The 55,839-nt window shown below is 43.4% G+C and overlaps 1 protein-coding gene across 3 annotated transcripts; it reads right to left on the bottom strand.

The window, feature by feature from the left end:
* Window positions 1-15,732: 15,732 nt before the first annotated feature.
* RIOX2 (ribosomal oxygenase 2) lies at window positions 15,733-51,909 on the bottom strand. Of its 3 annotated transcripts, none has more exons than XM_056559314.1 (10): window positions 51,796-51,909; window positions 46,339-46,758; window positions 45,997-46,116; window positions 39,992-40,120; window positions 39,809-39,912; window positions 33,578-33,680; window positions 28,856-29,042; window positions 28,035-28,120; window positions 24,768-24,860; window positions 15,733-17,113 (listed from the first exon to the last, which is right to left on the bottom strand). In XM_056559314.1, the coding sequence occupies exons 2-10, from the start codon at window positions 46,753-46,755 to the stop codon at window positions 16,943-16,945; spliced, it is 1,410 nt and encodes a 469-aa protein (XP_056415289.1). In that variant the 5' UTR covers window positions 46,756-46,758; window positions 51,796-51,909; the 3' UTR covers window positions 15,733-16,942. The 3 variants fall into 3 exon arrangements, with proteins under 3 accessions (XP_056415289.1, XP_056415291.1, XP_056415290.1); XM_056559316.1 differs by having other exon boundaries at window positions 28,038-28,120; XM_056559315.1 differs by having other exon boundaries at window positions 51,800-51,858.
* Between the last annotated feature and the right edge of the window lie 3,930 nt (window positions 51,910-55,839).

The following is a 55,839-nucleotide window of genomic DNA, read 5'->3' as shown; positions in this document are numbered from 1 at the left end:
ACTTAGTTTAGACCAATATTTAGCGCTTGGTACCTTTAAGCCCTGTCCCTTTGTAAAACTGTCTATCAGGATAGAGCTGCACCTTAACCCCTTAAGGACTCAAAACAATCTTCGTTTTTGCACTTTAGTTTTTTCCTCCTCGTTTTCTAAAAATCATAACGCGTTCAATTTTGCATCTACAGACCCATATAAGGGCTTATTTTTTGCACCACCAATTGTACTTTGTAATGACATCACTTATTTTATAACATAATCTGCGGTGAAACAAAAAGAAAATTATTTGTGGGGTGAAATGAAAAAAAAATTAAACGTTGCTACTTTTTAGGGCTTCCGTTTCTGAACAGTGCACTTTTTGGTAAAAATGACACCTTATCTTTATTCTGTAGATCCATACGGTTACAGGGATGCCCAATTAATGTAGGTTTTATTTATTTTACTACTTTAAAAAAATTACATGCACCAAAATTAGTATGTTTAAAATTATCATCTTCTGACCTCTATAACTTTTTTATTTTTCCATGTATGGGGCTGGGGCTATATAAGGGCTTATTTTTTGCAGCGTGGTCTGTAGTTTTTATCGGTACCATTGTTGTTTTGATGGGACTTTTTGATCGCTTTTTATTAATATTTATATGGTATATGAAGTGACCAAAAATTCACAATTTTGGACATTGGCATTTTTTTACGTGTACGCCATCGACCGTGTGGTTTAGCTAAGCTTATATTTTAATAGTTTGGACATTTACACATGCGGCGGTACCACATATGATTATTTGTATTACATTATTTTATTAGGGGGGCTTATTCACATTTCTTCAGTAATTTTTTGTTTTACCACTTCTTACATTTTTGTTTTAAGCCCCCTTAGGAGGCTATACCATGCAATCTTTTGATTTAATACACTGTTCAATGCTATGCCATAGCATAGCATTGATCAGTGTTACCGGCCTTCTGCTGCTCTAGCCTGCTGCGCAGGCATGGAGCAGTTGATCGCCGATCAGACGAGGAGGAGGCAGGTGAGGACCCTCCCGTCATCCAGTAAGCTGATTGGGACATCGTGAGCTGCTGGGATAGTTTTACTTTCAGTTTAGAAGCCGCGATCAACTTTGATCACGGCGTCTAAAGGGTTAATGCCGGGCATCGGCCCGATCAGTGGTGCCCGGCATTAGCCGTGGGTCCTGGCTGCCCGTAGCAAAGGGGACCCACGGGATTTAACACGTTCTCCACACTTTCTAAATCCTGTTAGCGGGATCAGGGTGTACAGGTACGCCCTGAGTCCTTAAGGACTCGGGAACAGGGGCGTACCCGTATGCCCTGCATCCTTAAGGGGTACTCCACTGGAAAAAAAAATTTTTATCAGCTGGTGCCAGAAAGTTAAACAGATTTGTAAATTACTTCTATTTAAAAATCTCAATCCTTCCAGTACTTATCAGCTGATGTTGTGGTGGACCACCGAGTGAAATGGCGGGACCACGGGTGTAGCGGTGTGAGTGGTGGTTAACCCCTAGTGTTCGTGACGCCAGTGTGGTTTTAGGGTCCGGAACACCACAGGCCCCGATTCTCCGCTATCCCAATTGCTAGAAGTGAACCAGTGAACCACAACCAGTTATGGTCAAACTGAGGCTTTATTGAGTAGAAGACAGGTATAATTATCTTCACAGCTAAGGCCAGAATTCCCAGAGAGGTGGTCAGGACCCAGAGGACCTCGCAGCTTGCTGGACCAATATACCTGTAGTTAACTTGACTAGAAATTAGAATTGACTTGACTATGTGCAGGACTTTACTTGTAATGTACAGCAGACATAGACTTGAGACTTACTGGAATGACTGTAGATTTTGTAGTCTTCCAGATGCTGATCACTTGCACTGAGATCTCTGGTGGTTGCTGTGCTCAGTAGCAGATGGAATCTGAGAAAAACTGTAATCGCCACCGCTTTATATAGTTAGGGGCTGGACTAAAGCCCATTGGTGAAGCTGCGGGTCATAGGTTAAGCTGATGCTCTCTGGGAGAACCTGTGACAACAAATCATGTGACTGCATAACATGTGACAGATTTACACAGGTCCTTGAGACCTCCCACAGGTCCTTTATACTACCTATACATAGGGATCCTGTCTAGGCATTAACCCCTGCGCCCTGCGCCGGCTCCCGTGATATGAAGCGGAATCGCGCCGCGATCCTGCACCATATCGCGGCGGTCCCGGCGCTCATCAACGGCCGGTACCCGTGGCTAATACCACACATCGCGATCGCGGCGATGTGCGGTATTAACCCTTTAGAAGCGGCGGTCAAAGCTGACCGCCGCTTCTAAAGTGAAACTGAAAGTGACCCGGCTGCTCAGTCGGGCTGTTCGGGACTGCCGCAGCTGATCGGACACCGGGAGGGCCCTTACCTGCCTCCTCGGTGTCCGATCAACGAATGACTGCTCCGTGCCTGAGATCCAGGCAGGAGCAGTCAAGCGCCGATAATGCTGATCACAGGCGTGTTAATACACGCCAGTGATCAGCACAGGAGATCAGTGTGTGCAGTGTTATAGGTCCCTATGGGAACTATAACACTGCAAAAAAAAATGTAAAAAAAAAGTGTAAATAAAGGTCATTTAACCCCTTCCCTAATAAAAGTTTGAATCACCCCCCTTTTCCCATAAAAAAAATGAGTGTAAAAAAATAAATAAATAAACATATGTGGTATCGCCGCGTGCGTGAATGTCCGAACTATAAAAATATATCATTAATTAAACCGCACGGTCAATGGCGTACGCGCAAAAAAATTCCAAAGTCCAAAAAAGCGTATTTTGGTCACTTTTTATACCATTAAAAAAATGAATAAAAAGTGATCAAAAAGTCCGATCAAAACAAAAATCATACCAATAAAAACTTCAGATGACGGCGCAAAAAATGAGTCCTCATACCGCCCTGTACGTGGAAAAATAAAAAAGTTATAGGGGTCAGAAGATGACATTTTTAAACGTATAAATTTTCCTGCATGTAGTTATGATTTTTTCCAGAAGTGCGACAAAATCAAACCTAAATAAGTAGGGTATCATTTTAACCGTATGGAACTACAGAATAATGATAAGGTGTAATTTTTACCGAAATATGCACTGCGTAGAAACGGAAGCCCCCAAAAGTTACAAAATGGCTTTTTTTTTCCGATTTTGTCGCACAATGATTTTTTTTCCATTTCGCCGTGCATTTTTGGGTAAAATGACATGTCACTGCAAAATAGAATTGGCGACGCAAAAAATAAGCCATAATATGGATTTTTAGGTGGAAAATTGAAAGGGTTATGATTTTTAAAAGGTAAGGAGGAAAAAACGAAAGTGCAAAAACGGAAAAACCCTGAGTCCTTAAGGGGTTAAAGTGACATACACACCTTTATAAAAACCAACAGGGGGAGACCTTGCAGGGGAGCCCCCAGGTCACTGAGGGACTCAACCTGACAGAGCTTAAGGGTAGTACAGGACCATGTCCTGTACTGGGATATCACACTGTATACTACAGAGGAAGTTGTGTAGTTCTTTCCAGTCTGACCACAGTGCTCTCTGCTGACACCTCTGTCCAAGTCCCAATGGTGACCAGATGAAACTTTATACATTTATAGCCTATCAGAGGGGTCAAATCCTTATAAAGTGTGGGAATTCTTAAGGGCTGCTCCTGCAGGACTCCTGCTACTGGGAACAGTGTTTCTGCTGTGGAAAAAAGTGCAGGAACTCCATTCCCAGCTGCAGGACTTGAGCAATGGCCTATCCACTAGGAGGAGGAAGATCCCCTGTCCCTCTCATTCAGTAAGCAATGGTGCTTGGGGACTTTCCATATAGGTGTCAAAAACTTGATTCTCCTGGGGGTGGGATTTTCATCTACTTCTGGCATATCCTGTACAATATAGATAAATGGTAATATAAATAAATGAGTCCATAAAAAAATAAAAGCAAAACATCACTCTTGAGCATGGAAATATAAATCACATTAAAATAATGATAAAACACTGACTCTGGGGGCGTGGCTTGCCGCCAAGGAACATGTCTGCTTGATCCATTAGCTCCCACTATGCTCCAGGTCTCTTCTGAGGTCTGGCGGGACCCCCTCCAGCTGCCACAGTTGCAGGACTCTGCCCCGGATGCCCGCTCACATGGCCGCGGGACCTTGTGGCCGCCATCTTCTGAGTCCTCTGGTGCCTGCACTGCTGACCCGGCGAAGTGCAGGAGACAGAGATCTCCTCCACCTGCTGCGGGGTTTCGATGAGTGGATTCCCTGCCTTGACAGCTCCTGAGCCCAGCTCACCACCATCCCCCCCTTCACTCATCCCTGACCCCTCTGGCTTTTCATCCCCCTGAGGGTGGGCGGCCATCTTGGGCAGCACTGGTGAAGGGATCCCATCCATCCCCTGGGATCTCTCCCTCTCCTGGCCACCCTACCCCCTCCTGACTGAAATTGAGTCCCCCCCCTGGGACCTCTGTGGACTGGCCGGCTGTGCTGTCTCAGCCTTCAACACCCCTGCTGTGTGTCTCACCTGGGACCCAAACTTCTCTCCCCTGTATTCCTCCCCCTGAGAATTATGTCCTCAGTGAAGTCTGCGGCTGGAGCCCCCCAGGCTGTGCCTCTGCAGGGCCCCTCTACAGATACCCGGGCTCTGGGGACCTCCCGCTCAGTCCCTGATGCCTCTCCGTGGGACACGTCTGGACTTTGACCTGGACTGTTCTGGGGCCCCTGCTGCCTCCCCTGTTCCCCCAAGCCTGCGTCAACGACTGTCTCAAATTCCTACCAAGGAGGATTTTAAGGCCCTTACTTCAGAGGTCAAGGACACCTGCCGGGCTGAGATCTCTACATTACGTCAGGATTTACATCATATTTCAGATAGAGTGGAGGGGCTGGAGGAGGCCCATGACTCTACAAGGTCTTATATTGCTCAACTTAATAACACTATTGCTGCCCAGTCTGAGTTTCTTGGCGACCTGCATAACCAAATAGAGGATTTGGACAACAGGGGCAGGTCGTAACAACATTAGGGTCCGTGGACTTCCTGAGGCCACTCAGGCGGAGGACCTGCATGTTAGGTTGGGAAGATATATTTAACATGATCCAGGGTGAATCCCCGTCTCATAGGACAAAGCTGGACCGAGCTGGACATGGCTTTCCAACCCCGCCCCACCCATGGTCCCCCACGGGACTTTATTTGCTGTGTCGCTGACTTCCAGCGCAAGAAATGGATTATGGAGAAATCACGCTCTCTCAAGCATTTTGATGGTGTCCCTATCCAACTGTTCCAAGACCTCTCCTGGATAACCCTGCGCAAGAGATGGATGCTGCAGCCTCTTTTGTCCTTACTTCGCTCTGCCCAAATTCCATGCAGATGGTCCTTCCCGTTCGCCCTCCAGACGCGCCATGATGGATGCTAAACTGTGTTAAGCTCCTTTGCTGACCTGCTGGCTTTCTGTGATGCCCTGGATCTACCAGTCCCCCAAATTACGGACTGGGGCCTGACTCCTCCACCTCCTCCCTTGCCGTCAGTGTAGCAGCCTGTTAGGGATGGTAGGAAGCCATCTTCCCCGGGTCACCGAGGTATCCCATCTGATGCCCCATGAGGGTTCCCTCCGGGACTCTGGCTATTAGCCTATTGCCTTCTTCCGGGACTCAAAGTACTTTTTCCTTCCTCATCTCATCTGTTTGATGTGTTTTACGTAAGCTTATTTGGAATGTTATTTTGATACTGTCTTAAAGGGGTAGTCCGGTGGAAAACATATATTTTTTTAATCAACTGGTGCCAGAAAGTTAAAGATTTGTAAATTACTTTTATTAATAAAATCCTTCCAGTACTTATTAGCGGCTATATATATTACAGAGAAAGTTCTTTTGTTTTTGGATTTCTTTTTTTTTCTGTCCACAGTGCTCTCTGCTGACACCTCTGTCTGTATCAGGAACTGTCCGGAGCAGGAGAGGTTTGCTATGGGGATTTTCTCCTGTTCTGAACAGTTCCAGATACAGACAGAAGTGTCAGCAGAGAACACTGTGGACAGAAAAAAAAAGAAATCCAAAAACAAAAGAACTTTCTCTGCGGTTCAGGCTCCCTCTGCTTTGAAGGATTCTTCTGGCACTCTTCATTATAACCCTGAAGCTATCTCTCGTTTGTTCTTGGACTATTATTCTAAGCTCTACTCCCTTCTGTCTCAGCTTCCCTGGGACCCTAGAGAATGCGCTGCAGCGCTTGACTCTTTTCTTTCCCAGTGTAGTTTGCCGTATCTCTCGGCAGCTGACCGTGAGACACTAAATGCTCCCATAACTCTGAAAGAGCTCTTGGAGGTTCTCAAGACTCCAGTGGGGCGTTCCCCGGGTCTGGACGGATTCACCTACCTGTACTATAAAACTTATTCTACTATTCTCCTTCTTCAACTTGTCCCTCTTTTTAAAGGGGTTCTCTGATGCTTACACATCTTATCCCCTATCCAAATGATAGGGGATAACATGCCTGATCACGGGAGTCCCGCCGCTGGGGACCCCCGGGATCTTGCACGCTGCACCCCGTTTGTAAGCAGTCCCCGGAGCGTGTTCGCTCCGGGTCTGATTACCGACGACCACAGGGCCGGCGGCGTGTGATGTCATGCCTCCGCCTCCATGTGACATCACGCTCCGCCCCTCAATGCAAGGATAGCTGTCACGCCCCCTCCCGTAGGCTTGCATTGAGGGGCGGAGCATGATGTCACACGGGGGCGGAGGCGTGACATCACACGCCGCCGGCCCTGTGGTCGACCGTAATCAGACCCGGAGCGAACATGCTCCGGGGGCTAATTACAAACGGGATGCCGCATGCAAGATCCCGGGGCTCCCCAGCGGCAGGACTCCCGCGATCAGGCATCTTATCCCCTATCCTTTGGTCGACCACGTTTTTGCCTGCGGTCGGGAAACCGCATACGGCCGAAAACGAAGCCGACCGGAGGCTGCGGTTCACTCCGGTCGGCTCATAGACTTGCATTAAATACGGTTCCCGAATACGGCTGAGTGCGGGCGCCGCGATTAAGCCCCGCCCCCCTCCTCCAAACCGTATACGGGAACCGTATTTAGGAAAACGTGGTGTGAACCCAGCCTTAGCACCGGAGAACCCCTTTAACACTTTCTTGAAGGGGGAGGATATCCCGCAGTCTTTTCTCCATTCTTTAATTATGTTGATTCCTAAGCCTGGTAAAGGACCCTTAGGATTGCTCCAGCTATCAATCTATTGCCCTTCTCAACACTGACCTGAAATTGTTCTCTAAGGTCCTGGTTAATCACCTTTGCTGCTTTCTTTCCACCCTTATTCACAAGGACCAGGTTGGTTTTATACCTTGTCGACAGGGAGTAGATAATACAAGACAGGTACTGGATCTTATAGTTCTAGATAATCGGAGGTCCGACCAGGCTTTGATTCTTAGTTTAGATGCGAAAAAAGCCTTTGATAGCCTGGGATGGCCGTTTTTGTTTGCTACCCTTCAGAAGTTTGGTATCTCGGGCAATTTCCTCACTGCACTGCAGGGTCTCTACTCCTTTCTTACTGCCTCTATTAAGTTACCTCACACTTCCTCTCAGACTTTTTCTTTATTCAATGGCACTAGGCAGGGATGCCCGCTCTCCCCCCTGATCTTGGCTTTATGTATTGAACCACTAGTGGCGATGATCCGGGGGGACTCGGACATTTCTCGCATTACTCTTCCTGGAGAGTTTAAGATTTGCCTCTTTGCTGATGATGTCTTGCTAACCCTCACTAATCCTCTGCTCTCTCTACCTGCATTGTATAAACTCCTCCATTCTTATGGTCGTCTGTCAGGCTATATGGTTAACCTCTCTAAATCTGAAGACCTGCCTTTAAATCTCCCTCCTTCCTTGATCTCTCTCTTACGGGCTGACTATTCCTTCCAGTGTTCTTCTTCTGCTATCAAGTATTTGGGTGTGTCCCTCTCCCCTCTTCTTTGTACTATTCTAATTTCCCTGCTCTTTCGTGAGCTCTGAGCTATAATGGAAAAATGTCAGTCCCAATATATTTCCTTTTTCGGACGTATTGCGGCAGTGAAAATGACCATTCTCCCTAAATTTCTATACTTTGAGACACTACCGGTTCGTGTGCCATTAGCTGCGTTGCGCTCCTTTCAGTGGGCTATTTTTTGGTTTATTTGGGACGGCAACGCCACGTCTCCCTATGTTGGTCATGATGGCCAGTAGATATATGGGAGGATTGGGAGTGCCCGATGTCACTAAATATTATTGGGCTACCCATTTATGCCATCTAGCTGCGTGGTCTACTTACCATGCCTACAGTAAATGGATGGAGGTAGAGAAGTTGTGGCTTGCTCAGATCCTTCCTCTTTTCTGTGGGCTTTTCCTTCCCCTTAATGTTCTCTCCTGGGTCCTATGTCATTTTCCCATCTGGAGCTACTGTTCCAGACGATTTCAGCTCTATTTTTCTCCTCTTCAATCCTTTCTTTATCCCCCTAACTCGTGGGCTCTCTTCTGGAATGGTTAGGGAATGGTGTTCCAGGGGTCTGCTTTGCTGGGCTGATGTAGTTGATCCCCTCACTCGTTCTCTCCTTTCTTTTGACCAGTTAGCTGCTCATTGGAGCCTGCCTTCTTCTGAGGAAGCCTGCTATGTTCAGCATCGCCATTATCTGTCTTCTAGACAAGGTTCGCTGACTGTATCCCTACCCACAGGCTTTGAATGGCTGTGTAAGGGCAGTCCTCAGGAGAAGGGACAAGCATTTATTCTTTCTTACTCTCACCGCTATATGAGTCGCTGGGAAGAGGCCACTATAGTTAATACCACTATCTCGATTCCACAATGGCGTATAAACCGGGAATCTCAGGCCTCGATGTGCACGGCTTATAAAGAGACACAATATAAGATGCTTATGGGATGGTATCATACCCCGGTTCTTTTGAATAAATTGAACTCTGACATTACTCCGCAATGCTGGCGTTGTGGAGTGGATCTGGGTACTATATACCACATTTTCTGGTCATGCCCGTTCAGTTAACTTTTGGGTGCGGGTCCAGAAGCTAGTTCACTCGGTCTTGGGTGTTTTGGTGCCACTTGACCCCCATGGTCTTCCAACTACATTTGTCGACCAGGGTTTTATCGAAAAAGCCGTTCAAGCTCTTCCTGCATGTAGTTATTGCGGCTAAGACGCTCATAGCCAAACATTGGAAACAGACCTTGCCTCCGTCGGAAGACGATCTTATTGCACGCATTTGTGAGATCCGCTGCCTCGAATCCCTCACTGCCTCCTTGAACAATACTGTTCCATTGTTCCTGTCCCTATGGGACCCGTGGGACCAATTTACTAAAAGACAGCCTCCGTGAGCTTGTCTTTTTGTCCTCTTTGTCTCTATGTGCTTTTTCTCCTCCTCTCTTTCCTTTTTTAAATCAACTGGTGCCAGAAAGTTAAACAGATTTGAAAATTACTTCTATTAAAAAATCTTAATCCTTCCAGTACTTAGCTGCAGAGGAAGTTGTATAGTTCAAGCAAATCCCCATAGCAAACCTCTCCTGCTCTGGACAGTTCCTGACATGGACAGAGGTGTCAGCAGAGAGCACTGTGGTCAGACAGAAAAGAACAATACAACTTCCTCTGTAGTATACAGCAGCTGATAAGTACTGGAAGGATTAAGATTTTTAAATAGAAGTAATTTACAAATCTGTTTAACTTTTTTGGCATCAGTTGATTTGAAAAAAATTGTTTTCCACCGGAGTCTCCAGCTTTGTGAGCGTCAACTATTTTCAGTTTCAGATGGTGCTGATTGTTGGGGCAAGGTCAGATGAGTCTGGGCATTTAAAACCTTTGAGATTGACATCACCTGGTCTTCCCAGATGATGATTGAGAACAATCCATGACACTGACAGGTCTCAGCTTTGCAAAGGGGGCAGTGCATGCTATAAATTCTGCAGGGTGCCCAAACTTTTGCAGACGCCATTTTTTTGTTTTCTGTTATTTTGAAAGTGTAAATGATGGAAATATAATCTAACTTTTGTTGACATATTATAAGAATGTCTTATCTGTAATTTGATGCCTTTTGGAGATGTTTCCATCTTTCCTTGGCTTCTTTATGCACATTAATACAAATTTTTACCTGGGGTGCCCAAACTTTTGATCCCCACTGTATATATTGTATCTCCCAGGCATCATAAAGTAGGGACAGATGTTATTTCACGTAAAAACATACTAAAGCCAGTAGCAAATTATGACAAGACTTTATTAGTAAACAATATGTCTTGGAGGCGATAGTTTTTTAAAGATCATTTCTAACACCGGAATACCCCTTTACGAGCAGAACTTGAGAATGACACAGCAATATTAGACATTTCCATATTTAGAAAATCAAGGTATCCTAAAACTGCCGTGTATGGTCCGCAGCAATATACCTCCCAACAGGCAACCTTTATGATGGTCATAATATATGACAAAATATAAGATTGAGACTATTAGCCCTTACAAGCTCCAAAGAATAAAGCCGTTATGTCGGCTAGAAGCTAACATCATGTAAACTTGAAAGAACTTTATATATAAAAAAAATTGACTAGTGCAAACATATGTATAGAAAATGTAAGGCACGATGACAGTCGACTCCCATAAATTACAATGTAAAGAGCAGCATTTAAGCCCAGCCACCTCAACTCATCCTCAAAACAGGGGATAGATAGGTATGCCATAAATGTCTGAGGTGGGGATACTCCTTTAAAGGGGTTTAGGTAAAACAGACTTAAACGGGTATTCCAGGAAAAAACTTTTTTTTATATATCAACTGGTGCCAGAAAGTTAAAGGGGTTCTCCACTGCCTTAACCTACTTTTGGCAGTTAGTTAGTTCTGTGGCTATATGTTATTATGGCTTTTTTTTCATGTTGCTAACGGTTCTGTATGTGGTGTTTTACTTACCTTTTTTCCAGACCCGGAAGCTGGTTTCTTCATTTGCTTCCTGCCTTGCCTCGACCACCTTTTTTCTTTTCTTCCGCCGCCATCTTGCCATCGGGATGTCACCATGGAAGGTGGTGTGTTGGAGGACGGCCTGCCCCTCGCTCCTTACGTGCCCGCCTCCCGCGCGACGGAATCCTCTGTTGTCATCAGTGCACACCCTCCTTACTTTCAGCTTCTTCTAAGCTGAATGCGGATTGGGCTGCTTTCGGCGAATCGGATGCCGTGATGGGTGCATGCGCAGTTGGTCCATCTCATCTGCGCATGTGCCATAGTGATGTCAGCATCGGGCCTGACGCGCTGGGGGTTTGTTAACCCTAACCTGGTCAGAGGTGAGTCCCGGAGCGCTGGACAGCTCCTGAAGGTTTGCTATGGCAGTGTTTCCCAAGCAGGGTGCCTCCAGCTGTTGCAAAACTACAACTCCCAGCAAGCCCAGACAGCCTTCGAAAGCAGCCCAATCCGCATTCAGCTTAGAAGAAGCTGAAAGTAAGGAGGGTGTGCGCTGATGACGACAGAGGATTCTGTCGCGCGGGAGGCGGGCACGTAAGGAGCGAGGGGCAGGCCGGCCTCTAACACACCACCTTCCACGGTGACTTCCCGATGGCAAGATGGCGGCGGAAGAAAAGAAAAAAGGTGGTCGAGGCAAGGCAGGAAGCAAATGAAGAAACCAGCTTCCGGGTCTGGAAAAAAGGTAAGTAAAACACCGCATACAGAACCGTTAGCAACATGAAAAAAAGCCATAATAACATATAGCCACAGAACTAACTAACTGCCAAAAGTAGGTTAAGGCAGTGGAGAACCCCTTTAAACAGATTTGTAAATTACTTCTATTAAAAATCTTAATCCTTCCAGTACTTATTAGCCCCTTCATGACCCAGCCCATTTTCACCTTCATGACCTGGGCATTTTTTGAAAATCTGACCACTGTCACTTTAAACATTAATAACTTTGGAATGCTTTTACTTATCATTCTGATTCCGAGATTGTTTTTTCGTGACATATTCTACTTTATTTTATCGGTAAAATTTCACTGATATTTGTATCCTTTCTTGGTAAAAAATCTAAAAATTTCATGAAAATTTTGAAAATTTAGCATTTTTCTAACTTTGAAAGTCTCTGCTTGAAAGGAAAATGGATATTCCAAATAAATTACATATTGATTCACATATACAATATGTCTACTTTGTGTTTGCATTAAAAAATTGACAAGTTTTTACTTTTGGAAGACATCAGAGGGCTTCAAAGTTCCGCAGCAATTTTCCAATTTTTCTCAAGATTTTCAAAATCTTAATTTTTCAGGGCCCAGTTCAGGTTGGAAGTAGATTTTAAGGATCTTCATATTAGAAATACCCCATAAATGACCCCATTATAAAAACTGCACCCCCCAAAGTATTCAAAATGACATTCAGTAAGTGTTTTAACCCTTTAGGTGTTTCACAGGAATAGCAGCACAGTGAAGGAGAAAATTCTAAATCTTCATTTTTTACACTCGCATTTTCTTGTAGACCCAATTTTTTTATTTTTACAAGGGGTAAAAGGAGAGAAATCACCCTAAAATTTGTAACCCAATTTCTCTCGAGTAAGGAAATACCTCATATGTGTATGTAAAATGTTCGGTGGGCGCAGTAGAGGGCTCAGAAGGGAAGGAGCGACAATGGGATTTTGGAGAGTGAGTTTTTCTGAAAGGGTTTTTGGGGGGCATGTCCCATTTAGGAAGCCCCTATGGTGCCAGAACAGTGGACCCCCCCACATGTGACCCCATTTTGGAAACTATACCCCTCATGGAATGTAATAAGGGGTGCAGTGAGCATTTACACCCCACTGGCGTTTGACAGATATTTGAAACGGTGGACTGTGCAAATCAAAAATTTTATTTTTCATTTTCACAGACCACTGTTCCAAAAATCTGTCATACACCAGTGGGGTGTAAATGCTCACTGCACCCCTTATTACATTCCGTGAGGGGTGTAGTTTCCAAAATGGGGTCACATATGGATATTTATTGTTTTGCGTTTGTCAGAACTGCTGTAACAATCAGCCACCCCTGTGCAAATCGCCTCAAATGTACATGGTGCACTCTCCCTTCTGGGCCTTGTTGTGCGCCCCCAGAGCACTTTGCGCCCACATATGGGGTATCTCCGTACTCAGGAGAAATTGCGTTACAAATTTAGAGGGTCTTTTTTCCCTTTTACCTCTTGTGAAAATGAAAAGTATAGGGCAACACCAGCATGTCAGTGTAAAAAATTTCTTTTTTTACACTAACATGCTGGTGTAGACCCCAACTTCACCTTTTCATAAGGGGTTAAAGAAGAAAAAGCCCCCCAAAATTTGTAAGGCAATTTCTCCCGAGTACGGCGATACCCCATATGTGTCCCAAAACTGTTGCCCTGAAATACGACAGGGCTCCAAAGTGAGAGAGCGCCATGCGCATTTGAGGCCTGAATTAGGGATTTGCATAGGGGTGGACATAGGGGTATTCTACGCCAGTGATTCTCAAACAGGGTGCCTCCAGCTGTTACAAAACTCCCAGCATGCCTGGACAGTCAATGGCTGTCCGGCAATACTGGGAGTTATTATTTTGCAACAGCTGGAGGCTCCGTTTTGGAAACAGTAGCGTACCAGACGTTTTTCATTTTTTGGGGGGAGGGGGGCTGTGTAGGGGTATGTGTATATGTAGTGTTTTTTACTTTTTATTTTAGGTTAGTGTCAGTGTAGTGTAGTGTTTTTAGGGTACAGTCACATGGGCAGAGGTTCACAGCAAGTTTGCCGCTGGAAGTTTGAGCTGCAGCGCAAAATTTGCGCCATCTCAAACTTGCAGCACTCACTGTAAACCTCCGCCCATGTGAGTGTACCCTGTACATTCACATTGGGGGGAGGGGGCAAACATCCAGCTGTTGCAAACTCCGAGCATGCCCTTTGGCTGTCCGTGCATGCTGGGAGTTGTAGTTTTGCAACAGCTGGAGGAACACTGGTTTGGAAACACTAAGTTAAGTAATAAACTTTCAAGTGTTTTGCAACCAAACTTAGTGTTTCCAAACCAGTGTGCCTCCAGCTGTTGCAAAACTACAACTCCCAGCATGCATGGTCTGTCAGTCCATGCTGGGAGTTATAGTTTTGCAACAATTGCAACAGCTGGAGGCACTGAGGTAGGAAACGGACAATGTTTCCCAACTAGTGTGCCTCCAGTTGTTGCAAAACTACAACTCCCAGCATGCCCAGACTGCCAAGGCATGCTGGAAGTTGTAGTTCGGCAATATCTGAAGGATCAGATGTTGCTGAACTACAACTTCCAGCATGCCTGGGCAGTCTGGGCATGCTGGGAGTTGTAGTTTTGCAACATCTGGAGGTCCACAGTTTGGAGACCACTGTATAATGGTCTCCAATCTGTGCTCTTCCAGATGTTAGAGAACTACAACTCCCAGCATGCCTGGACAGACTGAGCATGCTGAGATTTGTAGTTTTGCAACATCTGGAAGAGCACAGATTGGAGACCATTATACAGTGGTCTCCAAACTGTGGACCTCCAGATGTTGCAAAACTACAACTCCCAGCATGCCCAGAAAGCCAAAGGCTGTCTGGGCATGCTGGGAGTTGCAGTTTTGAAACTCTCAGAGGCAGCAGTGAGATCGCTTTACGGCGATCTCACTGCTGCCAATGAAGATGCTGCACTGCTGCCGGAAACTCACCTCCGGGACGCAGCGCAGCCAGGACCGCATGGAGGACGCCGGGACCGCATGGAGGACGCCGGGACCGCTCGGGACACCGCTCCGACGGGTAAGTGACGCCGGGGGACGGGTCAGGGACACTTAGCAGAGCGGTGTGTGTCCCGATCCCCGTGATCGGGACTCACACACCGCGCTGCTAAGTATTTTCATAGCGAAACGCTGCTATCAGCTAGTCAGATTTGACCAGCTGATAGCAGCGATCGCTGGGGGGGGTGGGGGACGAAACCCCCCGTGGTCGCACGGTAAGATGGCTGGCTATCAGTGATAGCCACCATCTTTCCGGGCGCTGCGGGATGCCGCGAGTAGCGGCAGTAATGTCCATGACGTACCTGTATGTCATGGGTCGGGAACACCTTGCCACCCATGACGTACAGGTATGTCATAGGTCGGGAAGGGGTTAGCTGCTGAATACTACAGAGGAAATTATTTTCTTTTTGGAACACAGTGCTCTCTGCTGACATGTCTGTCCATTTTAGGAACTGTCCAGAGCAGCATATGTTTTCTATGGGGATTTTCTCTTACTCTGGACAGTTCTTAAAATGGACAGAGATGTCAGAAGAGAGCACAGTGCTCATGATTCAGCAGAGAGCTCTGTGTTCCAAAAAGAAAAGTGTTTCATCTGTAGTATTCAGCAACTAATAAGTACTGGAAGGATTAATATTTTTTTAATAGAAGTAATTTACAAATCTGTTTAACTTTCTGGTACCAGTTGATTTAGAAACAAAAAGTTTTCCACCGGAGTACCCCTTTAAACAGATTTGTAAATTACTTCTATTTAAAAATCTTATTCCTTCCAGTAGTTATCCAGTTCCTGAAGTTGAGTTGTTCTTTTCTGTCTGACAACAGTGCTCTCTGCTGACACCTCTGCTTGTCTCAGGAACTGTCCGAAGCATTAGAGGTTTGAAATGGGGATTTGCTTCTTCTCTGGACAGTTCCTGAGACAAGCAGAGGTGTCAGCAAAGAGCAATGTTGTCAGACTGAAAAGAACTACTCAACTTCAGCAGCTGATAACTACTGTAAGGATTAATATTTTTTTAATAGAAGTCATTTACAAATCTGTTTAACTTTCTGGAGCCAGTTGATATATATATATATATATACGTTTTTTCCTGGAATACCCTTTTAATGCTTTATGCAGAGCGCACCACAGAAAAAATACCAGCCATGGTCTGCACCAGGTAGAACACAATAAGTGTAGCCCAGTGTATTCCAAACACCCCATCTCTAGGTGTTGCAAAACTACAACTCCCAGAATGCTGGGAGTTGTAGTTTTGCAACACCTAGAGACACACTGTATAGAAAACACTGTTGTAGACCATCAACATTTGTTTTGTAGAGGTCCAACATCCAGCTCCCCTGCAAAAAATTACAATAGCAAAATTTGGGTCTGTGTTTTGCCTTTTGCTACAGGTCCCTGCTTTAACTCAGTATTCCTGTTTTTATATAGATGTTAACAGGATTTTGTTTATGACAGGATCTATAGGAGTCAATGATGCCTAGCCATAGTATATGTTTAAGATCTTGGAGGGGGGTTGCATTAAAGTGTACTTGTACCTATAGGCAAGTCAAAAGTTTTGATCAGTCGGCGTCAAAGTGTTCAGACCCCAACCAATAGCTAGAATGAGCGGCGAGAAGAGGCAGCTAAGAATTTCTCCCTCCGCACAACCAAAACTTTTACATAGACTTACAGCAGGAGAACGTGCTTAGCAAACAAGTTTACCGGCTCCTTCTAGCGATCGGTGATCCTAAACATTTGAAGCTGTTGACATATTTCTACGGCATATCAAACGTGGCAGTGCCCATTTGAAGGCATAATGTTATAATATGGAATCCACACAAAGGTAATCTATAACAAACTGTAATAATCAACAATAACCAAATCCACTCTCGATATATAAATGAGCAGTAGAATCAAGCCAATAGTAAAAAAACTAAGTTCCGTTCTAAGGCAGTGAAACCCTGTGTCGACAAAAGGACATCCAGTTCCTATTGACGTCAGCGTTATCTCCAGAAATGTCATATTAACCCTGCTGACCTGGTTACCTAGAGCACAGCTCAAGCCCACCATTGCTCAGGTCATTACGACCAGAAGAGGCCATTCGGGTGGAAAGGCACGATATTGTCTGCAAAACTTATATTCCATCCAGTTTTTGGTATATATGTATAAAAATGACATGGCCGTTGAGGTTGGGCTGTAGCAACTGTAAACAGGTTTTACTTGGAGCGATCACTTATGTCCTCTTGGTGATATACTAGATACCACGCAGAGAGGAAGAGGCTGGGTACTTAAGCCTTAGATGAGACAGTCTCCAATAAACCCTCTGCCCACAGAGAAATAGCCAGGTTCTCCTTGTCACGGTCGTCCTCTAGAGGTAGATCCTTAACACATATTGGGTTATTCTCCCAAAGTTTTTTTAGTGCATCCATGTAAGAAAGTGGGAAACGTAAACCAGTAACCTGCAATAGAGAAGACAGGATTACAAAATGAAGGGTCCTGGGCACCCCCCACCAGAGCTTCTCTGTTCTGTCCAACATTCGAGCATTATGAGTCAGTCATAGCTATCAAGAATGTCTTACCTATACATACATATAAACAAATAAATAAAGATATATCTATATATATATATATATATATCTTCACCTACCTGTGTGAGTATTATACATAAATTATATATACAGTACAAGCTTGATAAAGATGGTGTGATGCCATCGAAACGTCGTCTTCTCATGGGTCAATAAAGCACCTTATAATTGCACCTTAACCTGGGAGTGCCTCTGGATCTTATTTGCTTTGTGTGTATATATATATGTGTGTGTATTTGTGTGTATATATAGTAAATTTGAGTAGCCGTATTGGTCCAGTGATGCAGGTGCAAATCAAAAAAAAGTTGCAGTATAAGCTTGTCTCTACAAAATTCTGTTAGTCCAATAAAAAAGGTATTACAAGATACTGCAACATTTTTTGATATATATATATATATATATATATATACACACACACACACATATATATACATATATAATCTAGTGGGGCAAAAAAGTATTTAGTCAGCCACCAATTGTGCAAGTTCTCCCACTTAAAAAGATGAGAGGCCTGTAATTTACATCATAGGTATACCTCAACTATGAGAGACAGAATGAGAAAAAAAATCCATAAAATCACATTGTCTGATTTTTAAAGGATTTATTTTCAAATTATGGTGGAAAATAAGTATTTGGTCAATAACAAAAGTTCATCTGCAATACTTTGTTGTATACCCTTTGTTGGCAATGACAGAGGTCAAACATCCTATTGGATGACAAGACGGCGTGCGCAGTGGTGTGATGACAATAAAGGAGAGTGGCAGCAATGCAGCGGAGCATGAAGAGGATGGTCCAGAGTGTCAGAGACAGGTGAGTGACACTAACCGGAGCACACGGGGCACGTTACACGGCTATCCGGTGGCAGCTGAAGCAGTCTGTGCTGCCGCATGGCCATTTATGCGATGGCCCCGACATACAAAAGAATCGTATTTTGATGCTGCCTTCAACATACAATAGCCTCTGAGAGGTCATCATATGTTGAAATGATCGTACAGTATGTCGGGGCCATCGTAGGTCAGGGAATCACTGTACTTATTTTCCACCATAATTTGCAAATAAATTCTTTAAAAATCAGACTGAGATATACCTATGATGGAAATTACAGGCCTCTCATCTTTTTAAGTGGGAGAACCTGCACAATTGGTGGCTGACTAAATACTTTTTTGCCCCAGTGTGTGTGTATGTGATATATATATATATATATATATATATATATATGTTATTTATGTGGAAGGTTCCAATATGATTTTTGGTAATGGTAACCTGACTATACCATGCATGGGCACCATGAGTAGACTCATTCATTTCTTCTTGTCTCCACATTTCACCTCTAGCCTGTGTCCTCTCTTCCTGCAGTTTGTTTTGATAACAGGAGCTAAATACTGTGATCTAAAAGTTTTTGGGGTCAGAATTTATTTTGGGCTTTCAGCTCTAAAAGGTGTACTCCACTGGAAAATAAATCTTTTCAGTCTGACCACAGTGCTCTCTGCTGACACCTCTGTCTATGTCAGAAACTGTCCAGAGTAGAAGCAAATCCCCATAGTAAACCTCTCCTGCTCTGGGCAGTTCCTGTCATGGACAGAGGTGTCAGCACAGAGCACTGTGGTCAGACTGAAAAGAAATTCAAAAAGAAAAGAAGTTCCAGTGGAGCATACAGCAGCTGATAAGTACTGAAAAGATTACAATTTTCAAATAGAAGTAATTTACAAATCTGTTTAACTTTCTGGCAACAGTTGATTTAAAAAAAAAAAATGTTTTCCACAGGAGTACCCCTTTAAAAGGGTACTCCAAAGGCGCAAGTTTTCAAAATCAACTGGTGCCAGAAAGTTCTACAGATCTGTAAATGACTTCTATTTTAAAATCTTAATCCTTTCAGTACTTATCAGCTGCTGTATAGTGCCGAGGAAGTTGTGTAGTTCTTTCCAGTCTGACCACAGTGCTCTCTGCTTCCACATCTGTCCATGTCTGGAACTGTCCAGAGAAGGAGCAAATCCCCATAGAAAACCTCTCCTGCTCTGGACAGTTCCTGACATGGACAGAGGTGTCAGCATATAGCACTGTGGAGACTGGAAAGAACTACACAACTTCCTCTGGAGCATACAGCAGCTGATAAGTAATAGAAGGGTTAAAGGGTTTATTCAGGAATGGGAAAAAAAAGAGTTAATTTTTTTTCAAAAACCACTCCCTGTCTGTCTCCAGGTTGGATGGGGTTCTGCAGCTCAGTTCCACTGAAGTGAATGGAGCCAAGTTGTAAAACCACACCCAACCTGGGGACAGACGTGGAGCTGTTTTTGAAAGAAATTAGCTCTGTTTTTATATTCCTGGATAACCCCTTTAAAGTTTTATAATAGAAGTAATTTATGAATCCGTATAACTTTCTGGCACCAGTTGATTGAAACATTTTTCCTCAGGAGTACCCCTTTAACCCCTTAAGGACCAGGCCCATTTTGGCCTTAAGGATCAGACCAATTTTATTTTTGCATTTTAGTTTTTTCCTTCTTCGCCTTCTAAAAATCATAACTCTTTTATATTTTCATCTACAGAAAATATGGGGCTTGTCTTCTGTGCGACCAGTTGTCCTTTGCAATGATATCACTCATTTTACCATAAAATATACGACACAACCAAAAAAATACTATTTATGTGGCGAAATTAAAACGAAAACTGGAATTTTGCTAATTTTGGAAGGTTAGTATGCTTAAAATCCCTCTATTTTGACGACCTATAACTTTTCAATTTTTGTCATATAAGCGGCGGTATGAGGGCTAATTTTTTGCGCCATGATCTGTACTTTTTATTGATACCACATTTGCGTATATAGAACTTTTAATACATTTTTTATCAATTTTTTTTGGGAATATGATGTGACAAAAAAAAAATGTATCCCATATGGGATAGTTAACATTATATTGTAATAATTCGGACATTTATGCACGCGGTGATACCAAATATTTGTTTATAAAAAAATTTGTTAAGCTTTTTGGGGTAAAAGGGGAAAAATTGATGTTTTACCTTTTTATTGGGGAAGGGGATTTTTAATTTTTTTTTTACTTTTTTAAAAATGTGTTTACTTTTTTTTTTACACTTTAAAGGGGTTGTGCGCTGCCCTGCCTTTCGGAGCTCCGCTCGCAGCATACGGAAGTTCATTACTCAGAATGCTGTGTGCGGGCTTCCGTGTTTGCGGCCGCCGGGCATGACATCACGCCCGGCCCCTCGTGACACGGAAGTCCGCACACAGCGTTCTGAGTAATGAACTTTCGGACGCTGCGAGCGGAGCTCCGAAAGGCAGTGCACAACCCCTTTAATAGTCCCCATAGGGAACTTTTTATAGCAATCGCTTGATTGCTAATACTGTTCAGTGCTATCTACAGGGCATAGCACTGATCAGTGTTATCAGTGATCTTCTGCTCTGGTCTGCTCGATCCCAGATCGGAGCAGAAGACCGCGGGAGACGGACGGAGGAGGGGACCTCCGGCCGCCATTACAGATGATCGGATCCCCACGGAAGCGCTGTGGGCGATCCGATCATCCAAATTAAGTGCCATGATATGTATTGATCACAGCATCTGAGGGGCTAATGGCAGACATCGGCACGACTGCTGATGTCTGCCATTACCGAAAGTACCGCCGTACCATGACGTACATTTACGTCCGATGTCATTAAGGGGTTAATCCTATCGAGGCAATGCAATCAATGTTTATGTACAGGCAGGACTAATGAAGCCCATTGAATTTAATAAGATGACAGTGTTCACTGTACCTAGTAACAAGGTTACATCTTAATAAATAATATTTATTAACAAAAATCCACTTCTTCACCAATGTCGGACTGACTCCTAAAAACGATCCTATCTGAATGTGTATGATTCTTAACCCTAATTCAAACTTCGATAAGAGGTCAGATCATAGTCCTGGACAAACTAAAACAAAAACAAAAAATGTCAGATAACAAGCGAGAGGCATTCATGGATTATCTAATGTGGTTTATGGACTATAAAAAAAAAAAAAAAAAAAAAAGAAAAAATAAGCACAAAAAAAAAAACACAAAAAAAATAAAAAAATAAAAAAGGGACAAGAAATCTATTACAGAAACTACTGGTGAAACAACAGCGCCACCAGCTGGACAACCCCCTAAAATATCACATCCTGCAGCTACACTGATCACGCAAAAACAGTTTTTCTTAAAAGACAGAAGAGGAAGCCGAACCCATAAAACACCAATATGTCCCCCACGGGAGAGATATTTTCTTACTTTTACTTGCACTTAGGGAATTTGGCAAACATATATTAGCTGACGACCATAAAACAATATGAACAGGGGGGAAGAATGTTTTATTCTCTGCTGATGGCTTTTAAAGTTGCCGTCTCATGTCAAAATCAAGTACAAACACGGCGGATCCCACAAGATCCTCAATCCATCAATGAACACTTGCAGGGGAGCTCTGCTTATTTAATGTTAAAACGTGGCCAACCAAAGACATTCAGACAGATTTCGTTTTCAGATCCCACCAAAATTATCCATATAGCAGTGTTGTGTATGTGTACAAGATTGTTCTATACATGTACAAGGTTTACAGAAATTGTATTCTCTATAGCAGTCTTTTCCAACCAAGGTGTCTCCAGCTGTTGCAAAACTACAACTCCCAGCATGCCCGGACAGCCGAAGGCTGTCCGGGCATGCTGGGAGTTGTAGTTTTGCAACAGCTGGAGACACACTGTTTGAAAAACACTGTTCTATAGAGCTCACCAATTAATTAACACACAAATCTTCTACCATCAGCTGTGATGATATTTAGAGGTGGAAGCGTTTAGGCTAGGATTGCCAGGAAAACTGCCACAGATTTTTCCTGAGTTTTGGCAGTTTTTCTGGCGTTTTCCCTGGTGTGTGGAAATAGCCAGTTTTGTCCCCTGTGGCAGTTTTCTGACTGTCTTCAGGGACCACTCTGTGGGTCGGATGCTGAGCACCCGGTCCACAGAGTGTAAGGAGATGAGGAGGGATGTATAGCATCACTACTCGCCTCCCCCGGCCGTATAGTATACAGGGGGGCATAGTGTACCCATATATACTATACAGGAGCCGGGAATCCTGTCACCAGACTGACAGGACTCCCTGCTCCTACAGCCCTATAGATAGCTGTATATAGTGTATGCAGAAGACGAGGTCCACTTACCTCCCTCGCTCGCTGTCCCCGCTGCGTCCGTGTAGCTCCTCCCCTAGTGATGATTTCATTAGGGGGCGGGGCTACAGACGGGAGCCAGGCTTGTAAGTGTGAGGCTCTGTTCACATTGTCAGTTTTGTACAATGTGAACAGACCCTTCTTCCAGTGTCCTCCCGGACGGGGAGACTCCAGTTGTTGCTAAACTACACCTCCCAGCATGCCCAGACAGCCAAAGGCTATCTGGGAATACTGGGAGTTGTAGTTGTGCCCCAATTTGAGGCTGCCTGTTTGGGAAGACATCGCATTATAGTCAAACTGAAAAACGCCAAGTGGATCTAGCATTTTGCAGTTTACTATTGACTTGCAGCTAACATCTGGACGTGGCGTTGTTTTCACAGACAAAGCGCTGTGCGGCAAAATGGGTGTTTTTTACGGAGTTTTTGCGTGAAAATCCTCAGTGGAATTCTAGCCTTAGGGAGCACTTCAACCTTGCAACAAAGTAGAGATCATGTAAAGTTACAGAGCGGGGTCACTGATTGCTGCGCACATAGTGCATGAAAATCACCAACGCTCTGCTGACTCCGTAACTGCAGAGACCAAACCTCATCTAGTCTTAACCCCTTAAAGGAGTACTCCGGCGAAAATTTACTTACCCCCTTTCCACAGGATAAGTGGCTGACCGCGGCCCCCCCAATCACAGGGTCAGGACCCCGGCGCCCTCAGTGAGGAGCGTGTGGTGTCTACTGGTAGACAGCAAACACTCCTTTCATTGCTATGGGAGCACCGATGATGCCCGAGAGCTGCACTGGGTCATTTCGGTGCTCCCATAGGAATGAATGAGCTTACTGAGCGCCATGTCCTGCTCTGGTAATCGTGGGAGGGGGCCCCAGCAGTCAGACCCCCGCGATCAGCTACTTATCCCCTATACTGTGGATAGGTGATAAAGGAGATCCTTGGGGAAAAATAACTTAACACCTTAAATATCATAATTCTTTTATATTTTGAACAACATTGTTTTTTGCGCGGACAATTGTCCTTTGTAATGACATCACTCAGTTTACTATAAAATGTACGGGTAAGTTGAAAAGTAAACCACAATTTTGCAAATTTTGGAAGGTTTCATTTTCACGCTGTACACTTTACGGTAAACATGACATGTTCTTTATACTGTGCGTCAATACGATTAAAACGATACCCATGGTTCCATGGTTTTCTTTATTGTAGTCATTTAAAAAAAATCTCAAACTTAAAAAAAAAATTATTCTAATACTTTCTAATACGGGGCTATATAAGGGCTAATTTTTTGCGCCGTGATCTGTATTTTTTATGGGTACCACTTTTCCATATATGTAACTTTCTAATCGCTATTTATTAAATATTTTGGAATGTGATGTGACAAAAAAGCAGCAATTATGGCATTTTTATATGTTAACACCATTCACTGTACAGGATTATTAACATTACATTATGATAGTTTGGACATTTATGCACATGGCAATACCAAAAAAATTTATTACTTTTTATTAAAAAAATGTTAAGCTTTTTGGGATTAAATGGAGAAACGGGGTAATTTTAATTTTTATTGGGGCAGGTGCTTATTTCTTTTACATTTTTAAAACTTTTTTTTTTACATTTTTTATTTATTTATTTTTTATGTCCCCATAGGGGACTATTCATAGCAATCCTTAGATTGTAGATACTGAACAGCGCTATGCAAAGGCATAGCACGGATTAGTATTATCAGCAATTTTCTTCTCTGGTCTGCCTGATGTCAGACCAGAGGAGTAGACCCTGGAATGACAGCCGGAGCAAGTAGGGGGACTTACTGCCACCATGTTGGATGATCGGATCCCTGCGTCCATGCTGCAAACGATCCGATCATCTATTTAAACGACCATATTGATGCAGATTCCTTTATCTGAGGGGTTACTGTTGGACATAAGCGCGGTCGGTGATGTCAGTCATTAACCGGTGGGTCCCTGGCTGCTGATAGCAGCTGGGACCTGTGGTGCATGATGCAAGCACCGCTCCGGTGTCCGCGTCATGTACAGAACGTAAATGTACATCATGGTGCGCTAAGTACCAGGATGTACATTTACGTCCTGTGTCGTTAAGGGGTTAAGGACACAGGACATTTTGGCCTTTTATAGCTTTTTTTTTTATTCTTCTGTATAAAGGGGCTGTATGATGGCACATTTCTTGCACCGTGATCTGTAGTTTTTATCACTACCACTTATATACGATTTTTTCATCACTTTTTATGGGATGGGATTTTAGTAAAAATCAGCAATTGTGGACTTTGGAGTGTAAGGACAAGTTGTCCTGTCAGCTATGGATTTTATTGTACCTTTATAAGTCAGAGTACTTACAGGGGGGCTTTCTTCAGTGTCTGACACCATGTGTGTCTTCCTTTCATTCTTTAAGGCGTGGAAGACATAGATCATTAACTCTTCTGAGGAGTCCTGTAAGAGTAAGAAACCATACTTTACACAGATCATTGTCTTAAATACAAGACGGAGGGGCATTTATTTTGGAATGAAAAGTTTGGCTCTGTATAAACTTTGTAAGGTAAAGGAGCGGAATTTCATTTCCCCACTGCTGTCCTGCTCTTTTATCAGAATCTGTACAGCTCAAAAAGGAGTCATTTTAAAGGGGTTATCCAGGAAAAAACTTTTTTTTATATATATATCAACTGGCTCCAGAAAGTTAAACAGGTTTGTAAATTCCTTCTATTAAAAAATCTTAATCCTTTCAGTACTTATGAGCTTCTGAAGTTAAGGTTGTTCTTTTCTGTCTAAGTGCTCTCTGATGACACCTGTCTCAGGAAACACCCAGTTTAGAATAGGTTTGCTTCTAAACTTGGCGTTTCCCGAAACAGGTGTCATCAGAGAGGACTTAGACAGAAAAGAACAACCTTAACTTCAGAAGCTCATAAGTACTGAAAGGATTAAGATTTTTTAATAGAAGTAATTTACAAATCTGTATAACTTTCTGGAGCCAGTTGATATATATAAAAAAGTATTTTTTCCTGGATAACCGCTTTAATGAAACATTACACAATACTGAGAAGAACTGACTCAATTGGGTATTTTTTTCCCAGAATGAAGACACCCACCAATGAGCAGTACCTATAAGGCAGTGCTTCCCAACCATGATGCCTCAAGCTGTTGGGAATCACTGCTATAATGTATGGAATAGACTGTGGTATAAATGACAGGTTTACATTATTTTGTGGGTTACTACAATCATGGAGATCCTAATTTTAAAGGAAACCTGTCACAATGACAATACAGTCCAACCTGCAGGCAGACTCTTCTCATTCTGGGATAGGTAGTCATGTGGGCGGTGCTATCTGCAATGCATTACTTTTGGCAGCTATCTGCAATGCATTACTTCTATACTGTAGTGCAGTGGTCTCCAACCTGCGGACCTCCAGATGTTGAAGAACTACAACTCCCAGCATGCCCGGACAGCCAACGGCTGTCCGGGCATGCTGGGAGTTGTAGTTTTGCAACATCTGAAGGTCCGCAGGTTGGAGACCACTGCTGTAGTGTATTATGCCTATTAATGTGAAGCTGAAAGGCATTCTACTAAGACAGTGTTTCCCATCCAGGATGCCTCCAGCTGTTGCAAAACTACAACTCCCAGCATGCCCTAACAGCTGTTTGCTGGGATATGTAGTTTTGCAACAGCTGGAGGTATCCTGGATGGGTAACACTGTCCTAGAAGTATACACATCAAACCCATTAGGGCCTCTGGCTGACAGGGACCCACAAATATGATGCAAGAGCAATAACTTAATATGAGTGGGAACCTTCTTCCTCCATCTAACCGCACACATTCCTGACTGTTACTGACAGTGGCAACTAAGGGGTTAAATGGCCAAGATGGGATAGGCAGCAGAATGTCAGCCATAATATATAGCCGACACCTGAACTATCCCAGCGACGTACATTTACAGCAGTTTGTGCTAGGTGTATAGCTGCAGTGCCATAAGTGCAAGCCAGATGGCGCCAAAAGGATTAGGGCAAGAAATCCCTATACATAAAAATATTTAAAAGTTTTTTTTTTCTATCTTTGGATAGCGGGGTAAGATGTCTTTGGCCGGAATACCCCTTTAATAATATACAGCCTGATACATTATACTGAATATAAAAAACTTTTGTCTGTAATCTGATGCAATTACCACTTGAAAAAGCAGAAGAAACGGCACTGTATCCTAGAAACATGACATTAACCCCTTAAGGACGCAGGGTTTTTCCATTTTCATTTTTTCCTCATCACCTTACGTCAAAATCCTAACGTTTTCAATTTTGCACCTAAAATTCCATCTTATGGCTTATTTCTTGCGCCAACAATTCTACTTTGCAGTGACATTAGTCATTTTACAAAAATATCCACGGTGAAGAGGAAAAAAAAATCATTGTGCGACAAAATTTAAGAAAAAATGCCATTTTGTAACTTTTGGGGGCTTCCTTTTCTACGCAGTGCATATTTCGGTAAAAATGACATCTTATCTTTATTCTGTAGGTCCATACAATTAAAATGATTCCCTACTTATATAGGTTTGATTTTGTCATCCTTCTGAAAACAATCATAACTACATGCAGGAAAATTAATACGTTTAAAATTGTCATCTCCTTACCCCTATAACTTTTTTATTTTTCCACGTACCGGGCGGTATGAGGGCTCATTTTTTGCGCTGTGATCTGAGGTTTTTATCGGTACCATTTTTATATCGATTGGACTTTTTGATCGCTTGTTATTAATTTTTTCATGATATAAAAAGTGACAAAAAATACGCTATTTTGGAATTTTGAATTTTTTTGCGCGTACGCCATTGACCGTCCGGTTTAAATAACCATATATTTTTTATAGTTCGGACATTTCCGCACGCGGTGATACCACATCTGTTTATTTTTATTAACAGTTTTTTTTTTTTTATGGGAAAAGGGGGATTCTTACTTTTATTAAGGAAGGGGTTAAATGATCCTTATTAACTTTTGTTTCACACTTTTTTAAATTTTTTATTTCACTGCACATACCGATCTCATACACAGATCCAGAGCAGCATAGGTTTGCTATGGGAATTTGCTCCTACTCTGGACAGTTCCTAAAATGGACAGAAGTGTCAGCAGAAAGCACTGTGATCAAGCAGAAAGGAAATTTAAAGAGAAAAGAACTTCCTCTGGAGCACACAGCAGCTGATAAGTACTGGAAGGATTAAGATTGTTTAATAGAAGTAATTTACAAATCTGTTTAACTTTCTAGCACCAGTTGATTTAAAAGAAAATGTTTTCCAGTGGAGTACCCCTTTAATCCTATGGTTAAAGTCATACAAGTTAAGTGCAGTTTGGTGCAACAAGTAAAAGACAAAAAAACACTTAGCGTTTCCACCCCTCTGGACCTCATGACAAAGACCTGGTAGGGCTGAAACGCATCAGAAAGGGTTATTTTCACCTGTTGCCCTGAACTGCACTTAACCTGTATGATTTTAACCATAGGAATAAAACTCAAGTTTTAAAGGATACAGTGCCGTTTTTTTTAAAGTTATGAATTACGGTCATGAATTGTCGATACGTGCACAATGGGACGTGAGCAACCCGATACTCTCTATCTTTTTGCAGAGCCATTACCACGGTTTCTGGAACGTGATCTATAGTGATGGCTGCATAATCTCTGTACTTCAGTTTGGTCAAGCTGTTAAGGTTTGGTGGACCATCTGTAAAGACATAATACAACAAAATAAGCATGTGGTTTTTAAGACAAAACATAGTCAACAATAGACTGAAAAGGTGACATCACACTTCTCAAAACACTCGCCATAGAAATAATATTCTGTGTATGTATTTTACTGACTGGTAGTTGCTGAAACGTGTATATACAGGTAAAAGAGAGTAGCGTAGCTCTCTATAGCTTAGTACGTGCCCAAGGTTACTGGTGTTGCCTAAAACCCCAGTTAGGCCAAGGAACAATTCAAATAATAGTGTATAATAGAATTATACAGGAAACCAGTCCTCAAAGGCTCTAAACAAACACCGGGTGCAGCAGGGAGATAGCAGGGGTCCCACTGCTGGGGGGTCCTTTGGATAGGGGATAAGATGTCTAGGGCAGAGTACCCCTTTAACGGAGATATCAGTCTCAGCACTGAATGGGCACACCTCATTGAGAATGCTTAGTTATCAATTTATTCAAAGTTTTCATGAGGAATATGAGAGTCACAATGGAAAAGTTTAAGAAATGTCCCTGAGTTTTTATTTTATAGGAACATGGTATGCTAAAAACTTCATATACTTTGGTGTTTGTTGTCATAAAGGATAGATACAGGCTTCAGAATAGTTCATCTATCCATGTAGATACCCAACCTAAACCTATAATAAAAAGAAGGTGGGAACCATCACTCTTAGTTACATTTTACAATAAAATAATAGAAAATAAAATGTTTTTCTCCGCGGACCTGATTTCCCATTAGTTCCTTTTTTCTCTTGATTCATTGAATCCACGTCCAGATAAGGTGGCAATCTGTTTCCCATGAAGTCGCGCAGCATTTCACCTGACCGCAGTTGGCACCTGCCCTCTATCCTCTTGGCTATAGCGGACAGAAGATGACTGAGGGTATCCCCTACTCTACTTGGGTCCAAGCACTGGAACGGTCAAATAAATCAAACATTAATCTGTTAAAAAGATTCATTGATGGAACAGACACAAGTATGTTTAAAAAAACAAAAAAACAAACAAATAAATAAATTAATATATAAATAAATAAAAGCCTGTCATAACAATGAACATGCAAAGCAGCAGTATATGTTCTTATCAGTTTAAAGGGGTACTCCGGCGCTAAGACATCTTATCCCCTATCCAAAGGATAGGGGATAAGATGCCTGATCGCGGGGGTCCCACCACTGGAGACCCCCGTGATCTTCCACGCCGCACCCCGTTAGAATCAGTCCCTGGAGCGTGTTCGCTCCGGGTCTAATTACTGGCGATCACGGGGACGGAACATAGTGACATCACGGCTCTGCTCCATGTGACGTCACGCTCCGCCCCCTCAATGCAAGCCTATGGGAGGGGGCCTGACAGCTGTCATGCCCCTCCAATAGACTTGCATTGAGGGGGCGGAGCGTGACGTCACACGCTAAAGGTGGGTACTGCATGGTAGATCCCGCCGGTCCCCAGCGGCGGGACCCCCGCGATCTGACATCTTATCCCCTATCCTTTGGATAGGGGATAAGATGTCTAGGGGCGGAGTACCCCTTTAATATCTTATACGTCCCCTATCTGGGGGACCATATATTAAATAGATTTTGAAGCTTGCTTCCGTCGCCCTACACAATGACCCAATATGGCAGTATCTTCGGGTACAGTGCACCACAGAAAAAAAAAATAAGTAAATAAGTAAATAAATAAAAATAGCAAAAAAGAACTGTGCAGTAGAAAAAGCATGTTCTTCATACAATTTTACTTATGTTACTGAAATAGCTGCTTTTTTTTTTTAGTAGGCTCCGCCCCAATAATGGATTAGAATGGCTAAGGGTGAGGGTCCTTTTACATGTGCCAACAAGTGCTGATCCCGCTGTTTGCCACTCAGCTACAGGACCTTTACAAGCCAGCCGCACCAATGAACTCTGGGTTGTTCATGCATCCCCACCATGCTTTTATATGCTGCCATTTACCCAGCCTGTGTTCTCTGTAAAGGAAACACACAGAACACAGGCTGTGTAAATGGCAGCTAATCTGCTGTATGCCACAGCAATATACTAAAACTGTGGAATTGTTGTATATACCAAAGATAAATATACATGTAAAAGCTTAAAGGACAACTGTAGTGGTCAGAAATCCCTGCCCAAATGTTCCCCAAACAAAAGTTATACAATTCAGTCAATTAGTTCTATTTACCTATATGCAGCCGTTTCTGAGATATTACAGTTGCCAGCATAGCCCAGTAGTCCTGCGTCCGTCCCCTATTCATTACATTGCAGCCGCCATCTTGGGGACGGAGATCTCTTCCTCCCAGCAGTGTTTGTGCTCCCCCCAGCCTCTGTCAGGTCCTCCCTGCTTATACATATGCATGAGCGGGTGCTTTCTGAGGCAGCCATTGGCTCATCCTCAGAAACGCCCCTATCTGTAAGATTGAAGCAGGGGGAGAATGAGGACGTCCACAGCTCCTCCCCCCTCCCCTGCTCTGTCTACATAGGACCTCACTTATCACCGGGAGGTTTCAAGTTTTCATGGGGGAAACACAGAGCAAACCACAGAGCAGGGAGGGGGGAGGACGTGTGTGTGAAGGAGACATATTATACTGCACGGGCTGGTGGTGTATAGACTACAGGGAATAAATATCATACTGGAGATGATTCTGTGTGTGAGATGGGGGGGGGGGGGGACTACTGAATGACACATGCTGGGAGTTGTAGTCCCTGTTATGTGTGTGTGTATGCCAGTGTTTCCCAACCAGGGAATGCTGGGAGTAGTAGTTTTGCAACATCTGGAGGCACCCTGGTTGGGAAACACTGGTGTATGAACTACAACTCCCAGGAGATTACAGAGATACAATAGAGGTGCTGGTGAACTACAACCCCCAGGAGACTACAGAGATACAATAGAGGTGTTGGTGAACTACAACTCCCAGGAGAGTACTGAGATACAATACAGGTGTTGGTGAACTACAACCCCCAGCCAGGAGACTACAGAGATACAATAGAGGTGTTGGTGAACTACAACTCCCAGAAGACTACAGAGATACAATATAGGTGTTGGTGAACTACAACCCCCAGGAGACTACAGAGATACAATATAGGTGTTGGTGAACTACAACCCCCAGGAGACTACAGAGATACAATATAGGTGTTGGTGAACTACAACCCCCAGGAGACTACAGAGATACAATATAGGTGTTGGTGAACTACAACACCCAGGAGACTACAGAGATACAATATAGGTGTTGGTGAACTACAACACCCAGGAGACTACAGAGATACAATATAGGTGTTGGTGAACTACAACCCCCAGGAGACTACAGAGATACAATATAGGTGTTGGTGAACTACAACACCCAGGAGACTACAGAGATACAATAGAGGTGTTGGTGACATACAACCCCCAGGAGACTACAGAGATACAATAGAGGTGTTGGTGAACTACAACTCCCAGGAGACTACAGAGATACAATAGAGGTGTTGGTGAACTACAACTCCCAGAAGACTACAGAGATACAATATAGGTGTTGATGAACTACAACCCCCAGGAGACTACAGAGATACAATATAGGTGTTGGTGAACTACAACCCCCAGGAGACTACAGAGATACAATATAGGTGTTGGTGAACTACAACACCCAGGAGACTACAGAGATACAATATAGGTGTTGGTGAACTACAACCCCCAGGAGACTACAGAGATACAATATAGGTGTTGGTGAACTACAACCCCCAGGAGACTACAGAGATACAATAGAGGTGTTGGTGAACTACAACTCCCAGGAGACTACAGAGATACAATAGAGGTGTTGGTGAACTACAACTCCCAGAAGACTACAGAGATACAATATAGGTGTTGATGAACTACAACCCCCAGGAGACTACAGAGATACAATATAGGTGTTGGTGAACTACAACCCCCAGGAGACTACAGAGATACAATATAGGTGTTGGTGAACTACAACTCCCAGGAGACTACAGAGATACAATATAGGTGTTGGTGAACTACAACACCCAGGAGACTACAGAGATACAATATAGGTGTTGGTGAACTACAACCCCCAGGAGACTACAGAGATACAATAGAGGTGTTGGTGAACTACAACACCCAGGAGACTACAGAGATACAATATAGGTGTTGGTGAACTACAACCCCCAGGAGACTACAGAGATACAATATAGGTGTTGGTGAACTACAACACCCAGGAGACTACAGAGATACAATAGAGGTGTTGGTGACATACAACCCCCAGGAGACTACAGAGATACAATAGAGGTGTTGGTGAACTACAACTCCCAGGAGACTACAGAGATACAATAGAGGTGTTGGTGAACTACAACTCCCAGGAGACTACAGAGATACAATATAGGTGTTGGTGAACTACAACACCCAGGAGACTACAGAGATACAATATAGGTGTTGGTGAACTACAACTCCCAGGAGACTCCTGATACAATAGAGGTGTTGGTGAACTACAACTCCCAGGAGTCTCCTGATACAGTAGAGGTGTTGGTGAACTACAACTCCTTTATACACTCAAACAGCAGAAAGCTGACACGGCATGCTTGGATGTATAGTCTTACAACAGCTGGAGTCACCTCTGCAACTCCAAGCATGCACATACAGCAGAAAGCTGACAGGGCATGCTGGGATTTGTAGTCTTGCAACAGCTGGAGGCACCACTGGAATTCCCAGCATGCCCGAACAGCATATAAAATAACTGGGCATGCTTGGAGTTGTAGTTGTGAAAAAGATGGAGGGACCCCTATCAGGACAGTTTTATAGACAAACAATTATGTTTTTTTACCATTTTTACTTTCACTCTCCACTCTCCAGTGTCCACACTACAGTGAGCACGGAGGCAGCTGCTTCATCACTGGACAGGAGCCAGCATGGGGAGGGGGAGATGAGCAGAAGGGGAGGGTGTATGCATAGGGAAGGGAGATGTGGGCATTACAATATAATAATTTGCTCGGGGGGATAGAATAGGGGGAGGGCAGCAGCTTACAGGAAGTAAGCACAAGGCATGATGGGAGATGTAGTTTTATTTTCACTTCTCCTCCGTAATTTGTGTGCTGATAACGGGAGAAAGACTGGGCCAATTTTGATGGGGGAGACATCGTTGGAAAGGTCTTTCAAAGACCTATTAAATGAGGTAAAAAAAAAGTTTTTTTGCCCAGCACTGCAGATGTCCTTTAACAACACAGTACAACAAATCATATTATTAAACCACGAAAGAACACATAAACCAGCAAGGGTAAATTAAAGTTTTAAACATGCGCAATCTTCAGCTTAAGCGTGAGATGGGAGCAGGCCAAGCTGGGCGTTACAGTTGCCGAGGCAACCATACCATACCCAGCCAGTTCTTGGCAGAACATGCTGGGCATCATACGGTTACCTAGACAAATGGCTGGAGCTGTAGATCTCGTGGGTTGAAACTTTGGAGTTACCCTTTAAACAATGGGAAGACAAATGATGGTACCAGTAGCTGTTGCAGGGGAATGCCCCTCCTTAGATCCACATTATCCTTTGCAGTATCTTGCAGTAAAGCAGGCATCAGGTCCTGCAGGTAGTCTACCCAGGAGCTGTAGAAATAGAAGTTGGTTGTAAATAAGTTTAATGGAAAAGACCAAAAAGCCAAAACAAAAAATACTGTATAATTTGTCACTTTGGCCTTTCTCTTAAGAACTGTGATATCATTTGTTATTTGTGTATTATATATGCCAGCGCTGCTACCCCTTCACATTCTGGTTTGACCCTTATATGTTTGCACTTCACAGGGACATTAAAGAGAACAGTTGGGCATTACAAACAGAACAATACAGAAAGTAGAAAGTACAAAGCACTCACCCGGTTAGTTGTTTGAATATCTTGTTACTTTATTTCTTGTTCGGATAAATTCGTGCAGGGGAGTGGACAGGAGCGGTGGTGTGTGTGTGGGGGGGGGTGATGGGCAACGGACTGTATCGAGCGGCGTGGCACTACTTCGAAGGCGCCGCGCGATACGGTACGTTGAACATCCCACCCCCCACACCACCGCTCCTGTCTGCTCCCCTGCACGAATTTATCCGAACAAGAAATAATGTAACAAGATATTCAAACAACTAACCAGGTGAGTGCTTCGTACTTTCTACTTTCTGTATTGTTGAAGAGTATCATGGGTCTGTAAATTGTAGCTACAGTGGTGTAGAGGTTACTGCTTGGTCAAATACAAACAGAACCCTGCTGGCACTTATCCTCTACTGCTTTGTTTAATGCTCACTAGGTCCCTGCTGATCTCCCCCACCTTGCCCCTTTTTAACCCTTTAAGGACTGAGCCCTTTTTCACCTTAAGGACGCAGCCCTTTTTTGCAATTCTGACCACTATCCCTTTATGCATTAATAATTCTGGGATGCTTTTACCGATTATTCTGATTCCGAGATAGTTTTTTTTGTGACATAGTCTACTTTAACACAGTGGTAAATTTTCGTTGTTACTTGCATCCTTTCTTGGTGAACAATCCCAAAATTTCATGAAAATTTTGAAAAATTTTTGAAACACTCTGCTTGTAAGGAAAATGGATATTCCCAAAAAATTATATATTGATTCACATACACAATATGTCTACTTTATATATGCATCATAAAGTTTACATGTTTTTACTTTTGGAAGCAATTTTCCAATTTTTCACAAAATTTTCAAAATCTGAATTTTTCAGGGACCAGTTGAGTTTTGAAGTGGATTTGAGGGGTCTTCATATTAGAAATACCCTATAAATGACCCCATTATAAAACTGCACCCCCAAAGTATTCAAAATGACATTCAGAAAGTGTGTTAACCCTTTAGGTGTTTCACAGGAATAGCAGCAAAATGAAGGAGAAAATTCAAAATCTTCATTTTTTACAATCTCATGTTCTTGTAGACCCAGTTTTTGAAATTTTACAAGGGGTAAAAGGAGAAAAAGACCCCCAAAATTTGTAACCCAATTTCTCTCGAGTAAGGAAATACCTCATAGGTGGATGTCAAGTGATCTGTGGGTGCACTACAAGGCTCAGAAGGGAAGGAGCAACAATGGGATTTTGGAGAGTACAATTTCTGAAATGGTTTTTGGGGGGCATGTCACATTTAGGAAGCCCCTATGGTGCCAGAACAGCAAAAAAAAATAAAAAATAAAAAACAACATGACATACTATTTTGGAAACTACACCCCTCAAGGAATGTAACAAGGGGTCTGCTGAGCCTTAACACCCCACAGGTGTTTGATGACTTTTCGTTAAATTCGGATGTGTAAATGAATTACATTTTTTTCACTAAAATGCTGGTTTTCTCCCAAATTTTAAATTTTTGCAAGAGGTTATAGGAGAAAATTCCACCCAAAATTTGTAACCCCATCTCTCCTGAGTATGGAAATACCCCATGTGCGGACATCAAGTGCTCTGCCGGCGAACTACAATGCTCAGAAGAGGAGGAGTCACATTTGGCTTTTGGAAAGCAAATTTTGCTGAAATGGTTTTTGGGGGGCATGTCACATTTAGGAAGCCCCTATGGTGCCAAAACAGCAAAAAAAACAAAAAACAAAAAAAAAAAAAACACATGGCATACTATTTTGGAAACTAAACCCCTCAAGGAACGTAACAAGGAGTTAAGTGAGCCTTAACACTCCACAGGTGTTTGACAAATTTCGGCTAAAGTTGGACAGGAAAATGAAAATTTTTATTTTTTTCACTAAAATGCTAATGTTACCCCAAATTTTTCATTTTCACAAGGGGTAATTGGAGAAAACCCCATTTCTTCTGAGTATGGAAATACCCCATATGTGGATGTAAAGTGCTCTGCGGGCGAACTACAATGCTCAGAAGAGAAGGAGCGCCATTGAGCATTTGGTGAGAGAATTTGGTTGGAATAGAAGTTGGGGGCCATGTGCATTTACAAAGCCCTTCGTGGTGCCAGAACTGTGGACCCCCCCACATGTGACCCCATTTTGGAAACTACACCCCTTACAGAATTTTTCATTTTCACAGACCACTGTTCTAAAAATCTGCCAGACACCTGTGGGGTGTAAATGCTCACTGTACCCCTAATTACATTACGTGAGGGGTGTAGTTTCCAAAATGGGGTCACATGTGGGGGGGGGTCCACTGTTCTGGCACTATGGGGGCTTTGTAAACACACATGGCCTTCAATTTTGGACACATTCTCTCTCCAAAATCCCAATGGCGCTCCCTCTCTCCTGAGCATTGTAGTTTGCCCGCAGAGCACTTTACATCCACATATGGGGTATGTTCTTACTCAGAAGAAATGGGGTTACAAATTTTGGGGGACTTTTTTCCTATTTTCCCTTGTGAAAATGAAAAATGGAGGGTAACACCTGCATTTTAGTGAAAAAAAATTGTTCTTTTCATTTTCACATCCAACTTTAACGAAAATTTTTAAGTGTTAAGGCTCACTGTACCTCTTGTTACATTCCGTGAGGGGTGTAGTTTCCAAAATGTGGTCACATGTGGGTATTTATTGTTTTGCGTTTATGTCAGAACCGCTATAAAATCAGCCACCCCTGTGCAAATCACCAATTTAGACCTCAAATGTACATGGTGCAGAGCGCACTCCTGAGCCTTGTTGTGCATCTGCAGAACATTTTACACCCACATATGGGGTATTTCCGTATTCAGGAGAAATTGCGTTACACATTTTGGGGGTCTTTTTTTTTCCTTTTACCGCTTGTGAAAATGAAAAGTATGGGGCAACACCAGCATGTTAGTGTAAAGATTAATTTTTTTTTACACTAACATATTGGTGTAGACCCCAACTTTACCTTTTCATAAGGGGTAAAAGGAAAAAAAAGCCCCCCAAAATTTGTAGTGCAATTTCTCCCGAGTACGGAGATACCCCATATGTGGCCCTAAACTTTTTCCTTGAAATATGACAGGGCTCCAAAGAAAGAGAGCGCCATGCGCATTTGAGGCCTAAATTGGGGATTTGTGTAGGTGTAGTGTAGTGTTTTTAGGATACATTCACATGGTTGGCTTTACAGCGAGTTTCTCGCTGGGAGTTTGAGCTGCAGCTGAAAATTTGCCGCATCTCAAACTTGCAGCAGAAAACTTGCTGTAAACCTGCCTGTGTGAATGTACCCTGTATATGTAGTGTTTTACTTTTTCTTTTGTGTAGGTGTAGTGTAGTGTTTTTAGGATACATTCACACGGTTGGGTTTACAGTGAGTTTCTCGCTGGGAGTTTGAGCTGCAGCTGAAAATTTGCCGCATCTCAAACTTGCAGCAGAAAACTTGCTGTAAACCTGCCCGTGTGAATGTACCCTGTACATTCACATGGGGGGGGGGGGGGGGGCGCAAGCCTACAGCTGTTGTAAAACTACAACTCCCAGCATGTACTGACAGACCATACATGCTGGGAGTTGTAGTTATGCAACAGCTGGAGGTACAATGATTGCGAAACACTGAGCCTTTGTTACTTAATTCAGTGTTTCACAACCAGTGAGCTCCCAGCTGTTGCAAAACTACAACTCCCAGCATGTACAGTCTCTCAGTGCATGCTGGGAGTTGTATTTTTGCAACAGCTGGAGGCACACTGCCGCCTGGACCGATCCTGCTGCTCCTGTCGCTGCCACCGATCCCCCACCAGACCGGGGCAAGGCAGGAGACCCCCGCCGGCGCCGATCTGCGCTCAGATCGCCGTCCCGATTGCCGCCCACTGATCAATCACGTGATTGTGAGGCGGCACCCGTGCCACCTCACTACTGTCGGGTAAGGGTGAATGGGGCGGTCTCTGACAGCTCCATTCACCCTTTTCTTCTGGGTCACCAGAGACTCGATTGAGCCGGAATAGCGACAAATCGCAGGTCTGAACTGACCGGCGATTTGCCGCAATCGCCGACATGGGGGGGGGTCTCAGGACCCCCTGGGCGATATTCCGGGATGACTGCTGATAGATATCAGCAGTCATCCCGTTCCGATCACCGCGTCCAGAGACGTGGTGATCCAGAAAAGCTGCACTGTAAATGAACGGCACTGTACGCTAAGTACTTCTTAGCAGCGCCGTACATTTAAGGTGCTCGTTAAACACAGGAACTGCCCTGCAACAGTGACCTGCCTCAGCCGGGGTAAGCGGGCATGGTCAGCCATTTCCTGTGTGTCAAAACAGGACTAAAAAGCAATGATCAGGAGATACCAGGACAACCCAAACCCTTTAGAAACAAAAACAGACAACTCTTTAACTAATACAATGTGGAGATATAGCAGCACAGGAATGAATTTCCGTGATAATGCTGCCAAAGGAATTCTCCCTAGGTTTTTGTCTAATTTCTTAGCGCTTTCCTGAATTATTGTAGTCTACATAATGATTTAGGAGGTCATGTAGGAGCCCGTCTGGCTTTTGCTCACTGAAGAGATCCTGTCGGGTGCACTAACTCTACACAGTGGAGACATGCCACCAACCGGGGAACTCTCCTAGAATTTATAACAAAAACTGGTCATCAGAAAAGACTTGCATTAAGGGGGAGTGACTGTGACGTCCTGAGCAGGGCGCAGCCGTGACATCACAAGCCTCCGGCGCTGCACCCGACGTCATGAGCCTCTGGCGCTGCACCCAACGCTCTAAACAAACGTCGGGTGCAGCAGGGAGATCACGGTGGTCCCCACCGGAAGGGACCCCCGCGATCAGAAATCTTATCCCCTATCCTTTGGATAGAGGATAAGATGTGTATGGGCGGATTACCCCTTTAAAACTAAGCTGACAAGAGGTTCTGCAGCAGCTGGGACAATGAATGGGCAGCTGCATATAGTCATAGTACAATGATTTACATGAAAGTTCAGTTGACCAAGGTGGGTGATGGCAAAGATGATAAACTGAAAAAAAGAAGATGGAGGTAAGAGACCTCCTTTTGCTTTCGAGCTGCCAGCGCAGTCATGGAGACTGTTCATTGATGTGTATTATATACAGTGTGAATAAAATAACACTGTCTGACCCTTTTTAAAGGGTTATCACAAGATCCAAAGCTATCCCCTATTCAAAAAATATAACTAGTTGATTGGTGGGGGCTCTAGGAACTCAGCAATATTCAGAAGCCACATAAAGAATGAATGGAGGGCTGGCCATGTATGCTACTGCTCTATTTGTTTGATAGTTATCCCCTATCCTGTGGGTAGGGTATAACTTTGAAACTTGGAATAACCTATTTAAATGGGTACCCCGCCCCTAGACATCTTATCCCCTATACAAAGGATAGGGGATAAGATATCTAATCGCAGGGGTCCCACCGCTGGGAACCCCTGCAATCTCTCCTGCAGCACCCCTGTCAGCTTTGCTCCGTGCCTGATGACTGGCAATGCCGGGGCCGCAGGATCGTGACGTCACGGACCCGCCCCTTGTGATGTCACACCCTGTCCTCTCAATGCAAGTCTATAGGAGGCGGCGTGGCGGGCGTCAGGTCCCCCTCCTATAGACTTGCATTGAGGGGGCGGGGCGCAATGTCACGAGGGTGCAGGGCCGTGACTTTACAATACTCTGGCCCCTGCATCGCCAGTCATCAGGCACGGAGCAAAGCTGACAGGAAGTGCTGCCGGAGTGATCGCAGGGGTTCCCAGCAGCGGGACCCCCGCAATCAGACATCTTATCCTCTATCATTTGGATAGGGGATAGGATGTCTAGGGGCGGAGTACCCCTTTAAGTTGATAACAGCAAAAAGCTAAGAAAACACAAACTGAACGTTGAGGTCCCTTACGTGTTCTGGTAGGTGCTGATGGTCACGTGCGTGGAGTGCGGCGAGTCTGCCGGTGTGTCAGCTTGATGAACCGTTCCTCTGGGAAAGTACAGCATGTCACCTTCCTATGACAAAAAGAAACACACTGCCTGGAGTATAAACACCTTATTCTTGTGCTCCTCTAAAATTGGAGAGAAATGTTACCTTTAATAGGATGTCATGAGTGGGAGTAGTGACCCTGTCTGCCGGGGTCACATCATATCCCCTAGCTAGTTGGATGGTGGGCTCGTACAGACGCCAGTGCTTCTCTCCCTCTACCTGAAGGATAAAAACCTGCAAGACAGTTCTTATTATTAACCATCACTATAAGGTAACAGTGTCCTGTCACTATGACTGACCGCACAACCTTCTACAAGTAAAGAGCGCTCCAAAGATGCAGTTAGACGTACAGAGCTTCCTATTGATGAACACATTAACAACCGGTCCGGTGTTTATGTAGCTCCCATTAACATCTATAAGCAATACACAGGCTGTGTGAGAAAGCCTCTCAGCTATTTTCAGAAGCCCCGGCCATTTTGAGGCCACTCTTTCTATAGAGATGCGGGTCTAATAGGTGGAAATGGCATCTATTGGGAATTTAGGCCATAAATGTTTGAGGATGTTTGAAACAACACACCTTGCAATTATTATGGTAAAAGAATTACACATTTTTATGTGTAATTTCCCCATTGTTTTGTAGGATTCTTTTGTACGAACAATGCAGTAGAAATAATGTGGTAACTTTATCCTGGACCAAGGTAAAATGAACCAAGGTATGTAAATACTAAAGGTAGGCAAAAAAGTGTATTACTAGAGATCTGCCAGTCAGGGGTCTATAAAAGCTATGGGTAAGTAATGACCTATTGGTCCGCACCCAGCTTTCCCAGAGATAGATACTAAAGAGGGAATTTAGCTCACTAGTCTGAATTCCTCTCAAAGGGAGGGGGCGTGGCCTTCCTGTACAGGTCTCCGCCCCCTCCCTCAGTTTGCTGTCTGCTCACATCTCCCCTTGCATTAGCAAAACTACAACTCCCAGCTTGTCCTCCTTGACAGTATCGGGACACAAGCTGACAGTGGGAGGATTTTTCCTCCAGTTGTGAGCCCTGCGCTCACAGCTGTCAATCAAGGAAGTGTGTCCATGACATAGGTGATGACGCATGGACAGAGCAGGACTAGTATGTGTCCAAGCAGGCAGGGGGCAGTTGTTTGACTGGCTTTTTCAGTATGAAATACTGAAAATTTTGTAATGAAATCAACTGTAAAACCTATTGGTTTTGAATGCTTTACAACATATAAAAAGTTTTTGTATCTGATAAGAAAAAAAGCCCATGTTTTGGAGCAAAAATGTGTAACTTTTTAATGGTGTAAGCATTGATAAAATCCTCTCTCAATATATTTGTAACAAAAGAGAAAGATCAGGGATGTGGCATTTGCATCCAAGTGAAGAAGCTCTTTCAGATGACTGCAGGAAAGATGGTAAGTATTGCTGTATTACACTGCCATCTACTGCAAACTACAATAACCACAGAGAAAGAGGAAATATATTACACATACAAAACAATCCACACATTTTTTGGCAAAATCCTATTCTTATTCTGGGGGGGGGGGGGGGGGGGACTCACAGACTTGAGGGAGTGCTGTGGATTTTCTGTGTAAAAGAAAACGTTTGAGGCAAAATATATTCATGTAAGCCTCTGTACACACTGTATCGGGTCCCTGAGCTTAAATGGGCACTGCCAGATTCAAAAACTTTTCATATGTTGTACATCTTAGAAAAACCGAGAGGGAATACACCCCATTAAAGGGGTACTCCACTGCCCCAACATTCAGAAAACATTTTGTTCTGAACACTGGGTTCGGGCTGCAGGGGTCGTGAAGCCCCTTATGAAATCAAGTAGCCCCCTCAATGGAAGTCTATGGGAGGGGGCATGGGGTGGTGTCAGACAGGACAGTCCTTAGTCAACTCCCATTAACATCTTTAGGCAATACACAGCTGTGTGAGAAAGGCGTCAGACAGGAAAGTCCTCAGTCAGTAACGCTACGTCTAGAAGCTTCAGACTCTTTGACTTCATAAACTGTTGGTCTAGAGAAGTTGTCTACAAGGTCACATGTTTGTGGCCTTGAATATGTGGGCAAGACAAAACGCGAGTTCAGACGACGCATATAGGAGCATATTGGGGACATTTCCAATGACCATGAAAAGTCCCTAGCACGACATGTTAACCAGGCACACGGGGGCGACACCTCTACCATCAAATTCATGGGCATAGATTTGACGTCAGCAATCCAGAAGTGGTCTCCGTTTCGGAGCAGGAAGCTGGCGTCCGTGTGGTAAGCTTTTTGTAATTAACCCTCACTATTTGCGGACATCGCACTCCTTAGATTTAATCAGGTGTGTTCCCCCACAGTTTGACTATTTTTGACTTAGGTCTCGTTCACATTGCCGTCAGACTCCACTATTCGGAATTCCGTCAGCATTTCAGCCAGAAGGACGGGAGTTTAGCGGAGAAAAAAATAGTGCAAGCAATATCCTGCAAAATTACTGTAGCCAGCCCGTTTGCATCCGGACCATTTTAGGGTCCGATTGTAAAAAAATAAAAATAAGAGCCGATCTGACCCTTAAAGGGGTACTACCGTGGAAAACTTTTTTTTTTTTTAATCAACTGGTGCCAGAAAGTTTAACAGATTTGTAAATTACTTCAATTAAAAAATCTTAATCCTTCCAGTACTTTTTAGGGGCTGTATACTAAAGAGAAATCCAAAAAGAAATGCATTTCCTGTGATGTCCTGACCACAGTGCTCTCTGCTAACCTCTGCTGTCCATTTTAGGAACTGTGCAGAGAAGCATATGTTTGCTATGGGGATTTTCTTCAGTTCCTAAAATGGACAGCAGAGGTCAGCAGAGAGCACTGTGGTCAGGACATCACAGGAAATGCATTTCTTTTTTGGATTTCTCTTTAGAATACAGCCCCTAAAAAGTAATGGGAGGATTAAGATTTTTTAATAGAAGTGATTTACAAATCTGTTTAACTTTCTGGCACCAGTTGATTTAAAAAAAAAAAAAAAAAGTTTTCCACGGTAGTACCCCTTTAACGGGTCGGATGCAAACAGCCGTGTGAACCTAACCTCAGCCTGTATTTGGGGCACATTTATACAGTATTTTGTAGCTTGATATATGTTGTACATCTTGGCAAAACATTAACCTTTCTAATATACTTCATAAGAATTTTTTTTCCTTTTTATAGAAATCATGGCTTATAAAATCATGGCTTTGTCCAAGCTGAAGCACAAGCGTGGACAAAGTACAGTAAGTGAGGGTGGGCTAACACTCCTCTGTGCTCTCTCCTGTCCGATAGGACTCCTCTGTGCCCTCTCCTGTCCGATAGGACTCCTCTGTGCCCTCTCCTGTCCGATAGGACTCCTCTGTGCCCTCTCCTGTCCGATAGGACTCCTCTGTGCCCTCTCCTGTCCGATAGGACTCCTCTGTGCCCTCTCCTGTCCGATAGGACTCCTCTGTGCCCTCTCCTGTCCGATAGGACTCCTCTGTGCCCTCTCCTGTCCGATAGGACTCCTCTGTGCTCTCTCCTGTCCGATAGGACTCCTCTGTGCTCTCTCCTGTCCGATAGGACTCCTCTGTGCTCTCTCCTGTCCTATAGGACTCCTCTGTGCTCTCTCCTGTCCGATAGGACTCCTCTGTGCTCTCTCCTGTCCGATAGGACTCCTCTGTGCTCTCTCCTGTCCGATAGGACTCCTCTGTGCTCTCTCCTGTCCGATAGGACTCCTCTGTGCTCTCTCCTGTCCGATAGGACTCCTCTGTGCTCTCTCCTGTCCGATAGGACTCCTCTGTGCTCTCTCCTGTCCGATAGGACTCCTCTGTGCTCTCTCCTGTCCGATAGGACTCCTCTGTGCTCTCTCCTGTCCGATAGGACTCCTCTGTGCTCTCTCCTGTCCGATAGGACTCCTCTGTGCTCTCTCCTGTCCGATAGGACTCCTCTGTGCTCTCTCCTGTCCGATAGGACTCCTCTGTGCTCTCTCCTGTCCGATAGGACTCCTCTGTGCTCTCTCCTGTCCGATAGGACTCCTCTGTGCTCTCTCCTGTCCGATAGGACTCCTCTGTGCTCTCTCCTGTCCGATAGGACTCCTCTGTGCTCTCTCCTGTCCGATAGGACTCCTCTGTGCTCTCTCCTGTCTGATAGGACTCCTCTGTGCCCTCTCCTGTCTGATAGGACTCCTCTGTGCTCTCTGCTGTCTGATAGGACTCCTCTGTGCTCTCTGCTGTCTGATAGGACTCCTCTGTGCTCTCTGCTATCTGATAGTACTCCTCTGTGCTCTCTGCTATCTGATAGTACTTCTCTGTGCTCTCTCCTGTCTGATAGGACTCCTCTGTGCTCTCTGCTATCTGATAGGACTCCTCTGTGCTCTCTGCTATCTGATAGGACTCCTCTGTGATCTCTCCTGTCCTATTAGGCAGAGGAGTGCTAGCCCATGGTCTTTGTCCATGCCTGTGCTTTAGCTTGAATAATGCCATGATTTTATAAGAAGAAAATAATATTTTCTTATGAAGTATATTAGGAAGGTTAATGTTTTTTCAAGATGTACAACATATAAAAAGTTTTTGAATCTGACAGTGCCCATTTAAGGTATATGCCACCCAAATGCGTGCTGGCAATACATTTTTTCAACTGTATAGGAAAGCACAGCAGACTGGATTTATTATACAGATGGCCACCCCTAAAAAAACACATACCATGTGGTACATAGACCTTTTTTTGTGATGGCAAACTTTGGCTGGCATTGCCACTATATGAAGCAACTACAGAAAAATAGAATGCTGCACATACAGAGCCTTAGGGTATGTTCACACTGAGTAATTGACAAGGAATCAGATAGGTCAGGAAATTCCATCTGCCATCTTCTGCCTGGTACAAAACGCAGAGTTTGCCACTTTGGAGTTTGATCTACGTGAAATTTCTGTGTCAATTCTGCTCCGACTAATTTTGTCAGAAAAAAAAATAAAGTCTCATTGACTTCAATGGGCTTTCACACACAGATTCCGCCAGAAGAATTAACATGTTCAATCTTCTAGTCGAATATGATTTCACATTGGAATTGTATCTGCTGAGATTCCTCAGTGTGAACAGAACGGCAGGAAAGACCATTACAATCAATGGAATCGGAGCTGATAACTGGCGCGGAATTACGCAAGTAAATTCTTTGTTTATTTCTCAGTGTAAACATACCCTTAGAGGCTTTGTAGTGGATTTCTGGTAACAATAGCTGATTTATCAAAAATAGCAACCAATCAGATCACTCTTTCATTTTTCATAGGTCTTTTTAAAAATGAAAAAAAGCATATAACCACCAATTTTATCACATTTTGATTGTTGCTTGAATAGCATACACCTTTATAAATTGCTTCCTGGGCATACCTGCAGTGTATGCCCAGGTTATAGGTGGTTATGCTAACTTAAAAACTACATGTTAAGGGGTGCTTTCTTGTAGTTTTTAAGTCAGCATAACCACCTATAACCTGGGCATGCGCTGCAGGTATGCCCAGGAAGCAATTTATAAAGGTGTATGCTATTCAAGCAACAATCAACGTGTGATAAAATTGGTGGTTATATGCTGGGCTTTTAAAGGGTACCTTTAATCAAAAAAACTTTTGATATATTATAGATTAATGTATGCACAATAACTTTCCAATAGCATGTTATAAAAAAAATATGGTTGTTTCTATTTAATTTTCCACTACCAGTCCTGGCCACAAGCCTTTTTATTTTATTTTTATTTTTTTTTATAGATTTCAGACTCATGCACAAGTTCTAAATCTCAGACTGCAACCGGGACACAGACAAGCTCAGCATATACATGCTATTGGAAAGTTATTCAGCATATATCAAATTTTTTTTTGATGAAAGGTACCCTTTAAAGCTCACTCCTATTTTTGTTACTCACACATATTGTTTTTGATAGAAATAAAAGTTAAGTTTGAAACTACTATGGTGAGGACAATCTTTCTTCATCTACAATAGGTGGAGCTGTGCATAAATGGGACTACTATTATTCCCAAATGGACGAAAACCCAACTTCTCTAAGTGGACAAATCTGTAATACATGCCATATTGCGCACTCTCCGAGGCTGCCACATGCCACATTGCACACTCTGTTACCTCAACATCATCGTGGTGTGGGGGCAGGCCCTGGGAGCCGGACGGCGTGATGTATACATTGCACCCGACTAGTGCACCAAAGAAACACTCCAGTTTCTCCATGATCTGCCATAGGTTGTCCTGTAGGGTAAGAAAGTAATAAGCAGCAGCATGAGATTTTTCATTCAGGTTTACTTTATCTGTGGATATACTCTACATCAGTGGTCTCCAAACTGTGGACCTGCGAATGTTGCAAAACTACAACTCCCAGCATACTCTCATGCTGGGAATTGTAGTTTTACAACCTTCGCAGGTCTACAGCTTGGAGACCACTGCTCATTATGGTTACATTATTTCTCTTACATTAAACCTCTGAGGCTGATGGAACTGTATGGTGGCCCTGGAACTCCTGAAGTCTTTTAATATCTCCAGGTAAGTGGCTTTCCCACGTCTTGGTAACAGGACTTTTTTCCCATTTTTGCATTTGCACAAGTTCACATCTCGCCCATAGCGTATGCCTTTTCCACATGCCAGTTTCAAGTCTGTCATGGGGAACAGAGACTGATAGGAACTCTTTATGTCGGGATCACTGCGCTGGATGAGCAAAGGCTTCTTCTCCCAGTAAGAGCTGAAGAATTCCTCCCTTGTCACTGGTGTGATAAAGCTTTCAAAAAGGCTCTGCGGTGAGGAGAAGTCCAGGGGTGGTGTGTTGGGATGGGGTAACTTGTTAGGGGTAGGGGCGTCATCTTCAGTTTCTGCTTGTCTGGCCCTTCGTGGCATTCTCTGCAGGAGATAAAAAAACAAAAGGTTGAAAATTGTGTATACATACAAGTAACCGCAGGCTGTACAGTATACGGGTGTATATACAGGTGACTGCAGGCTGTACAGTATACGGGTGTATATATACAGGTGACTGCAGGCTGTACAGTATACTGGGTGTATATATACAGGTGACTGCAGGCTATACTGTATACTGGTGTATATATACAGGTGACTGCAGGCTGTACAGTATACTGGGTGTATATATACAGGTGACTGCAGGCTGTACAGTATACTGGTTGTATATATACAGGTTCCTGGGTTGTACAGTATACTGGGTGTATATATACAGGTGACTGCAGGCTGTACAGTATACTGGGTTTATATATACAGGTGACTGCAGGCTGTACAATATCCTGGGTGTATATATACAGGTGACTGCAGGCTGTACAGTATACTGGGTGTATATATACAGGTGACTGCAGGCTGTACAGTATACTGGTGTATATATACAGGTGACTGCAGGCTGTACAGTATACTGGGTGTATATATACAGGTGACTGCAGGCTGTACAGTATACTGGGTGTATATATACAGGTGACTGCAGGCTGTACAGTATACTGGGTGTATATATACAGGTGACTGCAGGCTGTACAATATCCTGGGTGTATATATACAGGTGACTGCAGGCTGTACAATATCCTGGGTGTATATATACAGGTTCCTGGGTTGTACAGTATACTGGTGTATATATACAGGTGACTGCAGGCTGTACAGTATACTGGGTGTATATATACAGGTGACTGCAGGCTGTACAATATCCTGGGTGTATATATACAGGTGACTGCAGGCTGCACAGTATACTGGGTGTATATATACAGGTGACTGCAGGCTGTACAGTATACTGGTGTATATATACAGGTGACTGCAGGCTGTACAGTATACTGGGTGTATATATACAGGTGACTGCAGGCTGTACAGTATACTGGGTGTATATATACAGGTGACTGCAGGCTGTACAATATCCTGGGTGTATATATACAGGTGACTGCAGGCTGTACAGTATACTGGGTGTATATATACATGTTCCTGGGTTGTACAGCATACTGGGTGTAGATATACAGGTTCCTGGGTTGTACAGTATACTGGGTGTATATATACAGGTGACTGCAGGCTGTACAGTATACTGGGTGTATATATACAGGTGACTGCAGGCTGCACAGTATACTGGGTGTATATATACAGGTGACTGCAGGCTGCACAGTATACTGGGTGTATATATACAGGTGACTGCAGGCCGTACAGTATACTGGGTGTATATATACAGGTGACTGCAGGCCGTACAGTATACTGTGTGTATATATACAGGTGACTGCAGGCCGTACAGTATACTGGGTGTATATATACAGGTGACTGCCGGCTATACTGTATACTGGGTGTATATATACAGGTGACTGCAGGCTGTACAGTATACTGGGTGTATAGATACAGGTGACTGCAGGCTGTACAGTATACTGGGTGTATATATACAGGTGACTGCAGGCTGTACAGTATACTGGTGTATATATACAGGTGACTGCAGGCTGTACAGTATACTGGGTGTATATATACAGGTGACTGCAGGCTGTACAGTATACTGGGTGTATATATACAGGTGACTGCAGGCTGTACAGTATACTGGTTGTATATATACAGGTGACATCAGGCTGTACAGTATACTGGGTGTCTATATACAGGTGACTGCAGGCTGTACAGTATACTGGGTATCTATACACAGGTGACTGCAGGCTGTACAGTATACTGGGTGTATATACACAGGTGACTGCAGGCTGTACAGTACACTGGGTGTATATACACAGGTGACTGCAGGCTGTACAGTACACTGGGTGTATATATACAGGTGACTGCAGGCTGTACAGTACACTGGGTGTATATATACAGGTGACTGCAGGCTGTACAGTACACTGGGTGTATATATACAGGTGACTGCAGGCTGTACAGTATACTGGTGTATATATACAGGTGACTGCAGGCTGTACAGTATACTGGGTGTATATATACAGGTGACTGCAGGCTGTACAGTATACTGGTGTATATATACAGGTGACTGCAGGCTGTACAGTATACTGGGTGTATATATACAGGTGACTGCAGGCTGTACAGTATACTGGGTGTATATATACAGGTGACTGCAGGCTGTACAGTATACTGGGTGTATATATACAGGTGACTGCAGGCTGTACAGTATACTGGGTGTATCTATACAGGTGACTGCAGGCTGTACAGTATACTGGGTGTATATATACAGGGGACTGCAGGCTGTACAGTATACTGGGTGTATATATACAGGTCACTGCAGGCTGTACAGTATACTGGGTGTATATACACAGGTGACTGCAGGCTGTCCAGTATACTGGGTGTATATATACAGGTGACTGCAGGCTGTACAGTATACTGGTGTATATATACAGGTGACTGCAGGCTGTACAGTATACTGGTGTATATATACAGGTGACTGCAGGCTGTACAGTATACTGGGTGTATATATACAGGTGACTGCAGGCTGTACAGTATACTGGGTGTATATATACAGGTGACTGCAGGCCGTACAGTATACTGGGTGTATATATACAGGTGACTGCAGGCCGTACAGTATACTGGGTGTATATATACAGGTGACTGCAGGCCGTACAGTATACTGGGTGTATATATACAGGTGACTGCAGGCCGTACAGTATACTGGGTGTATATATACAGGTGACTGCAGGCCGTACAGTATACTGGGTGTATATATACAGGTGACTGCAGGCCGTACAGTATACTGGGTGTATATATACAGGTGACTGCAGGCCGTACAGTATACTGGGTGTATATAAACAGGTGACTGCAGGCCGTACAGTATACTGGGTGTATATATACAGGTGACTGCAGGCCGTACAGTATACTGGGTGTATATATACAGGTGACTGCAGGCTGTACAGTATACTGGGTGTATATATACAGGTGACTGCAGGCTGTACAGTATACTGGGTGTATATATACAGGTGACTGCAGGCTGTACAGTATACTGGGTGTATATATACAGGTGACTGCAGGCTGTACAGTATACTGGGTGTATATATACAGGTGACTGCAGGCTGTACAGTATACTGGGTGTATATATACAGGTGACTGCAGGCTGTACAGTATACTGGTTGTATATATACAGGAGGTGACTGCAGGCTGTACAGTATACTGGTGTATATATACAGGTGACTGCAGGCTGTACAGTATACTGGGTGTATATATACAGGTGACTGCAGGCTGTACAGTATACTGGGTGTATATATACAGGTGACTGCAGGCTGTACAGTATACTGGGTGTATATATACAGGTGACTGCAGGCTGTACAGTATACTGGGTGTATATATACAGGTGACTGCAGGCTGTACAGTATACTGGGTGTATATATACAGGTGACTGCAGGCTGTAGAGTATACTGGGTCTATATATACATGTGACTGCAGGCTGTACAGTATACTGGGTGTATATATACAGGTTCCTGGGTTGTACAGTATACTGGGTGTATATATACAGGTGACTGCAGGCTGTACAGTATACTGGGTGTATATATACAGGTTCCTGGGTTGTACAGTATACTGGGTGTATATATACAGGTTCCTGGGTTGTACAGTATACTGGGTGTATATATACAGGTGACTGCAGGCTGTACAGTATACTGGGTGTATATATACAGGTGACTGCAGGCTGTAGAGTATACTGGGTCTATATATACATGTGACTGCAGGCTGTACAGTATACTGGGTGTATATATACAGGTTCCTGGGTTGTACAGTATACTGGGTGTATATATACAGGTGACTGCAGGCTGTACAGTATACTGGGTGTATATATACAGGTTCCTGGGTTGTACAGTATACTGGGTGTATATATACAGGTTCCTGGGTTGTACAGTATACTGGTGTATATATACAGGTGACTGCAGGCTGTACAGTATACTGGGTGTATATATACAGGTGACTGCAGGCTGTACAGTATACTGGGTGTATATATACAGGTTCCTGGGTTGTACAGTATACTGGGTGTATATATACAGGTTCCTGGGTTGTACAGTATACTGGTGTATATATACAGGTGACTGCAGGCTGTACAGTATACTGGTGTATATATACAGGTGACTGCAGGCTGTACAGTATACTGGGTGTATATATACAGGTGACTGCAGGCTGTACAGTATACTGGGTGTATATACACAGGTGACTGCAGGCTGTACAGTATACTGGGTGTATATATACAGGTTCCTGGGTTGTACAGTATACTGGGTGTATATATACAGGTTCCTGGGTTGTACAGTATACTGGGTGTATATATACAGGTGACTGCAGGCTGTACAGTATACTGGGTGTATATACACAGGTGACTGCAGGCTGTACAGTATACTGGGTGTATATATACAGGTTCCTGGGTTGTACAGTATACTGGGTGTATATATACAGGTTCCTGGGTTGTACAGTATACTGGGTGTATATACACAGGTGACTGCAGGCTGTACAGTATACTGGGTGTATATATACAGGTTCCTGGGTTGTACAGTATACTGGGTGTATATATACAGGTTCCTGGGTTGTACAGTATACTGGGTGTATATATACAGGTGACTGCAGGCTGTACAGTATACTGGTGTATATATACAGGTGACTGCAGGCTGTACAGTATACTGGTGTATATATACAGGTGACTGCAGGCTGTACAGTATACTGGGTGTATATATACATGTGACTGCAGGCTGTAGAGTATACTGGGTGTATATATACAGGTGACTGCAGGCTGTAGAGTATACTGGGTGTATATATACAGGTTTCTGGGTTGTACAGTATACTGGGTGTATATATACAGGTGACTGCAGGCTGTAGAGTATACTGGGTGTGTATATACAGGTTCCTGGGTTGTACAGTATACTGGGTGTATATATACAGGTGACTGCAGGCTGTAGAGTATACTAAGTGTATATATACAGGTTCCTGTGCTGTATAGTATATACAGGTTCCTGGGTTTCTTACCTACACTCTCCGCTGTACACTCAGCTCCCTCCACGTCCCCCTGAGCCCTACACGAGTAAACCATGTGGCTACAGAGAATGTTATCCCAGCATGCCTAGCGACACTCAGTTCCTGGGCTTGGTAGAGTAAGCATCGCTGCTGTGTAGGTCGACACCTAGTGGTGGAAATAAGGAATTGTTTGTGTGCAAAACTAATACATCTCGAACGGTAATATAATAAGAAAGCATCCTGTACAGATTGTAATATATTTCAGGGATTCAAGGATACAATTGTTTCTATCCTTCTTATAATGCATCTTAGGCAGTGTTTCCCAACCAAGGTGCCTCCAGCTGTTGCAAAACTACAACTCCCAGCATGCCGGACAGCCAAAGGCTGTCCGGGCATGCTGGGAGTTGTAGTTTTGTAACAGCTGGAGGAGTCCTGATTGGAAAACATTGATCAAAGGTAATATTTGATATAAAATTAGTTGATAAGAAATAGCTGCCGTTCCCCATTTAAGTCAATGGGGTTCGTCTAACACCTTTGGTGTCCAGCGAACCCACCAGCTTCATTTAATTCTTCTTTTCCAATTACGGAGCAGATTAACTAAAAAAAAAAAAACAATGCGACTATGAACCTAGCTTTAGTATACAAGTTCTATTATTTTACAGAGCAATTGACCAGACAGTGTACAGTAAGTTTGGTCCAAATGTGAACAAGCAAGTGTGAAACAGCTGTGCCCGCTAGAGGTCATGCCTGCTGCACATTTCTCCTTGTCTTCATGGCTAAGTAAAGGAAGATTGAAATGGAAACCTGGGTAAGTGCAGTTATTGATTTCTTCTTTGATCATCTCTCTGAATATGTGTTGTAGTGATATAGGGATAAATCATAGAGCCTGCTGAAAGAGTATCACAGAAACATTAGCTCCACTAATAAGTAACATTTAATCAAGTTGTATTAAAATACTCATTCATTCCGCACCTTTATGTGCAATTGTGAAAACACACAAGCAAACAAAAAATAAGAGTGACTCGGGGACCCTTAGGACTGATAGGCCAGCCCAAAGATGAAGCCAGGCCCCATATGAATTGAGCAGTGACAAAATTGGCACATCACCTGCTTAGGGTATGTTCACACTGCGCAATATCTGTGCGGAATTCTGCCAAAATATTCAGCATGGACATTCCGCTGTAGCAGATTCCCATTGATTTCAATGGCATCCTACTGCGCTGCGCACACAGAAACATCTGCCGCGGAAATTCTGGTGCCCAAAGAAGGAATAGACATATCTATTCATTTTGCGGATTTCACTCGGAAACGCATTTCCGTCTATAAGACAGTGCATTTCCGAGCTGTCCCATTTCCATTCATGTTTTCCAGGCAAATATTCTGCACATTTTACGCCATGTGAATATGGTCTCAGAAGAAAGGAGAAGCTCAGTAAGGCTTTGTTCACAGGGCGATGTCCACACTGCAAATCTCTGTGTGGACCTTGCCACAGACAGCGGAGTGCCAGCAGAACAAGCCGGCGCTAGGACCAATCATGAATGCGCCATTCCATAGTCCGCAATGCATTTCTGTGCGGAGTCCATGGAAAGAATAGGTATGTCCATTCTTTCTGCGGTCACCAGGATTTAACCCCTTAAGGACGCAGGGTTTTTCCGTTTTTGCATTTTCATTTTTTCCTCATCACCTTCTAAAAATCATAACGCTTTCAATTTTATTTTGCACCTAAAATTCCATATTATGGCTTATTTTTTGCACCACCAATTCTACTTTGCAGTGACATTAGTCACTTTACCAAAATATCCACTGCGAAGCAGAAAAAAAAATTCATTTTGCAACAAAATTGAAGAAAAAAAATGCAATTTTGTAAATTTTGGGCGCTTCCGTTTGTACGCAGTGCATTTTTCTGTATAAATGACACCTTCTGTATATTCTATAGATCCTTACGATTAAAATGATATCCTACTTATATAGTTTAGATGTTGTCGTACTTCCCAAAAAAATCATAACTACATGCAGGAAAATTTTAACTTTTAAAAATGTCATCTTCTGACCCCTATAACTTTTTTACTTTTCTACGTACAGGCCGCTATGAGGGCTCATTTTTTGCGCCGTGATCTGAAGTTTTTATTAGCACCATATTTATATTGATTGGACTTTTTGATTGCTTTTTTATTCTTTATTTTTTCATGATATAAAAAGTAACCAAAAACACACTATTTTGTCTGTTGGAATTTTTTTGCGCGTACGCCATTGATCATGCGGTTTAATTAACAATATATTTTTATAGTTCGGACATTTCCGCATATATCACATATGTTTATTTTTATTTACACAGTTTTTTTTAAATGGGAAAAGGGGGGGGGGGTGATTCTTACTTTTATTAGGGAAGGTGTTAAACGATCTTTATTAACTTTTTTTCCCACTTTTTTTGCAGTGTTATAGCTCCCCCTAGTGGCTATTACACTGCACACACTGATCTGCTACACAGATGATTGGCGTGCATTGACACGGCAAAGATCAGTGTTATCGGTAGTCGATTGCTCAAGTCTGGATTTCAGGCTCAGAGCAATCAATCACCGATCAAATGCGACAGAGGCAGGTAAGGGGACCTCCGCTCGCGTTCTAGCTGATCGTGACATCGCAATTTCACCACGATGGTCCCAATCAGCCCGACTGAGCTACCGGGAAGCCTTCACTTTCATTTTAGATGCGGTAATCAACTTTGAACATTGCGTTTGAAGGGTTAATAGCGTGCGGCACCGATCATTAGCCCAGGGTCCACGCTATTAGCCCAGGGTCTCGGCTTTCATTAGCCGCCGGGACCGACCCGGTATGATGCGGAGTCACGGCATGAACCAGCGTTTTATACCGGGACTGGGCTATGGTATTCTGCTATGTTAACAGTGCAGCAAAATCCCTTTGGAATCAATGGGACTCTGCTGCTGCAGAATTTCTGTGCGGGATCCCAATTATTTTCCTCCTTCCTTTTTAAAAATCATAACTCTTTAAATTTTGCACCTACAGACACATATAAGGGCTTATTTTTTGCGTCACCAATTGTGCTTTGCAATGACATCACTTATTTTAGAATATAACCTGCTGCAAAACAACAGTTTTTATTGGTACCAACAGTTTTTATTGGTACCATTTTTGTTTTGAAAGAGCTTTTTATTAATATTTTTATGGTATATGAAGTGACCAAAAAATACACAATTTTTGACTTTGGTATTTTTTTACGTATACGCTATCGACCGTGTGGTTTAGCTAACCTAATATTTTAATAGTTCGGACATTTACGAAGGTGGCGGTACCACATATGATTATTTTTATTCTTTATTACATTATTTTATTTAAAAAATGGGAAAAAGGAGGTGTTTTAAATTTTTTATGGAGCAGTAGATCGCCGATCGGTCAACGGAGAGGCAGGTGAGGTCCCTCCCGTTGTCCGGTAAGCTGAACGGGATATTGTGATTTTGTCGCGATAGTCCCGATCAGCTCCGCTGAGCTGCCGGGATTATTTTACTTTCGTTTTAGACGCCACGATCAACTTTGGGGGACATGTATCATTATGTGTCTATTGTAGACACAGTTCTACCCCTTTACCCTGCTGTCTAATTTACACTCTTGCTCAGAATTTACAAAGGCTGTGCATGTCTTTTGATAAATCTTGTGCAAATATAGAAAGCCCCCCCCCCCTCTCGCTCTACCGTACACTCCTTCTTTACCTCACAGGAAAAGTGGACGTAGGGATTTTGTTCTATTGCTTTGAGGTCGGATTCCATTGAGGTTTTTTGTCCATCATAAAAAAATGCCATAAAAACTGTCCCAGCTTTTTCCTGCGTTTTGTCAGTTTTTCTTGCGTTTTTGCTGGTGTGTGGAAACAAAAAAATTTACTAAACTTTTTGTTGTTTTTTTCTCTTCGAAATTTAGATACGTGAATGCGGAGGACTATGCCAGATTTTGTGGATTGCGACGATGAACAGCTTTTTAAAAAAAATGTCAATAAAAGGGTTAACGAGGGCTGTGAGGGAGTGTTTTTTTAATACATTTTTTTTT

The sequence above is a fragment of the Hyla sarda genome, chromosome 2, assembly GCF_029499605.1.
Source record: "Hyla sarda isolate aHylSar1 chromosome 2, aHylSar1.hap1, whole genome shotgun sequence".
Lineage (NCBI taxonomy): Eukaryota > Metazoa > Chordata > Amphibia > Anura > Hylidae > Hyla > Hyla sarda.
The sequence above is the reverse complement of the archived record's forward strand: the minus strand, read 5'-3'. Positions and strand labels throughout refer to the sequence as shown.

Excerpts from the sequence above, each read along its gene's own strand:
- RIOX2 (XM_056559314.1), bottom strand. The coding sequence starts at position 46,755 with ATGCCACGAAGGGCCAGACAAGCAGAAACTGAAGATGACGCCCCTACC. Across the intron at positions 40,121-45,996 it reads CACACCACGATGATGTTGAG|GTTTTTATCCTTCAGGTAGA; the intron begins GTAACAGAGTGT and ends ACTGTCTTGCAG. Across the intron at positions 29,043-33,577 it reads TTCCCCTGCAACAGCTACTG|TGCTTGGACCCAAGTAGAGT; the intron begins GTACCATCATTT and ends TGACCGTTCCAG.